This window comes from Theropithecus gelada, chromosome 18 (assembly GCF_003255815.1).
Source record: "Theropithecus gelada isolate Dixy chromosome 18, Tgel_1.0, whole genome shotgun sequence".
In the NCBI taxonomy this organism is placed as follows: Eukaryota; Metazoa; Chordata; class Mammalia; order Primates; family Cercopithecidae; genus Theropithecus; species Theropithecus gelada.
In genome coordinates, this window is record NC_037686.1 from 37,824,633 (window position 1) to 37,896,721 (window position 72,089).

The window sequence follows — 72,089 nt, forward strand, 5'->3', positions numbered from 1 at the left end:
ACTTACATGGCAGTCAAGTCTCTCGGAGGTTCTTTTGACCCCAGGTTTTATAAAAGTGTGAGTCAGAAGAAGCCAAAATGCTAAGTGACGTTGGGCATTAGAAGTCCACACAGGGATATTGTTTTACACATCATATCACGATGTGTGTTTAAGTTTCTGCCTGGGATTTTCCATCTCACTCAGCAATGTTTAATTCATTGTCCATGTCAATGTGGGTTTGATTATGAGATCACAGACACTTGTCTTCAAAGATGACATCTCCTGAACCATGCCTTAGGCATGCTTCTGTGTGCAGGAAGGACATTTCCTCACCCATCCTTGCTCCCCTGGCCCGCTTTCAGACCTCCACTGACACTTTGGGACTGGCTGGCCGATGTGCCAATGTGTCATGCTGCTGGGGGCTAGAGAGCTAAGTGACCTATCCAGGAATAAACTCTTTGACTTCACTCACATCAGCACATCCCAGCCACAATGGGCCACAGAACAAAACTAAATATTAGCCCCCAATTTAAATATGTCCCTTGGTCCAAGTGTTGGAAGAAAATAATCAGCAACCTCAACTGAGTGAGAAAAAGACAGCAGGTAGGGAAAATGGATAAACAATGGGAAACCCATCTCTCTGTCTATGCCCTATTGCTTCCCACATTGCTATTTCTCCAGGACCCAGAATTGACACCTCAGTTGGGAGAAGGCTCCACTGGTCCCAAGAAGCTGAATTAAAACCTGGCTTCTTGCAGTAGCAGTAACAGAAACAAAGTCAATGCAAACAATTCTCCAACTAAGAGTTACAACAGTGTTCAGAGTTGCCATCTTTTATTTAAAAGCAGGAGTTTGTGATTAATCAGGAACCCTTCTTTTAGTTCTATCACCATTTATCCATCTGAATTTTGAATGAGAAATGGAAAATGTTGTATTTTTCCAATGCTATACAGAAAGGATAATGGTGCTGTAATGCCTAGCTGATTTTTTTTTTTAAGTACTAATAAGAGATGTCGCATCCAAAATAAATAAATAAAGTCTTCTCTACTGGGTTTTAATCTTGCTTTTGAAGAAAACTTGGAGTCAGGTTTATTCTTTAACAATAGGATACCATGTTAGAGGTATGGGGATTCCCCTCTATGTCTGTAGCATCCCTACAAACTACATTTCTTAGGCCAATGCTATTATAGTGAGAGTTGCTAAGGCTGTGCTCAGTTAAATCATAATACTTCAGTTTACCAGCTCAAGAAGTTGAGGATGCAGCGTGGTCTAGTTTCAAGTCAACTGATGGGACAGGTCATTGAATAGTTTGCCCAGTTTGCCCTTAAATTTCTTCTGCCTTTGCCCCGCATCCCAGCCTCAGTGATACCAAGAGAAAATAAAGTAGAGGCCAGGGGAATGGGAGGAGGTGTCAGGGCCAAGGGACTTTGAATCACTCTCCAGATCTTGGCCGCCAATTGGTGTAAGGCAGGGGAACAGTAACAGGGAGGATTCCTAATAACCCCCAAAGGTCATTAAATCAGGCTGAGCAGACAAAACTGTGCAGCTGGAAGATACTCAGTCTCCAGTTGAGACAAATGATGAGGAAGGGGCCTGAGCCAGCTGCCACCTCCCCAGTTGCAGAGAGCAGATGCACTTTAACACACCTGCCCCATCCCAGCCAGGCCCCTGGTGAGTAACTCAGATCCTGATCTACGCATGGGCAGTTTAATGTTACACATAATTTTCACCTCAAGGGTATGTAATTGGAAAGCGCCCACACTCAGGAATTCCACAAGACATTCTCAAGCTTCTCTGTCCCCTCACCCTCAACAAAGAGAATGGCAAGGACTGCAAGTCTGGAACAGAACATTCCTTTGCAGTGTGTTTTGAGCCCACTGGTGTTTTGGTTTGGTAAATCTTCAGACAAAAAGGTAGTAGATCGATCTGGGTGCCCAGCGAGTCCCATTCGCAATGGTGATGCCAGGCCATCCCACCTCCTCTTCCTGGCCCAATTATCACATCGAGCTCAACTTCCTGAGCTTGCGGCCAGCTTCCCCATATCTTTCACAGTGAGAGAACAATCCCATGCGTGTGGTTTACCCTCAGCAGAGGGCCTAAGGAAACGCGGCCATGCCAGTCCCCACCCCTCATTTTTCCCAACACTTTACTCTCTTTCTCATGTGAGCCTAAAAAGATTGAAAAGATTCTCCTATCTCTTTTCCTATTGTTCCTCATTGGAAAATGACTTTTTTGTTAATCTTGAAGAAGCAAAAGGCGCGAGCCTGGGAGGCTGGATGATGCCCCAGGTAGTTTAGTGGATGGGATTTGGCACTCTCACCACCATGGCCCTGGTCTGATTCCTGGTCAGGGAAGCCTTTCTTCTTGCCAGGGGTGGTGGCTCATGCCTGTAATCCCAGCACTTTGGGAGGCTGAGGCGGACAGATCACTTGAGGTCAGGAGTTTGAGACCAGCCTGGCCAACATGGTGAAACTCTGTCTCTACTAAAAAACACAAAAAACTAGCCGGGCGAGGTGGCGAGCGCCTGTAGTCCCAGCTACTCGGGAGGCTGAGGCAGGAGAATGGCGTAAACCCAGGAGGCGGAGCTTGCAGTGAGCTGAGATCTGGCCACTGCACTCCAGCCTGGGCGACAGAGCGAGACTCCATCTCAAANAAAAAAAAATATATATATATATATATATAAAATTAGCCAGGCATGGTGGTACATGCCTGTAATCTCAGCTACTCAGGAGGCTGAGGCAGGAGAATCCCTTGAACCTGGGAGGTGGAGGTTGCAGTGAGCTAAGATTACACCACTGCACTCCAGCCTGGGCAGCAGAGCAAGACTCTATCTCTAAAAAAAAAAAAAAAGAAGAAACAAAAGCTAGCTTCTCAGTGTTCAAAAAAAGAAAAAAACAAAAATGAAAATTTTTAAAAGCTAAAGGTATTGCTAGACAATATGGCTCCTTGCACAGACACACTAGCACCCCTTTTTCTCAAGACATTTTAGTGCCATCTGCAAGAACTTTGTTGCAATAAACACATAAATGTCTAGAACACTAATAGTGACCCCCTTAGGCGTGGTGCATTTGTGCAGTGCACAACCTGTACACCCTTACACATTGGCCCATGACACCAGAGACCACATTATGAGCCTTACACTAGTATGATTTTAATTTAAAAGATGGAAAGATGACAGGTGGGCATCTGATGAAAGTTGTAGGTAGGGATGGAGACTACCTGGACCCTCTGCTTTGTGAAGGAGGAACAACATCTTTGGATGCTCCCAGCTATTGAACCCCTTTTACTTCTAAAATGGATGAAATAATTTCAGGACTGCATTTAAAGGGAGCTAAAAACTTAGGGACCTCAGTGCCTCCTTTCATCACCCATCGTGTTCCCCCAGCAACGGCAGGCGGTGGAGGTTTGAGTGAGACTTTTGTACTCTGCGCTGGCTTGGCCCTTGGCTTCACTCTAGGGTATGCCTACCACAAAACATCCCCTCCAAGTGTCATTCTGGAAGTTTTGGCTCTCGTCTGGCGCCTTTTTGTCTGACTGTTTGCCAAACCAAAGAAGTCAGTGGGCTCAGAACACACTGCAAAGGAACATTCTGTTCCAGACTTGCAGTCCTTGCCACTCTCCTTGCGGGGGGTGAGGGGACATAAAAGCATGAGAATGTCTTGTAGAATTCCTCAGTGTGGGCACTGCCCAATTACATACCCTTGAGGTGCCAATTATTTGTAACATTAAATTGCCTATGCGTAGATCAGTATCAAGCAGCAATCTAATGAAACAGTGCTATAATTTCAGATTAAAACAACACAAATTTAGAAACACCTACAAATGCAAGGTATTGTAGAAAAAATATGAAAATTGTGTTTTATCCTGTAATCCCAGCACTTTGGGAGGCCGAGACGGGCGGATCACGAGGTCAGGAGATCGAGACCATCCTGGCTAACCCGGTGAAACCTCGTCTCTACTAAAAAAATACAAAAAAAACTAGCCAGGCGAGGTGGCGGGCACCTGTAGTCCCAGTTACTCGGGAGGCTGAGGCAGGAGAATGGCGTGAACCCGGGAGGTGGAGCTTGCAGTGAGCTGAGATCCGGCCACTGCACTCCAGCCTGGGCGACAGAGTGAGACTCCGTCTCAAAAAAAAAAAAAAAAATTGTGTTTTATCCATAGTTGCATTCTCCTTTCTCCATTTTGTCACCTAGTCCTTATGTCCTCTTACATATATTTGATGAACTGCCTCAAAATCTTTCTGGAAAGAGAGAGGTCCATTATGAACAAAGAGAGCTATTGGATCCTGACTTCATCATCCTGTACTTTCTGGCTCGGATGGGACTGTGCATCGTAAGATATATTTAAAAATAATAATAAAAGACAGTACCAGAACTGTTGCAGAGCTGGGGGGCATGATTTCATGCCCAGTGAGGAATAGAGATGGAAACTGCTTTAAGTGCACAGAAGCCCACTGGGAAATCCAAATAGATTTGGGCAGAGCATGGGGAGGGGGAGGAGAGAGAAAACATCCTAGGGGCAGAAACTCCAAGGAGAAAGTCGTAGAGGAGAGCAGCTTTATGTATGTTCATTTGTGATTGTTCCAGGCAGAGAGATGGAAGGTGCATTCACGTGGTATGGGAACAGAGAGGGGCACCCAAAGAGGAGATGCAAGGGAAAGACCAAGGAAAGACAATGTTAGGGCATAAACACTCAGCAAACGACTCTCTGGAAACAATAAAGGAGCTGCTGTAGAAAGAACAGGGAAAAAGTCATTGTATGAAAAATTAGGCTGCTTAAAAGCACCGAGAACACAGATATGCATGTCTTGCATCAGAAAGTTACCTAGTTCACAGTTCTTGAATGAAGTGAATGGTTTCCTCTGTACTCATAACTGCACCCCTTCTAATATCAAAGCAGAGAGCAGCGTGTCCCCTTATTCAAGCCAGGAGGAAGGTTCCATTTGGAAATCCGCAAGGTAACCAGTGCTGACTGAGAGGGGCAGACATCAGCATGGTGCGTTAAAGATGTCATCCCTCATCACAACATTATAAAGGAAGTAAAGTTACCCCACTTTACACTGAGGAATCTGAGGCTCAGAAACAGTGAGTAACATGCCTGAGGTCATACAGCTTGACAGAGAAAAGCCAGTATTCAAACTCGGGTTTATCTGACTTGGAATTCCATGTGACTTGCGCTGCCTTGTGCATACAATATGGCAAGGCTATATTTTGTGACCCCCGCTTAAGGTGTGGATTTACAGGGACCAGGAAAAAGGCCAGGGAGGGAGGGTGGGCACAGAAGGAGGTGCTTTTTCCAAGAAGACCTGAGACTCACTACACACCCTCAGCCCTCACCAGTGCCACTGAGGCAGAAGGCTGCATGGGTGTCATGTGGAGGCAGCTTCAGGACGAGGTTCATAAATATGCATCATGGCCAAGTTGAGTGAAGGCATTAATGAAAAGCAAACATACAGGCAGAAGCTGGAAATATTGGACAGCACTAGAGTGGTTAAAAGTACAAAATTTGAAAAAAAAAAAAAGGTATAAAATTTGAGTCAGACTTTGAGCAAGTTATTTAAACTCTGAGCCTCAGTTTGCTCATCTACAAAATGGGGACAATAGTATAATATAGGATTTTTGCGAACGCTCAACCATTTGTGGCAGTTATTATTCTCATTACTATCATTATCATGATTATTTCTATCAGGGACAGTGGCCCATTCGCATAAGGAAGTCATGGAGACACTAGTATGATTCCTTTCATTCCCAAAGCAGGCCACTCACAGTGTCTCCTGGTGATTCATTTTTCTCCTTCAGGGAAACCCTAGCAGCTTATTTTCTCCTTATTTTACCAAGGAAAAAAATGTTGGAAGGAGACTTGCCTGAACCTCAAAACTCTTATTATAAACCTAGACCTATACACACTCTGCCTGAGCTGCTCAGGAGGCACTTGGAGGAAGGATGTCCCAAGCAGACAAGAACCCTGCGGTCTGGCGGGTGTCCAGCGGGTGGAGCCAGAGAGCTCCCAGCCACGGGCCACCTTGCCGAAGGCAGATAAGTATTATCTGCACATCCAAACAGGCGGGAGACCCAGACGAAAGAAGACCTATGACATTTGCATGACTGGTTGTGGGATCATACATATATACATACATTTTAAATTCTGTGCTCATAAAAGTACATATGAGTTAGATTTTTGCCATAACAGAACAAGCCACAAAATTGAAATTTAAAAAGAAGGGGTAAGGAGGAGATATTTTAATTCAGTTTTAAATTTCCCTGCTATGGAATGTTTGCTTCCTGACTTTTAAAAAGGCAGCAGAGTATGTCCAAGAATTCTCACCTGGGAAGAGGGATATTCCAGGGAAACACAGACATTTTCGTTTTCTCCTCACTGGGAAAAAGGGCAGCTGACTTTCAGAAAACAACTTGCATGTACCTTGTCTTCCCCACCCTCCCAACAGCCCCTCAGGCCCTTGCTGGAGTCTTACATCTGTGTGGAAGTTGTGTCAAGTCTAAGAAAATTTCACCCCAGGAGCAGTCGCTTAGCTTCCAAGTCCACACAGCAGCAACCTGCCCCATGGTTTTTAGTTTGACACTGTGTTGATCCTTTCCAGTTGTAAATATTTCCAAAAATATGAGTAGGGGCCAGAGGAAACAGGAGAAGAAAAAGATGTATTTTTGCAGGATTCTTGCTGGTCAAAGACCCTGGAATGCTGTGGAAACAGTGGCAAAGCAGTTGGCACCATGTCAAGAACAGAGAGAGAGAGACATCAGTTACTGAAGCCAGGGGACCAGTTCCTTAGTGTTGCTTTGGCATTGATGCCTGAAGTGGGAGGAGAAAGCCGAGCCCACAAACACACAGAGCAGAGCGGGGCTCTGGGTATATAACTGTTAGGTGCCTCCCTTCAGCACCATCTCCTGAGAAGCACTCTCCCTTGTCGTGCAGCCAGGCGAATCTTTATCAGCCACTGCCTTCTGCTGCCGGGAAGCCAGCTAGAGTGGTGTAAGTACCCATCCTCATTTCTATTCATTTCCAACTATTCATCATTTGGGGCTTGTCTTCACAGTTCTAAGTCTTTTTTCTCTTTTTCTTTAGAAGAAAATGTTTTATATCACCAGAATTGATGAGAAGCAGCAAAATCAGAGTTCTGGTAGACTAGAAAGCAATTTACCAAAGCCACGGCTTCTTCCTGGAAGCTCAAAGGCATGCCTTTACTCGTGATTTCTGAAGCAAGGTGCATGCAGCACTTGAGTTGATGTGGAAGCAGGTTTGCAGGGAGGTGTCCACCCAGTGTGCTCAATGATTCTGAGTGAATCAACACCATTAGGAGTTTCAGGCTGTGTTCTTGAAATCATAATTCAGGCTGTGTTCTTGAAATAAGTTTGAGACAAGTGTCTACGTGACTCAAAAGAAAAAAGTGGGCCACTGGGAATGGCCCTTTCCAGTGATGGATTTATGTACTCCTCTGCATGTGCTGTCATGCTGAAGGGAATGTTCTTGTGCACCCATCGGGAGAACGAGTCAGTCACAACTGAAGCCACGAATTTGGCAGCTTCCTTGCAGCTGCACTCTCTAGTGTCTGCAATCAAGACTTCTGGGAGTAGCGTTTTCTGAGGAGGGAAGAGTTTTAACCAGGATACAGGAATGTCTGACAGCATTTTCTTTGTTTCCAATTACAGCTTTAAAGAAAACTGGGCATCTCCTGCTACTTAAAATCAAAAACTACATAAAATAAAGATTATAGTAAGTACCAAATAAGTGTCAATGCTGAAAGTCTCTTTATTATGCTAGAGCATGAGTGTTTAAATGCTTTCTTCTATATCCATATCCAACACTTCATATTATTTTTAAAAGTAATAGCTGAAGCATGGAAAATTGAAGACTTCAGGTCTCTCCAATTGCACAAAGTTCTAGTACATGCTGGCAATAGAATGTATTTCATTTTGTGTAATAAAATAGAGGATATTAGTTGAATTGAAATCTTGATATTGCCTTGTATTAAAAATGCTAAGCACTGCTTCATTTTACTAGTGACCTGGGATATGAAAAGCGCTTTTTGACTTCTGCTGGAAAGCTCTTCAGGTGCAGCTTCCAGGATATTCTTGGGATGTTAACTTCAGCACACACAAGCCTTGCTGTAGATGTGCCAGCTTTGAGGCACAGGGAGACATTTGTCAGAGAGTAACTGCTTCTGACAAGAGCGTAGAGTGAAAGTGGGGATAGCAGAGCTCTTTCTTTGTGGTTGTTCAACCCCCACCTCAAGATTAGTTCAAAGTGACCGTGAAGACAGTCTGTGCCCACCGCATCGCTGAGTCCTAGCCCCCACTGCCTACTCCAGCACACCGAAACTGCTGCTTCACTTGTTTGTCGACTTGAACAGAACCTTGGGTGGCGTTAATGTGCCTGGCTCGACTGAAAAATTGAGAACCAGAGCTGACCTATTCCGTAAGACCCACTCTGCCTGCCACGTGCTGAGTGAATTTGGATGGTGCCCACTCTGAACCTCGGTTTTCTCTTATATAAAATGAAGGCTTGAACTATGTGGTCTCTAAAATCCTACCTAGCTCTCAAATTTCCCTATCTCTTGGTTCTAGGAAAATATTGATGTTGAGCTCAAGGAAGGGGTTCTCCAAGGTGTGTGATATTGGTGGTAGGGGAAAGGCAGGCGCCAGGCGGGGGCAGAAAGGGAAGGCGTCCACACTGAGAGAATGTGACAACCCCTGCTTGTCTCTTTTTTCATTCTTCACTCTTCTTTGTTTTTAGCTTTATATAACATGAGATCCCTACCACTGGGTTTCTTAACCATTTGTTCTTTATCAAATAAAAATATTCATAATGCAACACGCAGGCACATCAGTGTGGTGCAGAACTAGCCAGCTAGTTCACCACAGGTAAATACACACACATGCATATGCACATACACAGGTAAATACACACACATGCATGCACATACACAGTTTTTACCTGAGACATGTCAGAAGTATTTCCCAACACTGGATTTTTCCAAGTCACTCTGGTAAAGGGTAGGTTTTCAGGTTTCAGGCCAAGCCAGTAGAAGAAAGTAAAAATAGAATAAACAACAGGGGGAGAAAAAGAGAAATACCACACACACAACTGTTTCAGAACTTCTGGAAAAGGAGTGATATTCTTGGATGCAATGGAAGTTTTAAAAAGGAAAAAGAAAATTTACAAAAAGCTGCCACACTTGTGGAATTCAACTAAAAACTGTTTATTATTAACAAAGTGATGTTCAAAATTTAAGAGTTCCTGGCCTGGCATGATGACTTATGCCTATAATCCCAGTGCTTTGGGAGGCTGAGGTGGGAGGATCGCTTCAGGCCAGGAATTCAAAACCAGCCTGGACAATACAATGAGACTTTGTCTCTGCAAAAAGGAAAAATAAAAATAAAATAAATTGGATGTGGTAGCACAGGAAAAAAACAAAAACAAAAAAAAACACACCATTTAAGAGTCTCTTAAAGCAGGCTTGTGAATGCATACAAAGCGTGGCTATTATCTTACTACAGCAAACAGAGCCCACATCATGTATCCTTCTCACATTTCATAAACAAGGCCAGGGGAACCTGCTGTGAGGCAACCTGTTGCTTTGGTGTTGGTCCTCAAGATGCAGCCCTCACAATCTGCCCCCAAACATATCAGAATGTGAACCCCCTCCTCCCCCTCTGGAAGAGGCGGCTTCAGATCCAACAGCAGAGACACGCAGCAGAACAAAATCTGGTCATTGGTCCCTGTGTAGGATGACTTCCCATTTTGTTTTTTTAAGCAAAGTAAATGAACATTTAATTTCCATAGTCAGCTGGTTGTGTCTCCGCCCACTGAGAGCACTTTGGTGAAGGCAAAGTCCTCCCCCTCTGTTAGAGGTCTCCCGTGTGGGGTCACATCTTCCCTCACCAGGAACCCACTGGGCACGCTCCAGCCCTGCTCAGCTTGCCTTTTGCGTGGTCATTAGAGCTAGGGCACATGTCATGCTGATTCACATACTTTTGCCCTTTGTCATGTATTGAGAAAAAGTAAGGATGAATGGACGGTCTTTGATTGGCGGCGCTGGTGATGCCTGTCATGGTCCTGTTTGGAAGGACCCTTTTGGAACTAAAGCCGGTGAAGCAGCGCGCAGAGGCATCACCCGGCTAAACTTGGCCCTGGCAGATGGGTCGCAGGAACAGGTATGCTTCCTTCGTGCAGCCTCTGGCTCGGGGGACCTGGGAGCCTGCTCCAAACTCTGGTGTATCTTTTCTGGGCAGATCCTGGGAAGTGGGGGTTGGCTGTGAGCTGAGTCAAAGGCACAGGGATCTTGGTCCAAAAAGTCCGACAGTGCTCACCTTGGTTTAGAGACTGGACCATTGAGCCGAGTTTTGACAGCCAAGGAAGAGCTGGGGGAGAAGTCACCTGGAGTTTTACATTTACCCTGCGTCTATTTTATTAGAGTGCCTTTTATTTATTGTCCCTTCTTCTTAGTTGAAATTAATGGCCTACTTCACTGGGGCTAAGATGTTTGAATATCAGCAGAAGGTCCTGGCTCCATAGCCTTGCCTTGTCTTCCCAGTTAGGATGTGTGGACTCTTAAAGTCCCCTAAGAAATGCAAATATTCTAGCATGGCAAAATTCTAGGGCAAACTACAACTGTAAGTTATGGATTTCTCCTAAGTGGTTCTCATTCCTGACTTCTGGAGCAAGTAGTCAGGGCTCCTAGGGGCTCCAGAAGGGTTAAGCAGTTCAGAATAAATGGTTCCTGGGGACTCCAAAATAGCAGCAACTGTCTGCTCAGGTCATGAGAAGACCCCTCTCTGCAGAACATCCTAGCCCTACAACCCATCCCAATTATGTTCAAATTAGATTCACAAATGGCAATAAGTCTCCTACATGTTGGGCTGTTGATTTGGAGAAAACTAGTTTAATCTTTACTTAACTCTGGGTGGCTCAACAGGAGACTCAGGCCATTCAGGTTCTCAATCACGTCTGGCCAGTTATATTATCAGGTTTCAAATCTGTATCTCCAAAATCTGAGGTCATGGGCTATTTCAAGCCCTCTAGAACAAATATATGCTGAGAATTTTGAGAACATGAATTTGTTTATTCTGAAATAGCCCATGTTCCTGCTTTGGGAGTTGATGGAAAATGCAGCTTCAGTGTTTTCATTTGATGCTGCCACCTTAGGGTTTTATAGATTCAGTTCCAGAAACTCAAGGCAGTTATGTCTTTGGGCTGCTTGTCCTTGCCTGAGCTGAAGCCTGATGCCTCCCATAAGTTGGTATGGCTTTGAAAATGGGTCACTGCAGCAGAGGCATGCAGTGTTTCTTTGGTCATGTCTTATGTGGCTGTGGCTTCAACATTTCACAATTATGCCTTCCAGGGTCTGATGATTTTGGCGTTTCCCTGCTTCCCAATTGACCTGGCTGTGCTGTTGACTGTTCTTGCACACTCAAGGTGGTTTTCCATTGGCTTCCTCCCTCAGCCTGCCTCTGGGATTATGCCACTGGTATTCTTTTGCATCTACTATCAGCACAATGAAATCATTTTTGTCTTCAAGGTACCAAATTCTGGTGATATTGGTGCTTTCTTGCAGATACTTATCATGACAAGTGAATGGTCCCATAGTGAACACAGTCATGGTTATAGTGTTCATATGTTCCAGAGACATGTTTCCTATAATTTTGCCCTGTACATTTTTCTATCTTACAATCCTTAGATTACAACTCTTTGGTTTTCAACAGCTTTGTCCAATTCCATCTTTCCCAGTTTCTCTATCTTGGTGAAATATCCTTCTTGCCTGGTTTTACATATTTAAATAACAAATTCCAAAAGTAAAGAGTATCTGAGACAGTCACATGACATAAGGACAAATTCAAGCAATCTTGGACTTGCAGAGGGTGGGGAGGCCATGTCAACTCACACAATTTTTAAACATTCTTCCCTTTCAATATTTTAAAAACAAAATATTTTTTGTAAAATGAAAATTAAAAAAGGCTACCTGTCTTGGCAAGTAGCTGCTCAGCCCGCATTGGTGAGCAGGCCATTCCATAACCTGATTTCTTACTCCTTAAATGACAGCATGGAGCTAACGCACTTAATTTTAGCTCTTTCTACAAGATTTGACTCATTCTGTTGACATTAACTGTTTTTCAGTCTTCTCAACTAGACTGAGCTCCTTAAGTGCAGGAAATACGTGCTCAGTAAATGTTTGTTGGACCAGACACTGAACCTTATGAAATTAAAGACCAGAACCTTTCCATGGTAGCATTAGAAACACTGATGGCAAAGGTACAGTGGGATTTGGGTTTGGATAATAAGCTCTGTGGTGGTGTTTCAGGAGGAAAACGGTGCTCTCTTAGTTCTATGGAACACAGTGGTCCAGATCTTCTACTGTAACCAGGCCCAAGGCTGGCTGATCCGGAGGGCTCTGCCTTAGGGATACTTATAAGCTCTGTCCTTTCCTCAAGGAGCCAGAGGAAGAGACGGCCATGGAGGACAGCCCCACTATGGTTAGAGTGGACATGGGTGAAAACCAGGTTTCACCATGTAAAGGGAGAAGGTGCTTCCCCAAAGCTCTTGGCTACGTCACCGGCGATATGAAAGAACTTGCCAACTGGCTTAAAGGTATTTATCCTTTCATCTTTTTGGAGAGGCAGGAGAAGTAGCTTTGGGGAAAATGGTTTCCTGGTACTTCTACTTATATCTTTAGTCATATTCTCCAACTTTTTATAGATCTCTTTACTCACCATATTTGTTTTTTACTTTTTATCTTTTAACCTGCAAACCTCTCCACCATTTTTTTTTTCTTATGGAGACAGTAGCCAGGGCCCAGCTCCTATGAGAAGACACCTGGCTTCATCTTGTAGTTTCAGTACTTAAAACTTAAATTTTACTATTGGTGATTCATTCCTTTGGCTTCAGAGTTTGTGCCTATAAGCATGATAAATAAGCGCATTAGATGCTTTCAGGAGCTTAGATTCTAGGAGGGGCAGTGTGGGTTGAGCATACAGTAGACAGATGCTTTCAGGAATCTGGGTGCCACTAAAGCGACAATGGGTTCAGAGAGAAATATTAAAGAAATATCAAAAATGTTTCACTTTCAGGAGGTTTTGCCGATTTTGCTCAGGGTGGGCCTGTGGTTGAGGAGTCTCACTTGGCTGCTTCCTTAGCTCTGCTTTACCTCATCCCTTCCAGACAAACCTGCGGTGCTCCAGTTCATTGACTGGATTCTCCGGGGCATATCCCAAGTGGTGTTCGTCAACAACCCCATCAGTGGAATCCTGATTCTGGTGGGACTTCTTTTTCAGAACCCCTGGTGGGCTCTCACTGGCTGGCTGGGAACAGTGGTCTCCACTCTGACGGCCCTCTTGCTCAGCCAGGACAGGTAGGTGTACCCTTTCAAGCCTTCTCAGCTCCCTTCTAAGACACAGGGGCTGACAAGTTCCTATGGGCAACAGTGATAAAATCACATCCTTCCCAGAAGAAACAACCTTTAGTCCACAGAACTCTTTATATTTGTTTTTAGTCAGAGGTCAGGGAATCAGTTACAGTCTCTTGCTCTTGATATCTGAATAAGTGGCTGGTCTAAATGATGCCAGATTCTTGTGGCATTACATCCTAACCAGGACTAAGCTGTAAGTAATTCCCTGGAGAGGTTCTGAAGGTATCTTCTTTAATGATTGATAAAATTATTTGTCATCAGCATTCTACTTGGGAAAAAAGTGCATATGAATTCAGGAAAAGTTTTAGTGGCTTAATAACACCCTTTATATCTTGCTGCCATGATGAGTTTAGCAAACTCATTCTTCATAGACAGTGCAAAGGTCAGCTCAGCTCCTGGAGAAAAGAATTACCAAGGTCACCTCAGCTCCTGGAGGAAAGACTTACCATAAATTCCAATTAAGTGGATTCTGACTTAAGAAGCCTTAGTGGGTGTTCTGATATATTCATTAGATTAGAAATAGCATGCACTTTATTCATTGATCTGTCATTGAAGAAGTGATGAGCTGACTCTCACCAGGGTAGTAGACAGTTCCCCACTGGCCAGTTCCTTCAGGGAGGGAACCAGTATTCTAGGTGTCTGGGATCAATGCATACTCCCAAGTGTGGTCATTACACAACTAAGCTCTTGTAACACTCACTGCAAATTGCCTAAAGAGGTCCATGGGGAGAGAGTTAGCAAATGCTCCACTTTTCCATCAGTTTCAAAGAGTCTGATTTGCCCCCTGTAGAAGAGGATTTTATAGCCTAGGTTAAACTCTATTCCAATGCATGCCAAGAAAGTCTTCTCAGTTTGGGGATAGAGTCTAGAATTGTGCTATATTGAATATTCCTTTATTATTTTGCTCCAATGAAATATGATCAACTCATATTTTATCAGATATCATTTAGAAGACAAGTCATACGTGTTAGTTTCAGATGTTTTACTTTCCTTGGTCTGAAAAGACTGCATTAAAATGGCAATCTTCTGTTTTAAGTAAATATATGTCTTCCTGTGGCTTTAACTATGGCATTCCACAAGTTGTAGATGTGGCCATTAATTTTCCACTGATCAAACTCAAGCATTAACATCTCCAAGTCAGTTGTTGAGAGGACAAGTCTGCATAGCTCTCCATTGTCATGTGTAGTCCCAGTTTCTGGCTTGCACCATTGCAAATTGCATCACCTCCCATTTGCCCTCAAGGATTATTTAAGGGAGACAAAGAACTTTTGAATAGGGAATCCCACCTCTAATGTTCATCCGATTAATGTACATGACATCCTCTTGCCTGTTGCAATGGTGCCTCCTGGCCCAGTTAGAAACAAGTCAAGAAGCAGCTGTCATGCTATCTTTTACCAGCCCCTGCGGTGTGGTTCATTGGCTGTAGCACCTCCTGTTCAAGCCCAGCATTAGGCCTCACCCACTCACTTCACCATCTTTACTCCCCTGTCCCCCTATAGACATCACCCTTGAGTGACAGGCCCTTGGGAAGTGGATCCTGTGCCTTTCATGGTGCCAGACACTGCCAACTCTTAGTTGTGGGAGTCCTGGCGTGTCAGGTCAATCAATGTAGGTACCCATCAACAGTGGATTATATAAAGAATATGTAGTACATATACACCATGAACTACTACATAGCCATAAAAACGATTGAAATCAGCAACGTGGATGCACCTGGAGGCCAATATCCTAAGTGAATTAAGGTAGTAACAGAAAATCAAATACTGCACGTTTTCACTTATAATTAGGAGCTAAACATTGGGTAAACATGGACACAGAAATAGTAGACAACTGGGACTCCAACAGAGGAGAGGAAGGGAAACAAGGGTTGAAAAGCTACCTATCGGGTAGTTTGCTCACTATTTGAGTGACGGATTCAATAGAAGCCCAAACCTCAGTCAGCATCATGCAATATATCTATGTAACAACCCTGCACATGTACCCCTTCAATCTAAAGAAGGAGAAGATGGGGAAGAAATGAGATTGAATACTAAGCAAAAAGCAACCTCAGAAAGAATTGGGTGCTCAACAAGCACATAATTAAATGGGGTACTTCTCCAAGTAAGAGAAAAGCAATCATTCTTCTTTGCAATAACTTTGAAATGTATGTTTGGAGACAACAAAATAGAAGTATCAGAACACAAAAATGTATACTAAGCTGGAAGATTAATGTTGATAAGATCAAAGACACTAGAAAGTGAATTTACATTTCAGGAATCTCTCTCACCAAGAAATCAAACTTAGGCAACAGTTTCATATGCTAAAAGTGCTATTCAAGTCAGAGGGTCTTGATTTAAAAGAATAACTTTCCAAAGGAAAGGCTAAAATAGAGCAGATTGCCTTGCTAAACTCCCCTTTCCTCTCAGCCGCTGTAGACCTGTCTTTAACTGTGACACCTGTAGAGGGAGTCGTTCTCTATCAGGGGTCCCCAACCCCTGCACTGGAGACAGGTACCAGTCTGTGGCCTGTCTGTGGGAACTGGGCCGCACAGCAGGTGAGCGGCAGGCGAGGAGCATTACCACCTGAGCTCCGCCCCCTGTCAGATCAGCAGCAGCATTAGATTCTCATAGGAGTGTGAACCCCATTATGAACTGCGCATGCGAGGGATCTAGGTTGCTCACTCCTTATGAGAATCTAATGCCTGATAATCTGAGGTGGAACAGTTTCATTCTGAAATCATCCCCCATTCCCCATTCATGGAAAATTGTCTTCCATGAAACCTGTCCCTGGGGCCAATAAGGTTGGGGACTGCTGATCTAAATGCACATTTATATTTTTATCTATGTATATTTCACTTAATGTCTTTATTAGTTTTTGTACGATGCTTACATAGACTTTGAGATACATTTCCAAATATAATTTCATGTTTTAATATGAATATGATCTGGAAGTTACTAGTGTTATTTATGTGCAAGTGCAACCGAAGCCCACCCAGGAAATGTCCATGCTGTGTCTCTTGCCCCTCAGGTCATTAACAGCATCTGGGCTCTATGGCTACAATGCCACCCTGCTGGGAATACTCATGGCTGTCTTTTCGGACAAGGGAGACTATTTCTGGTGGCTGTTACTCCCTGTATGTGCCATGTCCATGACTTGGTAAGTTACCATTGGTTTTCAAAATGCCTTTTTAAAAAAAACATGGCAGGAGGAAGGAATGGGAGTTGTTATATGGGCATAGAGTTTCAGTTTTGCAAGATGAACAATATTCTTTGAATGGATAGTGGTGATGGTTGCACAACAATGTGACTGTCCTTAATGTCACTGAGCTGCACACTTAAAAATGGTTAGCCAGGTGCAGTGGTTCTTGCTTGTCATCCAAACTATTCAGAATGCTGAGGGGGAAGGATCACTTGAACCCAGGAGTTAGGTGCTGCAGTGAGCTATGATTATATCACTGCACTCCAGTTCCTAGAACCTCCTTGCTTGGGCTAAGTAAAAAGAAAGAGGAGGAGGAGGAGGAGCAGGAGGGAGAGCGGGAGGGGGAGGAGGGGAAGGGGGATGGGGCAGGGGAGGGGGGAGGAAGGGAAGGGGGAGGCGGAAGGGGCAGGGAGAGGGGGTAGGGGGAGGGGGGCCTTGGCAGGAGGGGAGGGGGAGGGGGGAAGGGAGGAGGGGCAAGGGAGGAAGGGGAGGGGGAGGAGAGGGGAGGAGGGGCAGGGTGGAGGGGAGGAGGGGCAGGGGGGAGGGGAGGAGGGGCAGGGTGGAGGGGAGGAGGGGCAGGGTGGAGGGGAGGAGGGGCAGGGGGAGGGGAGGAGGGGCAGGGGGAGGGGGAGGGGAGAGGGGGAGAAGGGGGGAGGAGGAGGGGAGGGAGAGGGAAGAGAAGGGGGAGGAGGAATAGCAGGAGGAGGAGGAGGAAGAGAAGGAAGAGGAGCAGGAGGAGGATAAACAGTTAAAACTGTAAATTTAAAATTGGATTCCAGTAGATTCTGTCTATTGGAAACAGAAACAACCATTTTAAAAGATGTATATTTTCTTACAACCAGTTATTTGGCCTTTTGTCTGATCTGGCTACATATCCACCAATATCTGTCAACCAGAGGTTCTCAACCCTGGCTGCACATTAACACTTCTGTGGAGAGCGGAAAACAGTGCTGCAATGGACATAAAAATGCAGGTGTCTTTTTGGTAGACACACACTGATGCACGTGGCCCCCATACACCTGACTCCTCCCTCCCAAGACTCTACTGTCATTGGTCTGCAGTAGCACCTGGGCATTGGGAGTGCTAAAGCTTCCCAGGTGACTCTAAAGTATAGCCAAAGTTGAGACCCACTTCCTCCATCATTGCCTCTCAAACTTGAGCGCTATGAGAATCACCTGCAGGGCTTGTTACAACACAGGCACCTGCTCCCAGGTCCCAGGGTTTCTGATGCAGTCTGCCTGAGGTGGAGCCTGATAATTTGCATTTCTAATGCATTCCCAGATGATGCTGGGAGAACCACTGTGCCTACGTGAATTTTTACCCACCTGCCCCCCAGGTCTCCCTTAGAAAATTTTTGTTTACTGAATTCCCTTCAAACTAGTTTTTATGTTGACAATGTCTTAAATCCTTTTCCTGGAAACAGAGATTTCCTTCTTTCTATATTGCAGTTAAATATAAAATACTAATATGCACATAAATAAGAAGCACAGCCTGTTGTGGGCAATGTCTGCAGAAGGGCCACCCACCCTTGCTGCACCCACAGGTGTGTAGAGGACCTATCTGTAGAGCCAACCTCTTCAGGAGGTCATTTGGGACCTGCTCTGAAGAACAGGTTCATGGGAAGGAGGCCTCGCCTGCAAGTGCTCACCACACTCCCTTCCACAATCCAGGAAAATGGGAGTTCTGGTCTTTAAGTGATGGCTTTTTGATTGGGTCAAGTGAGAACCTACGAGGGACCTGGAGACCATGCAGCCCAGCCCACCAGTTTATAGGTTCAGAGCCTGAGGAGATGCACCTTGCCTAGGTCATGCAATTTATCAACAGCTCAAGGACGCACACTCTGCCCCTCTGACTGTGAGATCGTTTTCCTCCAGCTCACACTACCTGCATCCTTGAACGATTGTTTTTTTCCAAAAATAGGTATATTAAAGAAATGATATATGCCAAATCAGGATCACAGTTGCCTCTAGTGGGGAGGGAGTGACATAGCAAGCAGAGGGACAAAGGGGACTTTAACTATGTAGACGTTATTTTATTTTGTATGTCATAAGTACTTCAAAAATATTTTTTAAATCTCAATATATAGCTCACTCTGAACAACCCGAGAGTAGAATTTTTCAAAAGCCAAGTAAGCTGAGAGTTGATTTTTTTTACTTTATGTAGTATTTACTGCCTCTATAATAGAATTTATCCCAAGTTTTCTTTCTGTGGCAAATTTGCCAACACAATATGTAAGGGGCCTATTGGCAGGTGAAATAAAGGCCCTCCAGAGTATAGCGAGATTCCATGTGTCAGCCTGGTTTGTCACATACACATTCTTCTGCTCTGTTCTTTTTTTAGCCCAATTTTCTCAAGCGCATTGAATTCCGTGCTCAGCAAATGGGACCTCCCTGTCTTCACCCTCCCTTTCAACATGGCGCTGTCAATGTACCTTTCAGCCACAGGACATTACAATCCGTTCTTTCCAGGCAAATTGGTCACACCTGTAACTACAGCTCCAAATATCTCCTGGTCTGACCTCAGTGCCCTGGAGGTAAGACACTGGCTTCTCACATTCCCCCTGGCTCTGCAAGATACGCAATGGCCTCTGGTCAATTGTCCACAGGTGTCAGAGTCCCCTAGATGCTCAGGACTATGGTGGCCTTTCTGCCTTCATCTTGCCATTTAAAGCATTTGTTCTACTCCAGAACATTAGGGTCTAAGGGATTTTTTAAAATTACTATTTAGCCAAGCTAATTTTTCTGCCTTTTCCCCTAAACATCTACAGTGCTAATCCCAGAGTACAGTTCCACTGGGAGTCACTCCATTGTAGCTTGGGGTTGGGTGATGGGAGCCAGCCCTTAGGGCATGTGGCCTCCAGCCTGGTTTTAAATCTTCCACAGTCTACTCCCTCCAATCAAAAAACTGGATGCTTAGAGTTTATGACAGAACCTCTCTATTCTGCTTTTCCTTATGGCATAGCTCATAGAACATCTACAATAATTTAGGGTTCCCAAGCTTTGGTAGGCATCAGAATCACCTGGGGAGTTTTCAATACCCAAACAGGCTTCATCTCAGACCCTCTAAATCATAATCTCTAAGTGTGGGGACTGGAACCTGTTTTAACAAACTCCCCAAATTGTGATGCGGGCCAGAGTTTGAGAACCTCTGTATTAACAGATGAATCCTATGTATCTCTTTAAAGATGACCATAAAGAGATCTCGTACTTTTTAAAACCTGGCTAACCCAAATCAAATTCCAGCTCTTCCTGTTGGTGTGTAATAAATATGTTTAAGGTTTCTGGACTACCAAGAACAAGAGAATACCTGAAATTAGAAGAAAACCAAAAAAAACAAACAAAAAAACCAAAGCACATTACCTTTTTAATGTGCTCTCCCACTGTCAGGTTATGAAACGCCCTTTTCTGTCTTCTTTGTTGAGTGATCAAAACACATGAGGAGCTCAAGTCACCTTCTCTTTAGCTTCTTGCCAGAAAATTAAATGAAGCACCTGAAAATAATTCAGAAGGAAAAATCAAAGATTCATTAGAACTACCCACGAAAAATAACAGTATAAAATAGCATTAATCTATCTAGAACTGCACGAACACAGGAGCCACTAGCCCCACGTGGCTATATAAATTTAGATGTAGTATTGTTAAAAATTGAGTTCCTCAACCTCTCTAGCTACATCTCAAGTGGTTGATAGCCACATGTGGCTAGGACCCACTGTGTTAAACATCACAGATACAGACTATTCCATCATCTCAGAAAGTTCTCCTGCACAGTGCTGATCTGGGGCAGGAGCAGCTTTGTCCTTCTCCTCACTCCGAATGACCAGTCCATCATCAGCACCAACCCCAACCCTATGGCTACCTGAGAGAGTTCTGCAGTCAAATCCGGAAAAATAAAAAAAAAAAGGGTATGCTGTCTTTGCCAAGTTTCCTGGTCTAGAAATACCAAAATGTTTAGACATGAAGACCCAGCATGGGCTAGAAGAATTGAGTCCATGTTAGGGTAGAGTCAAACTCACACTATGGTCTGGTGCCCAACCAGAAGTTCAGCTGTAAAGAATGGTCATTTGTTAGGTTCAGTCAAACCTTGTTCGCTCCTGAGAACTGCAATTCTGTGAACAGAATAACTAAATTCAGGCCTCAGCCAGAAAGCAGAATTGTGACATTTCCATGTATTTTTGTGTTTTGAGACCTGCTTGACAGTTGTTCGTAACCAGAATAAGCTAAAGATATCTTGGTTTAAATGAATACATGTTCCACTTAATGACAGAAAAGAAAATTCACAAACTTGCTAATAATTGCTTCTAAATTGTGGATAAGATAACCTGGTATTGGGTCTCTGGCTTTAGCATAAGCATCCAAATTGTATGGTGATAATAATCTCTCTATTGAACAAAGGGATGCATGGATAGATTAGATCACCCTCAGCACTGGGGGACATTTGAAAGCAAAAGAAGTGTCAGCTGTGGTTCCTGCCATCCCCACTGGGAGCATGGCAGATCCTCACAGCCGGGAGCAGTGAGTGGCACCACACTGAGACCTTATCAGTGACCCAGGCCAAGTGTCAGTGCAAGCAGGAGAGCCTGTGAGCACAGGGGGAACTTTAAGAAGGCATGTGTGGCATGCACCAGGGAAGGGCTGGTGTGTCTCTGGGGATAAAGCTGAAGAATGACTGGGATTTTTCTGTAATCAAGGAGAGGGAATTTTATAAGGTAGTAACACTGTTCTTGAAAGAGATAAGGTATATCCAGTGTAAAATTATATTGTAGGAGTTTGTGGGTGTCCTGTGGGTTTCTGTTCAGTTGTTTCGGTGGCATTTTTTAAAAAATTTCTTTTGCAGTTATTGAAATCTATACCAGTGGGAGTTGGTCAGATATATGGCTGTGATAATCCATGGACAGGGGGCATTTTCCTGGGAGCCATCCTACTCTCCTCCCCACTCATGTGCCTGCATGCTGCAATCGGATCATTGCTGGGCACAGCAGCAGGTGAGCACAAGAGCCCTTACCAAATATTGAGCACCTCCTCCATCCCGTGCATTGCCTCAGGCATCTTCTGTGCTCCAGATCTTTCTTGAGATCATGGCTTCCTAGGGACCAATGGGAATTCCTGGGATGCTTGCTGCTAACCTTCAATCCCACCCTCAGTCTCCTTCCAAACATCCTGCCTTTAGTCCTGAGCTCTGACCCCTCCTGTCTTGTCTAACAGGACTCAGTCTTTCAGCCCCATTTGAGGACATCTACTTTGGACTCTGGGGTTTCAACAGCTCTCTGGCCTGCATTGCAATGGGAGGAATGTTCGTGGCACTCACCTGGCAAACCCACCTCCTGGCTCTTGGCTGCGGTGAGTCTCCCACACCCCTGGGGGAGGGCTGCCCATGACTACAGGATCTCAATCAAGGACAAGCAGTAAAAACGGACTGCGTGAAAAATCAGGGCCAGGGTTCTGGCTTGAGCCCACTTGCTAAATGTGTGAACAGGACAAGTGACGTCCCCTGAGAGCATTAAAGTCACCCCTGCCTACCTCTCTGATAACTGTGAAGGCAGGAGCCTATTGAGTCATATTAACATCCTAAAATATGGATGTTTGGGAGGATAGAAAAAAAATCCCAGTTATTCTTCAGCTTTATCCCCAGAGATACACCAGCCCTTCCCTGATGCATGCCACACATGCCTTCTCAAAGCTCCCCCATGCTCATGGGCTCTCCTGCTTATGCTGACACTTGGCCTTGGCCACCGAGAAGCTCCCAGCGTCGTGCCACTCGCTGCTTCTGGCTGTGAGGATCTGCCATGCCTCCCACTGGGGATGGCAGGGACCACAGCTGACACTACTTTTGCTTTCAACTGACTTGTCCTGCGTTCTTCAAACTAGTTGTTTGACCCAAGAAACTAAAGGGAAATAACTCCAGCTAAATACAAAGCAATGTCCCCTGGTGAATCAGGGTTGCTGACATTTACCCCTTTGAGCGTCACAGTAACCCAGCCATTCTAAGACTTGAGAATGCATCAGAATCACCTGAAAGACTTGTTAAAACACAAATCGCTGCCCCCCTACCCCCGTCTGATTCGTTGTTAGAGGTGGGGGAAAGAATTTTTTTTTTATTTTTCTGAAAAACAGTCTCATTCTGAGCCAAGATAGTGCCACTGCACTTCAGCCTGGGCAACAGAGCAAAACTTCATCTCAAAAAAAAAAAAACGGGTCTCATTATGTTGCTCAGGCTGGAGTGCAGTGGTGTGAACACAGCTCACTGCAGCCTCAACCTCCCAAGTAAAGTCGCTAGGACCACAGGCATGCCACCACGCCTGGTTAATTTTTTGTTTTTTACAGAGACCGGGTCTCCCTATGTTGCCCAGGCTGATCTCAAATTCCTAGGCTCAAGCAATCCTCCCACCTCCACCTTCCAAAGTGATGGGATTACAGGAGTGAGCCACCACTCCGGCAGAATTTCCACTTCTAACAAGTTCTCAGGAGGCACTAATGCTGTTGCTCTCGAGACCACATTTCAAGAACTGCTGTATTAATCCTTTCTGACTCCCAGTGTTCTAGCCAGACTCAGCCTGTCAGAGGAAGAAGGCCTCCTGAGACCTCCACTCCATCCTTCTTACTTTACTGTTGGGGTCCTGAGGCCAGAGAGACTAAGGAATGTGCTGCAGGGAATCGGGACAGTGATGGGTAAATCCACACCCAGAACCCACACTTACCATCCACTTCCAGAGTCATCCCACCGCACTCCTCTGCTTCCCTTTTGTAGCATTCAGGCCCTCATGGCAACCTCTTAGGTGAAAACAGATTGCATGTGATTTGAATCTGAAAAGCTAATAGATGTCCCAGGTGGATAGTGAGTGGCAGCTCATTCACCCATAGCCTCTGGCATCCCTAATACAATCAAAGTGTAAGCATTTAAGATAATGTTCTAGAGTGGAGAGAATGAGATTCACTTGGGAACAAAAAGGAGGCGGGACAGTGTAATGTGGAGAAATTATTTCTAATCTAGTGGAAATATATGTCTAGAGTCAGTTTATCACCAGATTAATCAAGCCAAGATATTTAAACAGTTATGAAAACGGTGGGCCACGTATAAGGCAGGGTTTAGAATAGATTTGTGCACTGGCAGAAAATGGGATGGTACCAAGGGTTTCTAAAGACCCATTCCATTTTGATGTGATGCTATAGCAAGAGTATATACATAACTCAGGTTGCTGGGTGTAGCCATGTAGATGTCATTTTTGTCAAGTTATTTACTATTACTCAGCTATTTAACCTAACAGTTCTGTTGAAATGTTGTGCTCTTTCTCCAAATTTGTTCACGAGCTTAGGATAAAGGAGAGGGTTACAGACAGGTGCTGTAGCCACCTGAGTTCAGCTGTGTTAGAATGTTTATCTTACAACCTTTCAGCTTTATTCTGAGATTGGTTAGGAGTTTCCACCTGAGTTCAGCTAGGTTCAAATGTTTATCCTACAACCTTTCAGCTTTATTCTGAGATTGGTTAGGGGTTTCCACCTGAGTTCAGCTGGGTTCGAATGTTTACCCTACAACCTTTCAGCTTTAGTCTGAGATTGGTTAGGGGTTTCAAACCTTTATTTGGGATGCATACCTTTACTTTTCTGGAGGCAGTAGCCATAAATATGTATTAAACACACATGATACAGTTAAGACAGTACCAGGAAGAGCAAGGAGTTTAGGAGCTTTAGGATCCATGCAGTTCCTGCACACAGAGTGTTACAGTAGAGGGCAGAAGCCAGGCAAGAGAGGGAGCCCAAGAGGACCGTGCAATCTTTGTGGAAGAAGAAGGAGAAGTCCACAGTACAGGATTCTCCAGGGGCCCATTTCCATTCAGAATTATCACAAAGTGCCTTCTGGAGAAGGGGGCTTTTCCATAAATGCTAGAAAATAAGAGGAGGAATTCTGTTTGGTGGAAAGGGTGGTGCAGGCCAGCATGGGGACAGCCTGAGCATGTCCTTCAAGATCAAGGAGAAGGCATTTTGAGAGCACAGGAGATGGCAATGAGGTTTTTGTTTTTCCGTTTTTTTGTTTTTTTTTTTTGTCTTGTTTTATTTTTTATGTTTTTTTTTTTAGACAGAGTCTCACTCTGTCACCAGGCTGGAATGCAGTGGCACAATCTTGGCCCACTGCAACCTCCAACACCCTAGTTCAAGCGATTCTCCTGTCTCAGCCTCCCAAGTAGCTGGGCTTACAGGCACGCACCACTATGCCCAGCTAATTTTTGTATTTTTGGTAGAGATGGGGTTTCACCATGTTGGCCAGGATGGTCTTGATCTTCTGACCTCATGATTTGTCCACCTCAGCCTCCCAAAGTGCTGGGATTACAGGCATGAGCCACCGCACCTGGCGGGTGCTGAGTTTTTTTTGTTTTATGTTGTTGTTGTTGTTTGAGATGGATTCTTGATCTCCAGGCTAGCATGCAATGGCATGATCTCAGCTCACTGCAACCTCTGCCTCCCGGGTCCTGGTTCAAGCAATTCTCCTGCCTCAGCCTCCCAAGTAGCTGGGATTATAGGCACGCACCACCGTGCCTAGTTACATTTTTTTATATTTTTAGTAGAGATGGGGTTTCACCAGGCTGGTCTTGAACTCCTGACCTCATGATCTGCCTGCCTTGGCCTCCCAAAGTGCTGGGATTACAGGGGTGAGCCACCGCGCCCGGCTGGTGATGAGGTTTTGACAGACCATGGAGAAGGATGAAGCCAAAGCTCTCGACATGTGTTTCCCCAAAGTGGGAATATCTTTGATATTTTCTCAATTATAGAAGCAGCACAGGTTTATTGTATAAAACAAAACAAAAATGTAATCTGTATAGAAATGTCTGAACCAGGAAGTGGAAATACTCCATTTTACTCCCCAGAGAGGGCTTTTTTGCCCACTTCTTATAAGGCCCCTTGTGATTACACTGGGTCCATTCAGAAGTCTAGGCAACTCTCTCCATCTCAAGGTCTTTAACTTAATCACAGCTGCTACTAATTCCCTTTTGCCATGTGAGGTCACATATTCTCAAGTTCTGAGGTTTAAGATGTGGACATCTTTGGAGACCATTATTCTTCCTACCACACTCACCTTCCTTTGGATAGATACTCTTTTTTTTCCACTGGTGTAGCATAATGGTTGAGGCAGTCTACTGAGCTGGTTATGGAGCTCAGACTCTGGTGCCAGACAGTTCCAGCAGCTCTGCTACTTACTAGCATATTTGCTTATGAATGTAAGCAAATTATGAGTAATTTGCTTTTCTATGCCTCAGTTTCCCCATCTTAGAAAATGGAAGTTACCATATTCAATTCATACAATTGTTCTGATTATTAAATTAGTTAATGCATGTCCGAAACTCATAGAACAAATAGTGTCTAGCACTCGGTAAGTGCTATTTAAAAGTCTGGAAAAAAGTTTTTCTGGTGGCTTTGCATAACTTATTAAGAATCAAACTTGTTTATTTTCTCCTGTCAATTTCTTAAGTTTATTAACACCTGTATCTTCTCCCCAAATATGACTGATACACGAATCTGCCTTTACTTCCTCTGAGAAGGCCCACCCCTAACAACTAGTAAAACCATTGATACTGTATAGAATTTTTATTTTGGATTCGTTGTTAAGTATAAGTTTTTGTTTTGGGTACTTGCTTATTTAGGCAACTGTAAACTTTATTAACTGCTTATTCACTCTGACTTAGTTCATATTAACCTTCTGTACTTTTTTTTTTTTTTAAGAAAAAAGCCTCACTCTATTCCCAGACTGGAGTGCAGTGGCATAATCTCAGCTCACTGCAGCCTCCACCTCCTGGGTTCAAGCAATTCCTATGCCTCAGACTCCCAAGTAGTTGGGATTACAGACATGCGCCACCATGCCCAGCTGATTTTTTGTATTTTTTGTAGTGACAGGTTTTTGCAATATTGGCCAGGCTGGTTTCGAACTCCTGACCTCAAGTGAACCACCTACCTCGGCCTCCCAAAGTGCTGGAATTACTGCTGGATTACTTCTTCAGAGATGGTTTGCAAAGAGAGTTTTGTTTTCTTTAAAGAGGGTCTGCAAAGAGACCTTGTATGCTGGAGAACATCTTCATTTCACCTTCATTTAAATTTTAGTTTAGCTGGCTACAAACTCAAGATTTAACATTTTTTTCTCAATATTTTGAAAATTGTCTTCAAAGACTACTCCATTGTCTTCTTATACCCAAAATTGCTATTAAGGTGTCTGAAAAGAAACTAATTCTTGTTAAAGTTGATTTTATTTTTCCTCTCTGGACTCTGAATTTTCTCTTTGCGTATGAGATATATATATGGTTTTATTTCACTATTATCTGCCTAGACGTAGCTTTTTTTTTTTTTTTTTTTTTTTTTTTCCCTACTAGGTACTCAAATCCTCTCAATGTGAGCCCTCATCTCTTCCTTTAATTCTAGGAACATCATCATTTTTCACTTTGTCAAATCTTTTCCATGTTTCCCCTCTCCTTCTGTGATTTCTAGTATTTCAGCGTAATACTTTATGCTATTTTTTCATAACTCTTGACTTTTTCTTAATATTTTCCATCTCTTTATCTTTTCATGAGGCCCTTCAGTTCAGTTGATTGGCCTGATCATTCTTTGGCTCTGTCCATTGTGCTGATCACATCATTCATTGAGTTCTTCATTTCTGGTTTATTAATTAAATTTTATTGGCTGGGAGCGGTGGCTCACACCTGTAATCCCAGTACTTTGGGAGGCCAGGGGGGGCAGGTCACAAGGTCAAGAGATTGAGACCATCCTGGCTAACATGGTGAAACCCCATCTCTACTAAAAATACAAAAATTAGCTGGGTGTGGTGGCACACACCTGTAGTCCCAGCTACTCAGGAGGCTGAGGCAGGAGAATCTCTTGAAACCGGGAGGTGGAGGTTTCAGTAAGCCGAGATCGCGCCACTGTACTCCAGCCTGGGTGACAGAGCGAGACTCTGTCTCAAAAAATATATATATATATATATATCTCAACTGTAAGTTGTTCAGTTTGTCGTCCTTCTTTTATGGTATTGCTCTCCTGGGATGTCCCCTTTCCTTGTCCTGGGAGCTCATGTTTCCCTCAGGATATCAGCTGTTTGGGTGAGTCTCTGGGCAGAGATGGAAGCCCAGGCTGGAGCTGCATTTTTCCTGGTGTATTTAATGAAAAAGGGGGCCCATGCTGCAGGGTATAGAACCTCCACTGCTCAAGGCCATGGAGATGGTGACTGTGTAGACACTTTATATGATAAGTGCCCTCTTGCTGGGGAAAGTTCAGATTGCTTCTAGTTTGAAACCATTACAAACAGTTCTGCAATGAATATTTTTGGCACAAATGTCCTTGTGTACTTTGTACAAGCATTTCTGTAAGAAGATTCACCTTCTTTTCAAGAAGCTAAATTGATGGGTTAAAGGGAATGCCAATTTTTATTTCAATGGATGCCAACTTTATCTCCAAAAAAGCCATACCAGTTTCCACTGCTGCCAGCAGTGTGTGAGAGTGCCCACTGGGCTCCCACAGGGTACAATCAGACTTTTAAATCTCTGTGCATGGATTTTTGAGACAGATCTCCAGCCCCCCTTGGAAAGCAAATCTCACATGTAAAATGCCACACCAAGTTTCAGCTTGTCCACATCACCCTGATACTGCCAAACAAAAGACCAACCCTGCCAGCCAAGGTAAATAAGTGACAGACATTTATTATAGAGCTGTTATTTATTAGTCCCCGATGGCTTTTATAAGGAAGTGGACTCAGGAAACTCTGACAGAACCTGGCACTGCTGTCTTTCTGGCCTCTAAGCCAGAGCAACTGCATGGCCAGAGAATATCTCAATGTTGTTGTTTTATCAGTGGAGACTGTAAACACATTGTGTATCTCTTCCAAATGGTTGGGTTATCACAGTGGGACTCACCCATTGGAAGGGACACTATCCAGGAGGAGCTAAAATCCAGTTTCCCCTTCAGTACTCAAGGGCCTTTTCTTCCCTCAGCTACCAAGAACGTTGTCAGGGTCATTGCCTACAAACTGATGATGTTGTGCAGAATTGCCCCTCTACTGTAAGGCTTTCCCAGTCCTACTTGGCGAGTCTTAATTGACATACCTACCATTAAATAATCTATCACTTTTACTATGAAGAGAAAAGCAACTTTGAATTGGAGATCACTTCAAAGCAACATAACAGTATGAGACGTAAACATGCCAAAAGTGAGCCTTAGAAGTGTAATGGATATTTTAAAAAGAGAGAAGGCAGTAAGGCCTCATGTGCTCAGGAGTGGTGTTGTAGCAAAGGGGCCACTCAAGAGATCAGGGACAGAGGACCCCAGTGCTTAGCAGAGGGCCAGTGAATAGTTGTTGAATTAATTGATTAAACTTTAACAATGAATGAAATTGGTGTAACCGAGGAGAGAAACCCTTCTAAGCCAAGCCGTGAGCACCCTTCTGCTCAGAGCAGTCCCATGGTGAAAGAGATACATTTACAGCTGTGTTTACGGAAATAGAAGCTCTCATTTGAGATTCATCGCCTCCCAGTAAGGCAGATCTTCAAGATGCCTTTTTACAGATGATGAAACTAGATTCCAAGACATTCAGTGATTTGTTATACAACAAATAAAATGGCAGAGCTGGGATTTGAAACCAGTACTGTTTCCAAAGATCAGCCCTTCCCACTAGTGTGAGACAATTCATACATGAAAGAATTTGATATGCTATTGAATAAGAAACACCAGGATAAAAAGACAAAATATCGGTAAAAGGACAGAAGTCTATGGTAAAGTAAATGAGGATCACAGAGCTCCCCCACCGCTGGCGACCATGTCCTGCCACATCCCCACACACCAAGATAGCTGATGTGATTTCTCACCAGACATGGAGACAAGATGGTGAGTGTATCTAACGGTGAGCTCTGGTGGCCCAAGTGGCTAGGTGGCCATTATATGAAGGTCATTCTTCAGGCTATCCCCATGAAACCTGAGGGCTTCCCTGAGCCTCCGTGAGCCTTCTCTTCAACCAAAACTGAGGAATAGATAATTATCTGGTTGAGATCTTTGCATTAGTTGTTTTACATTGAAAGTCACCCATATACTCAAATTACTGACTCTACAATTTTTTTGGCCACTCAAAGTAAATAAAACATAAGACATTTATTCATTGATTTTAATGGTATTGGAGAAGATGTTATCAAGGGGAGGAATCCCAAGTTTGTGTTCAGTTCCTGCTGTTCTCTGAGTTCCTTCCTTCTTTCTTTCCTTCTTATTTTATAAACATGGTTTTGTTTTGGTTTTTAGTACACACGCTGCCAAAGCAAGCACTATGATTTTTTGTAGCTTTGAATCCTATTCATTAATATGAGAATCCTAGATGCTATCTCAAGAAACATTAATAGGTTTCATTTAATTCAGCTATGCTTGGATAATTTCATTTAATCCAGCTATGCTTGGATAAAACATCAGAGAAATTTATTTTCCATAGAAGGCCTTTCCCTTAAGTATTAGCAATAACAACAAAATAGTAACCATAAAACAACTACCTTTATTGAACACTTACTGTGTGCTAAACACATGCATTATTTCCTTTCATCCTCACACCAACACCATGAAAGAGATATTCCTTTTACTTCCATTGTACAGGTGAGGAAATGGAGGCTTAAAACAGGGCCCATGGAGCTCCTAAGTGGTGGAGCCAGGATTTGAATCCAGGACTGCTGACTTTAGACTCATGCTAGTAATCAGCGCACTGTGCATTCCAGGTGATTTATATTGGAAGGCAGCCTTTCCTGTGATTAAAAGTGCATCTACCAAGCATTGTTCTTTCTCTCTCTCTCTTTTTTTTTTCTGTAGCCCTGTTCACGGCCTATCTTGGAGTCGGCATGGCAAACGTTATGGCTAGGGTGAGTGTGCTTTAGTCTCACTTTTCATTCGCGTAATTGACCAGCTTACGACTCTATGGGAAATGCTCCTGAAGTCCACTGGGCTGGCATCCAGTGGCAGGATCCACGACCGTGAGAAGCACTGCCCTACCTTCTGCTGGAACTCCCTGGCCTTTCTTTCAGCATCACAGCAAACTTTAGTCCAAACCACAATCACCCAGTATGTTACAAATATCAGATTGCTTGGTTTAAAAAAATGAAACTTAGGTTGTATAACATATTGTCAAGTTCAGAGTCTAACTCTGAGTGATAAGAAGTTGACTTTAGGATACCTTTTACTTAAACAGAAAGCCAGATATTCCATTGCAGGTGATACCTTTTACTTTAGGATACCTTTTACTTAAACAGAAAGCCAGATATTCCATTGCAGGGCCAGTTTCTGATAGCTCAGTCCATGTTGATGTCGTCATGGCTGCTAAGGAGTCAAGGCAATATCTAGCCCTCTTGGCAACAGCATAGAGATTTTTTAAGGAGACACAGTATCTTTCTGGTAGAAAGCCAAAGTCCCATTACAGGCACGCATGATGGAGAGTACATCAGAGCACACGGGACCCTCCACATGTCAACAAAGAAGGTTCACAGGCATCAGTCCATGGACCCAAATGGGCAAGCTGCATACCAGAGTCAGCTAGGAAGACGGGAAAATATGGAGCCTTAGGCCTTGTGTCCTTTGGTATTTCTGATAGAGTAGATCTTGTACGATGCTTGAACATCCATGTTTTTTTTTAACTCCCCCAGATGATTCTGATGTGCAGTCAGGTTAGGGTACCCCTATACTCCATCACACCCCAGGGAGGTCCATGCATCAGGCCAGAGCTAACCAATGGCATACGCTCAGAATTGTGTGAGTTTCCATGGGCAGCACAAAGAGGACCTACCCTCAAGGAACTTAGAGTCTATTTGGGAGACAGAATGGAAAGAAATAAAGCAAGTCAAGTCTAAGATCTAGACCAGGCATAAGTCAAGGTCAGAGAGGTCACTGTGGGTTGGACTAATCAGAGAAGGCCTTGTGGACGTGAAGAGTGGTCAGGGGCCATTTGCAGTTTGCAAGTGTCATCTCTGTTTGTCAAATGTCCTCTTGGCACATCTGGTGCAGGAAGTCTGAATATATGAGAGGGAGAGAAAGACATACATACAAGATAGAGACATAAGTGGCTGCCCTAAAGAATAGATGTCAACATTCCAACAGCTCAATGCCCTGAGATTATAAACTCAGTCTCCACGAGCATGCACAGAAGCCAGAGCAATGCCCCCAGTGGTTCATCCCCTTGGGCTGAGTGCAAGTAGAGGGGGATGCTTTGTGTAGCTCAGCTGTCAGATGGGATCTGAAAGGAGTGTGTGACTTTCTCTTCTTCCCCAGATTGGATTGCCAGCTTGTACCTGGCCCTTTTGTTTGGCCACGCTATTGTTCCTCATGATGACCACAAAAAATTCCAGCATCTACAAGATGCCCCTCGGTAAAGTTACTTATCCTGAAGAAAACCGCATCTTCTACCTGCAAGCCAGGAAAAGAATGGTGGAAAGTCCTTTGTGAGAACAAGCCCCCTCTGTAGCCATGGTCACGAGTCCTTTCTGCCTGACTGCTCCAGCTAACTTCCAGGGTCTCAGCAAACTGCTGTTTTTCATGAGTATCAACTTTCATACGAACGCATCTATGATCTGTTCTTATGCTCATTTTGTATTTTCCTTTCGACTCCCAGGAATATCCTCAAGCATATGAGAGCCACATCCAAGTGATGTGCTCTGGTATGGAATTTGAAACCCGAATGGGGCCTTGGCACTAAGACTGGAATGTATATAAAGTCAAAGTGCTCCAACAGAAGGAGGAAGTGAATACAAACTATTAGTATTTATTGATATTGTTGGTGTTTAGCTGGCTCCATGACGTTAGCAGTATTAAAAATTAAACCCCATAAACCAACTAAGCCTTATGGAACTCACAGTCACAAAATCGAAGTTAATCCAGAATTCTGTGATAAGCAGTTTGACTTTTTTTAAATCAATGCAAGTTACACACTATAGCCAGAGTCAATATCACAGAGGGGCAAGCTGACAGCTGAGCTCGGTCCCCACTTCCTACAAACAATGGCTTGCACCCTATGCCTTGTGTGCGTGACATTCTCTCATGGGACATAGTTGGGGTTTTCCAGACTGACAGGACTGCAAGAGGAAGAAAGGAATTTTGTCAATCAAAATTATTCTGTATTGCAACTTTTCTCAGAGATTGCAAAGGATTTTTTAGGTAGAGATTACTTTTCCTTATGAAAAATGATCTGTTTTAAATGGGATAAAATAGGAGAAGTTCCTGGCTTAACCTGTTCTTACATATTAAAGAAAAGTTACATACTGGATTTATGAAATACTCAGCTTAGGTATTTTTACTTTAATGCCTAAATTGATTTTGTAAATGACACAAATGCATAGAATTGTTACCAACCTCCAAAGGGCTCTTTAAAATCATTTGAGGATGTCTTATAAAGACTGAAGGCAAAGGTCAGATTGCTTATGGGTGTTATTTTTATAACTTGTTGAATTTCTTAATTTAAAAAAGCTTATTATTTTCTGCACACTCACACTCTCTCAGAAACCAGTGGCATTTGAACCACCAAAAAGAAATAAAGGGCTGAGTGTGGTGGCTCACGCCTGTAATCCCAGCACTTTGGGGAGCCCAGGCGGGCAGATTGCTTGAACCCAGGAGTTCAAGACCAGCCTGGGCAGCATAGCGAAACCCCACATCTACAAAAAATACAAAAATTAGCCAGGCATGGTAGTGGGCACCTGTAGTTCCAGCTACTTGGGAGGCTGAGGTGGGAAAATGGCTTGAGCCCAGGAGGCCGAGGCTGCAGTGAGCTGAGATCGCACCACTGCACTCCACCCTAGGCAACAGAGTGAGACCGTGTCTCTCAAAAAAAAAAAAAAAAAAAAATACAGGTAAGGATTCCCATTTTCCTCTCTTTAATTTAAAAGTTACCAGTTCCGTAAACTCTGTCACCAAACATGCTGAAGACAGCAACAGAAGTCACATTCAGGGACTGGGCACAGTGGCTCACACCTGTAATCCCAGCACTTTGGGAGATGGAGGCAAAAGGATTTCTTGAGCCCAGGAGTTGAAGACCAGCTTGGGCAACATATCAAGACTCCATCTCTTAAAAAATAAAAATAATAACATTAGCCAGGTGTGGCAGCACACATCTACACCAGTTACTCAGGAGGCTGAGGTGGAAAAATCGCTTGTACACAGAAGTTCGAGGCTGCAGTGAGCTACGATCATGTCACTGCACTCCAGCCTGTGTGACAGAGCAAGACCCTATCTCTAAAATAAATAATAATAATAAATTAATTAATTAATTTAAAAAAGAAGTCCTGTTCATTTACCTTCCACTTCAGTATGTATGGTGCAATAGTTTGGAGGTTGGAAAGTGAAACATCGGAATCCTGAAGATTTTTTCCACTTCCAGTTTGCAGTGCTCAGTGCACAATACACAGCTTGCCGAATGAATAAACAGAAATAGGGAAGTAAACCTACAAATATTTTAGGGAGAAGCTCACTTCTTCCTTTTCTCAGGAAACCAAGCAAGCAAACATTGTTCCAATTTTAAAATCCTGTGACCAAAGCCTTTGAAACTATGAATTTGCAACTGGCATGGGTTTATGGATATTGCTGTGGAGAAGCTCAATTTTCAGTGTTTGAACTGAACCCTTTCTTGTTAGGGAATGTGTGAAAGAAGAATTGTGGGGGGAAAAAAAAAAAAAAGAAAACAAGCATAACCAAAGATCATCAGCAGTGAAGAATCTAGGCTGTGGCTGAGTGAACCAGAGGCCTCTAAAATGCACCCAAGTCGATCTTCAGAACGGAGATCTACCGTGTAGGATCTTCTTGTGCTCACACAAATCTGTAAATAGGAACATTGTACGTTGTCGAATTTAAATGATATTAATTTTCTCAAGCTATTTTTGTTACTATTATCCTAAAAATAAGTATTTGCAGAGAGCACTTATACTTTTTCCTAATGTCTGTATAACAAATTTCTATGCAAGTACATGAATAAATTATGCTCACAGCTCAGTTTTGTATAATGTGCCATTGATAGCCATCATGTATATGAACAATCACAAGCATAAGTCAGTATTGCTTATGTTGCATGTGCTAGGATCCTTATTCCTTCCTTACACTTGGTAATAGCACCAGATGCATAGTTGAGTAAACCCTTTTCAGTTTCAGATTGACAGGCCCATCCCCTTGGGTATCCTCTCAACTATCCATTGTTCTTTCAACTCGGGGATGAGAATGAATAACTGAGGACAGTTGTTAAGAACATGCTCCTAACACTTTGAGATCGATATCCCGAGAGCCACTTCCATGCATTCCCAGACAGGTCCTGGGCGCCCCCATCAGGGCTGACCCTGGGCCACGGCATGCCTCAGGGGTCAGCTCTCTAGAACAAGCCACTTGTCAGAATTTTATCCCCTGAGGCCAAAGCCACAGCCATGCTTGTCTCCGCCACAGAAGCACTTCTCTTCTACCTCCTTTCACCATGGTTGGCAGATTTGAAAGAAAATACGGTAAGAAGGGAAATTTACTTCAACAAGTTTGAATGATGAGTTTCAAAGCAGCCCTAAAAGGAAACTAAAAAAAGCACAATGGGGTCTCCCTATTGAAGTGCCCTCTGTCATAACATTCTCCCACCTATGGTTTCAAGGTAAATTCAAATAAATTTTCCAGAGTGATCTGGGCATTCTATGTCTTCTTTTATCTGGGGGAGAAACGACAGGCTGTGAGGTTCTTATGCTAAAGACACTCTATCCTTTAGGAGCTACAGGGGCCAACTTGCCTGTTATCCATGATACATGATTAGCATGGATATTATGTCAAGATCAAAGCCAAGTTTTACAAGAAACCAGGAATTTCTAAGGAAGCTTCTTATAAACAACTTTGCAAGAATATTTTTGTGGTTAGTAAACATAACATTTCATGCACAAGACTGTTTTCAGCCCTTCTCCTTATCTAACTAGTTCCTTTCAAAAGGCTTCACTCTTTAGTTTCATCTTCTTGAATCTGCATTGACAAGCCCCAGACTATTTGGAGGGCTGATAGCTTCCAGGCTGTAGAGTTCCACTTGCTAAAACAGTCAACAATGCAGATCCTGAAGGAATTTAAGGCTTAATAAATGAATATGGTAAATAATAGACTTTTAGAGAATGATATATAAATATAGTCTGCTTTCACAGCTCTTCATTAAACTATAAAGTAGATGCTGTAGATCAGACCAGACATGTGCAAAGTCACCTAAAAGAGAAAATTGCTCCCAGGGCTGACCTAACCTTATTTAATATTAACCTGGTAGGTATGAACTTATCTAAAGCAAGCTTAGGTCCACCTAATGGGGTAGAAAGTCAACCACTGAGGCTCAGGAGAAGAAGAAAACCTAGGAAGGGGGTCTTCAGTATTGGAACTTGGGATGGGACAGCCACAGGTGTCAAGGGTGAGCTCTGTGGTGGAAATGGCACTGGGGTATTATGGTTTAGTAAACTGAACTATATAGACCAAGCAATTAATGCTCCTTGTCCAATCCTGTACTCACAAGCTATTTGGCTTCCTATGTAGACTTGTCTTACAGGGTAAAAAACACATGTATCCACACTGATGAGCTTCTCTGATCCTTGATAGTTACATTTCTCATTTTAGTTGATAATTCTAATTTTTATACATAAATCTTCTAAAATTTTATTTACCAAACTTTATATGTCACCAATCACACACCCTCCCCATGGTGCTCCAAAAACATTAAGTTTCTGAGGCCCCAAAGGTCAATAGGGTGAGGGGTGGGTAGTTAGAGAAGGCCATCCTGAGGAAGGGAGGTTTAGGCAGAAATCTAAGGAATAGGCAGGAGGTGGAGGAATGTGGAACGTGAAGGGAGCGGTACCCTTGGCAAAGGCAACCTTGTGGATAAAGGCCTTAAGACAAGGAGATTGGTGCTTTCAAGGAGTGAAAAGATTGCTGTGGCTGGATTATGGTGAATGAAAGGGCACTGGAGTGAACTCAGCAAACCAACTGGGAGGCCATTGCAGTAGTGCAGGAGAGAAGTAATGGTGGCTTGGACTCCAGTGGTGATGGAGAGACGTTCATGGATATGAGAGACAGGAGGCAGAATCACCAGAACTCTGTGATGAGTTGATTTGCAGGGTGAAGGAGGGGGAGGTATCAAGGACGGCTTCCTGATTTCTAGACTGGGTCACAAGGTGAATGGTGGTGCCACACCATCGATGGAGCACTGAGGGGTCACTTCTCCTCTCATACTGCACACTCTTCCTCGCCAATCCCATCCTTCTCATGCTTCAATCCAGACCTTATCTTCAACTCCCTATAGGGACTGTTCCAAAAGCACTTCCTCAAACTCAACATATCCAGGACAAAACTCATCTTCTTCAACTATTCTTCTCTCCCTCCCATGTTGACTCATGGAGAAAGGTAGCACCCTCCACCCAACTGGGAAAGCCAGAAACAGGATGCCATCCTTGACCTCATTCTCTCACCTCCAGGAAATAGATAGCCAAGTGCTGAGGGTTCCACCTCCTTGATAGCCCCCATTCATTCATTTATTGAATGGCTGTTTACTACATAACAGGAACTGTGACTACAATAGTGAATCAGACAGCCATGGTCTCTTCCCTAACAAAAACTTTATGAGGTGAAATGACAAGTAAAGGAGTAATATAATATAGTGCAGTGATGATGATGAGTAAGAGACAGCCAGGTGACAAGGTTGAGGGAAGGGTATGCCAGTGACCTCTTTCTTCTAAAAAACAAAGACAAGAATATATCATTAATTATCAGGCATCCATACCAGTTAGGATGCCTTTGCCTGCAAGTAACAAAATACCTGACAAAAAGTGGTTAAAACAGCAGGAATTTCATTCCTAAAAGTAGGAAGTTCCAGATTTGGTGCTCAATGATGTCATAAAGAGTGCAATGTCTTTCCATCTTCCTCATCATTCTCAGCATCCTCAGAAGGCTCCACTTTCATCCTAGAGCTTGTAGCCTCATAGTTACAACATGGCTGCCCGGGTTACAAACATCACAACCACATCAAGAAGAAGAGGGGCAAATAGAGTTGCAAGAGGGCCATCCTCTCATGTTTCTCTTCTTTATCATGGATGGAAATCTTTCTTAGAAGCTCCTCCAAAATAATTATACTTGTATCTTTTTGGGAGAACTGGGTTGTATGGCCATTCATGGCTGCCTAAAAGTCTGAGAAAGTATGAATCTGGTATGCAGCTTCTCTTGTAACAGGTGAACTCTGCCATATTGGAGCAAAAGCAAGAGGAATGGCAATTGGACAGGCAGCCAACATGGCTGCTACGGTGGTATATAGTACCACCATATAGCGTGTAGTTCCTATGTGCCCCCACGAGAGAAACACACTGACAGGTTAAACTGTCTATTGTGGGATTCACAAAGGGGTTTGGAACAGAAATCTAGACCAAGACCTTTTGCACAAGAGATTCTTTGAATACTTGCTGGAATATTCCCAGAGTATTTTGGGATACCCCAAACTCATACAAGGTTGTATAATCTCTAACTAACAAGATTCTAAGCAAAGGATGAGACGTGATCATGCTCAGGCAAGGAAAACAGGGTCAATTCGTGTTCTAATTAGTTCTCTTGATCTAACAGTTAAGGCTTCTAAATCATTCCATGTCGGAAGCCCCACTGGAAATAGTTGAGGGTCAATTCAGTTACAGCTCAATGAAGTACTGAAAACAAGTGTCTAACATTTTCTGGTTCATGGTTTCAAATAGATTTCAAATAAACAATGAGGAAGCCAGTTTCCTGTTTGGGTTGGGTCCATTGGATCCTAGCCCATCAAAGCTTTGAATTATATTGCAATGACATGCAAGGACTAGAGGGGGAAGAACTGAAGCACAGAGGAAAGTTGGCACAGTGCTAGGAAACCTGGCTAAAATTAAGTCCCTCAGTCCAAAGGAAACAATGGCAGCTAGGACATGAGTCAATGATCCAAGTGCAAGTGCATTTGGGGGCTACAAGAGAACACACAAGCAGGCCATGGAACTGGCCAACCCAACAAGAAGGTCTTTCCACATTCTGAGACACCCCCCACTGTTGGCCTCTCAACGAGAGGGTAGATCTGTACTATTAAATATAGTAACCACTATCCACGGTGTAGCACTTGCAGTGAAGCTGGTCCAAACTGAGATGTGTTCTACATGTAAATTGCACACTGGGTTCCAAACACTTAAAACAAAAGAGGAAAAAAGTCTCAATAATTGTCTATATGAAATTTTGACATGAAATAAAATATATTGTTAAAATTAATTTTACCTTTTTAAATACATTTTTAAGATGGCCACTTTTGAAAATCTAAAATTATACAAATAACTTGCATTTGTGGCTCACATTGTACTTCTATTCAACAGCACTGGGCTAGACAGTGCCCCAGCCCTGGGTTCTTAGTGGTTTACAAAGTCTCCATAGCAACTTAGATGGCACTGAGCTGTTGGACCTCAAACTTCTGGAGAATTCATTCATTCCTCCTCCAGAAATAATGCATGCAAAAGAAGCCCTTCTTCTGTCATGTTGTGGAGACAGAGCTTACTGATTCTGGGGTCTCTATCTCAAATTCATCAGTTCAAAGATTCTTAAGGTCAATTTCAGGTAAAATTGTATACTTTTCCAGGAGGGCTAAGTGCTGTGCGCTCTGAGGATTATCTTAAAATAATCATTTCTTAAGTCATTTCTTAAAATAATCATATCATGGCTACAGAGTGAGGAGACTGGTTTTCCTGCATGTGATATTAAGTTATTCTGAAGGCAGTACCTAAAGAACAGCCTCAGAAACACTTGGCCCTCAGACAGTACCACTGGGACAAACAGGCTGCCTCTCCATGTGTCCATGTGCAGGATAACTCTAACCTGAATGTACAAGTGCTCATCAGTCATAAGCTATGAAAACAGCGAAGTACCTGGATATAAGGCAATAGGGAATAGTGGGGACGGGAGCCAATTGAAGACTGCATGCCTTCACGTAAAAGCATTCGCACACTATGCTAACCAAACAAAGCACATTTGGGAGATGGATTTCTTTCGTGGGCTCCATTTTGCAAGTTCTGTTTCCAGGCAGCTCTTATGAATGCTCTACAATGCTTCACAACCAGGGGCATTTATCAGGCCTAAGGGCCTTTGAAAAAAATTCAGTTATTCCCATCTCTTCTTAGACCTCTTGAATCTGAATTTCTAAAGGTACTACAGATGATTCGAAATGTGAAAGGAAAATAAATCTCAAGACCCCAAAATCATTAAGCCAAAGGGAAAAGTTAAGCTGGGAACTGGGTCACGCAAAACTGCCTCCCGTTTGGTTCCTAAATCAGATGCCTATAAGATGAAAAGCTACACACCACCCTCATATTTTGCCCACAGGGAAATCCCTAATGAACTCCAAGATCTTTACTCTGAAGTGTTTCTGTTAAAATTCACCATGGCAGCCAGGCGCAGTGGCTCACGCCTGTAATCCCAGCACTTTGGGAGGCCAAGGCGGGCGGATCACAAGATCAGGAGATCAAGACCATCCTGGCTAACACAGTGAAACCCCTTCTCTACTGAAAATGCAAAAAATTAGCCGGGTGTGGTGGCACGCACCTGTAGTCCCAGCTATTTGGGAGGCTAAGACAGGAGAATTGAACCTGGGAGGCGGAGGTTGCAGTGAGCCAAGATTGCGCCACTGCACTCCAACCTGGAAACCTGGACGACAGAGCGAGACTCCATCTCAAAAAAAAAAAAAAAAAAAAAAAATTAACCATGGCAATGTAAATGGTAAATTATCTTTACAGATGCAACAACCCCTCTTTCCACCTGATACAGATGCATATCTGATTGTTCCCCCCTCCCCACCACCCCTGCCCCAGTTGTCTATTATCTTACGTAAAAGTGCAGATTCCCTGTATTTCCCCTCTCCCATTTGGCCATCTTATCTTATGTAAAAATGCAGATATACTGAGCTAGACAAAGGCATGAATATTTTCTCCATACCCTCCTCTTGCTCAAAAATTGTGTGCTTCTCAATATCCTGCCCTTTCCCCTTTAAATTTGGAGCCCTCAAAATCATCTTTGGAGAAAAGTATAGACCTGTCACCCAGGTGTGCATCCTTAACTTTGGCAAATAAACCTCCTAAAATGATGGAGACTTGTCTCATCATTTTTCTCGATTGACATAATGGGCCCTCCTACATAAAAGCCACTGTACATTCAGAAAATTCAGAATCCCCTGGAGGCTGGAGTAAATGAGGATGGCTTCCTGGAGGAGGTGTGACTCTGGCCTCATTCTGACACATTCCCTCCCTGGCTCACCTAGACTTGGCTTTAGGAGCTCATCTGGGCTCCCCCTGGACCCCCAACCACGCCCTTTCCAGAACCACTGCTAGAGTCCAAGGAAATGATGCTGTTACCAAGGGGCCATGTTGTGGTGGGGCCTAAGATCCATAGTTCAGGCAGTGTATACAGAAGGCAGCCAGAGAAGAAGGGAGTGGCCACGGCACAGAATCTATTTTCTTTAAATGCTCAAAGCTTATGTATGTCAAGTCAGCCCATAACAGCCATCTCTTCCCATTTTGCTCACGCCCCACACTGACACAGCCAAGGCAATGTCATGGCATTTCTCTTAATCACCCTCATGGTCTGCTGTGTGCTTACTCCTTTTCAACTGTAAGGATAACCTAGAAATATATAACCATATTTTACATAAATACAGAACTGCCTAAAGCAGCAGCTAATATTGTGATTCCTCTGGCCCTGCCCCCACCACTTCCTGCCTCCAACTCCCCACCCACCATGTGAGGAAAGCTTATGCTTCTCTTCCCTTCTCCTGGGGACCTCCTTTCACTGCCACGCCAGTCCCACTTGCCCTACGTCTGACCATCACCTACATTCCTCATGGACAGCGCCCATCACCTACAGCTCTGCCTCTCAGTGCCAGTCACAGGGCCCTGCAAGCTCTGAGCCACAAGGCCAATGATAGCCTAAGGACCCCCTTCTTCCGCACCTCAAATCGACCACCACTGTCTGCTCATCCTAGGAACCTCCAAATTCAGGCCCTTTCGACCCTCAGGACTCCAGATTATTCTTCCCTATACCCACATCTAGGAATGACCCACTGCTGATTCACACCAGTGCAGACATTCAAATTATTAAACTATTGAGTTCTTTTGCACACTTTGTGGTAAGTAGTCACTGCCCTGAGCCCTGTCACCTGAGTCTCTCTATAACCTTCAGGAATTTCTCCACAATCCAGCAACTAAAGGGTTAACACAAAGCACAGCTAAGAGCTCCAGCAATAGTTCTGACTGGTCAGTTCCCTTGCCTTACCAGGTGATTAAGGTTTTAAATGTCACCCTGGCACCGCATGGCAGACAGATTTTGTATGCCTAATGCTGGTTGTAATTTAATGCAAATCATCATTTCTTTTGAGGCTGCAAGAAGGGGATCTAAGGACTCCGGACTCAGCGTAAGGTGCATGAGGGCATGCGAACACCTGGCATCAGGATCGTACAGTCACACCCACATCAAGCCAACATCTGCATAATGCAACTGAAAGGCAGCAAAACTGGTCCCCTGAGATGCCTTCACCAGCAGCCCACCATGGAGCCTAACATTTCTCCTCTCATTCCCTGAATTTTCAGGGAGAGAAGCAACACAGCAAGGTCTCAGATAGCAACACCCCAATTGAATTAGTTTTACCTGGTCTCTTCCCGCCTAATAGCAAGAGAAAGTCCTGGCCGGTGCGGTGGCTCATGCCTGTAATCTCAGCACTTGAATGCTGGGATGGATCACTTGAGGTCAGGAGTTTGAGACCAGCCTGGCCAGCACAGCAAAACCCCGTCTCTCCTAAAAATACATAATTAGCCGGGCACGGTGGTAGGCACCTGTAATCCCAGCTACTCAGGAGGCTCAAGCAGGAGAATCGCTTGAACCTGGGAGGTGGAGGCTGCAGTGAGCCAAGATCGCACCACTGCACTTTAGCCTGGGCAACAGAGCGAGACTCTGTCTCAAAAAAAAAAAAAAAAGAGAGAGAGAGAGAGAGAGAGAAAGTCCTATAGGAAAAAGACTCTAGAAAGATTAGTTTTCATGGGAAATCCAAGGAAGGTGGCCATCCAGGACTAGGGCCGTATCAAGCGAAGGAAAGGAATGAGGCGTAATAGGGGTGTACAAGAGGAAACCCAGGACAATCCATCATTAAAGTCGTATTCCCCTGAACATACTGCAGTGAAGAGACAAGCCAGTCAGCAAAGATTTGACTCTTTAGTCAAATGAGGTGTGAGCCTAGGCTTCCCTCCTCCATGCCATTTACAATGTGGTTACTTCCTCTCATAATCTTCAAATCCTGGCTTGCCTGCTGTAATGGCCATTTGTTGTTTTTGTCTTCCCTGCATGCTTCCCACCTTCTTCTAGTAACAGCACCTCCCTTCCTTAAGGGATCTGCTCCTTCCCCATCCATGGGGGTCCTTTGAGGCTGCTGGCCTCAGTACCATACTCCCAAATGCAGTGGAGTCAGTGACTCAGGTGTAATCAATCATGGTACCTCAATCCCCTGGCCATGGGGATGGACCCAAGGGTCAGCCACCTAACCCAAACTGAGCCAATAAGATTCTTCCTTGCAGGAATTTGAAATCTAAGTACACAGACATCCAGGATGAAGGGAAATTGAGGCTGGGTCTGACAATAGTGCTCTAAGAGAAAGGCCACGAGATACCCAGAACCATCCTGGTTTCTTTCCCTCCCAAGCCCAGGTTACTATTACCTTGATGCAATAACAACATCAACTAACACCCAGCCCCATATCTTTCCAATAAACTCAATTGATACTTAAGTTAGAATCTTTTTGTATCATTTCAAGCACAACCAAAATTGATACAGAATGTTACAACTGACATCTCTAGAAAATGGAATAGGCAGAGTCAAGAAGGGGTGGGGATCTGACAGTTCTTGCTACATGGTTAAATGATTACCTGATATATATTGTGATCCAAACCATGTGTAACCATGGCTAAAGCATTAGAAAAGGCTTGGTAGGAAAATGTCAGGATATTAGAGAGCTCTGACTGATCATTTTAGCTTAGACTAAAGCAGGATGCATGGACATGTTGGGGTTGACTCTTTCTGCTTTAGCTAATGCTCCAAGAACTCGGGGGGTGAAAGATTGGGCTTCCTGACTGTGCAGGTTATTAAGTTATTATCTCCCAGTTCTAAGCCCACCCTTCACTTTGATCTCTGATGGCAGGGCTGAGACTCTGCAACCCACTGTTTTCTTTCTTTTCTCTCTCTCTCTCTCTCTCTCTCTCTCTCTCTCTCTCTCGGAGTCTCACTCTGTTACCCAGGCTGGAATGCAGTGGCACAATCTTGGCTCACTGTAACCTCCGCCTCCCAGGCTCAAGTGATTCTCCTGCCTCAGCCTCCTGAGTAGCTGGGATGATTACAGGTGTGTACCACCATGCCCGGCTAATTTTTCACATTTTTAGTAGAGACAGGGTTTCACCATGTTGGCCAGGCTGGTCTCAAACTCCTGACCTCAGGTGATCCACCCACCTCGGCCTCCCAAAGTGCTGGGATTACAGGCATGAGCCACCGTGCCTGGCTTTTTTTTTTTTCTTTTAAGACAGAGTCTCACTCTGTCACCCAGGCTGGAATGCATGGACGCAATCTCAGCTCACTGTAGCCTCCAGCTCCCGGGTTCAAGTGATCCTTCTGCCTCAGCCTCCCTAGTAGCTGGGATTACAGGCGTCCACCACATTTTTGTATTTTTAGTAGATATGGGTTTTCGCCATGTTGGTCAGGCTGGTCTTGAACTCCTGACCTCAGGTGATCCACCCGCTTTGGTCTCCCAGAGTGCTGAGATTACAGGCATTAGCCACAATGCCCAGCCCAACCCACTGTTTTCCTTTGCCTGTTGGATTCTGCCAATAGGGTGAAATACAGGCAGAATGGAGGGAAGAGGGATTTGCCCCTTTCAGCAGTAGTTTCCAGCTCCTTGTCACTTTCCCACAACCTGACCCATCAGGCCCCCTTAAAGGGTTCAGCACCGCTGAGTCATTCCTTCCTCGGTGAGTTCTGTCCCTGGCCCTAATTAAAATTAATGTCCTGACTAGGAAGTGGCCACGTGGGAGGATTAAAAGAAATGGGGAAGTCTGATCCCAAGCACCTTCTATTATCAATGTTTTCTTTCTCAAAAAAAATGCTAGCAATTCCTGGCCATGATTAAGTGTCACTCACTTGGGAATAGCCTGGGGACAGAGACCGTACTGACCTTATACCTATGCAAGAAGGGCCCTATACTGACCCCTCAATGCTTTAAAATGTCCCAATCTGACCTCCCTTGTCCCTGTGGACAAGGAGCGCATGGGGCCAAGAGGTTATGTCCACCTGGAGCCTGAGACTCTCTTCTAGACCATGCTCCAAGCACCTGGGACCACAGAATGCCCTTCCCAAATGGCCTAGAGCTTGCTGTCTGGGTCCATGAGGCCTCCTTCCCTGAGTTCTCCTTCTAAAAGGGCATTGGGTCTCCCGGTTACACACCCCTTAGCCTGAGGTGCTACTAAGAGATGCTGGTGGAGGCTGGGGGATGAACAGAGCTTGGACCTGCCCACTGAGTTGTCCATATGCTTGCATGGGGACCCACTGAGCAGAACAGAGTCCAGTGGAAAGAGAAGATGAGGTAGGCAAGGGACTTCTTTTTGTGTTCTTGCCCCAGCCTCACAAAGAGGCTCAGAGAGGGCCTCACAGGAAGTAAGTTCCCGGCCCTGGATCTAAAGCAAAGGCCAACAAGACCATTAAACTGAGATCTAAGGAAATGAGCTAAGAGACAGAACTGCAAGGCTGGGCACAGACTCAACCAGTGAAATGGGTGAGAGTTTTATGAGGCTGTATTGCCAGAGAAACCTTAAGCTGAACATATAGGCGCTTATGATTGTCAACCCCAAGCACCAGAGCCCATGCCAGAAGGGAGAGGGCCTCAAGGCAGGGCAACTCCAGCAGCAAAATCTTCCCAGGTGCTCCTCGGGAGTGTCCAGGGTGAGCCCTGGATGGGAGACCCCAGCAACAGGGAAGCCATACTGGTTGACCACAGACTCACCCACAACCAGGTCGTGAGTCAAGAAACATGTCTGCCTGCTTACTTACTATTCCTGACAAGGAGGACACACTGTGCTCTGTGCCAGGGACTATCACCTCCTGTTCCCTTTCCCCTTTTTAAAAATGGAAGTTTTTATTATCTTGCTTCTCCTCCATCATGGTTTCTATGTTGGGGGCACTGGGGTGACTCGCTTATCTCTTTGTCAGATCCAGTGGAGGGAGAAGTAGTCGCGGTTTTCTCCCGGAAGAAGGAGGTATGAACAATGCGGTGCTATTTTAAGCAGACATATCTTTGAGATCGTGCGTGTGTGAAGAAGGTTGCGTGTGAGTTGGGCAGCAAAGTAGTGTTCCCTGTGCCCATCCCCCACCCCTGGCCCTTCTAGTCTCAACCCTTAACCGCAGAGGAAGGGCATGAGCCAGGCTGGAACAATCACTGCACTTTACCTCGACTACAGTGACTGACTCAGGATGGTCTTATCAGAGCAGCTGCCAATCTCAGTGCTTCTGGGTGGAGCTGGTGGGAATTAATGCCTTTCTGTTTTTTGTTTATTTGTTTGTTTGTTTTGTTTTGTTTTTTGAGATGCAGTCTCACTCACTCTGTCACCCAGATTGGAGTGCAGTGGTGTGATCTCAGCTCACTGCAACCTCCACCTCCCAGGTTCAAGCAATTCTCTCGCCACCACACCAGCCTAATTTTTGTATTTTCAGTAGAGATGGGGTTTCACCATGTTGGCCAGGCAGGTCTCAAACTCCTGACCTCGGGTGACCTGCCCACCTCATGCCTTTCCTTCTCGACCCAGCTGTTGCCATGTGAGTCCAAGGCTGTGTCAGGGGTCGTATTCCCCTTTATGTGGAGAAAGGCCACGTGGAGTAGGAGAGAATTAGACAATGGGTTAAGTGCAGTAGGGAGAGGGAGTGTGTATGTGTTCTAGAAGCCTCAATTCTCTGGTTCCAGTCCCAGAGGTCACCAGAGATTCCTGCATGTCTGCTTTAGAATCTAAGAGCTTCCTTACCTTTTCTACTTAAAATAGTATAGAAAGTATAACTGACACTTTCAACTAGGAGTCTCAACTAATTAACCAATCCTTAACATTTGAGTTAAACTTTCTTAAACCCATGGTTCTTTATAATACGTTCTCATTCAGTTTATATATCCTCCCAACAGAATAAAAGTGTGTGTGTGTGTGTGTGTGTGTGTGTGTGTGTGTGTGTGTGTGTGGTTTAAAACAACAGAAATTTATTCTCTCACAGTTATGGAGGCCAGAAATCCAAAACTAAGGTATTGGCAGACTTGGGTTTTTCCCTGAGAGAGAAGATTCCATGCCTGTCAACTGGCTCCTGGTGGTAGTCAGCAATCCTTGATGTTCTCTGGCATTCCTTGGTTTATAGTGGCATCACTCCAACCTTTGTCTTTATCTTCAGATGGTTTTCTTCTCTTTGTGTGTCTGTGGTTCTATGGTTCCATATCTTCCTCTCTTTTCCCTTACAAAGATGCCAGTCATTGGATTTAGGGCCCACCCTAATCCAATCCGACCTCATCTTAACTAGTTACATCTGCAAAGGCTCTGTTTCCAAATACAGTGACATTCTGAGGTTCTGGATAGACATTAGCCTGAGCGGGCATACTATTCAACCTACTACACATATATAATATGTCCTACCATTGCCCACTTGAAAGGGCTTGGTTGTTTTACATGCCAGAAGCAGTGAGCATACCTAGCACTAAAAGCTGGGCTTCTAAATGCCATTCTTAAACCTGCACATTCTCCACATGTATCCAAGAACTTAAAGGAACAAAAAAAAAAAAAAAAAACAAATAGTGATCAAAGAATAACTGGGGAAAACTGAAAAAGACACAGAAGTCAGTTTGAAAGAACTTCCACTGGCCAAAATTTGGGACAGTTTGGGCATGAAAATAAATAATAACTAACAGATTATGCCCTCTCAAATAATATAGAAAACCATGAATCAATACTTATATACCTAAATGCGTATATACAAGCAAACATACATACATGTACTAATTGAAAATAGAGATATTTGTCATTCCTTTTTCAGCAAATATAATTTCATCTTATGGATATATGGTAGTTCATTTAAGTGTTCAATTACTGATTCAAGTTAATTCCAATGCTTTACTATTTTAATAGTAATGCAATCCATTTTTTGTTTTATTTTATAATATTTTAGACTCAAGGGGTACATGTGCATGTTTGTTAGATGAGTATATTTTGTATTTGTGGGGACTGGGCTTCTATTGTACCCTTTATCCAAATAATGAACATTGTACCCAATGGGTAATTTTTCAATCCTCGCCCTCCTCCCAACATCCCCCCTTCAGGAGTCCCTACTGTCTATTATTTCTATCTTTATGTCTATGTTTATCCATTGTTTATCCCCCACTTATGAGTGAGAACACGTGGTATTTGACTTCCTGAGTTAGTTCACTAAGGATACTGGCCTCCTATTCCATCCATATTGCTGCCAAGGACCTGATTTCATTTTTTATGGCTGCCAACTAAATTCTATTGAGCTTTATTTTGTATTTCAAAATATAGACAATTTAGTCAATTAGAATTAAGTATGACTGCAACTAGCATAGACTCAAAGTAATAGTGGGTTATTTCTTTCTCCTATTTGGAAAATCTGGAGGCAGGCTGTCTGTGGCTGGTGCCCCACCAAGTAGTTGAGGACCCAGGCTTTTTCCTTCTTTCCCAAGAGTACCTCCCAGTCTAAGATGGTTCTGGATCAGTGGCTCTTCATCAGGGATAATTTGTCCCCTAAAGGACAGTTGACAATGTCTGGAGACTTTTTACTGTCATATTGGAGATGAGGTGCAACTGGCATCAAAAAAGTAGAGGCCGGGGTGCTGCTAAATGTCCTACAACCCATAGCAACAAGGAATTATCTAAGCCCAAAATGGGAACAGTGTGGAGGTTGAGAAATCCAGTTCTCACTCCATCCATCCCACCTGTGATCCAAGAAGCAGGTCAGCATACAGAAGAAAGGGGCAAAAGGCATATGCCAGCTGACTTAAGAAAAGTTTCTAGAAGCTGTCATGCAATTCCACTTATATTCCATTAACCAAAACTTAACCACATGTCCACACATGCTGGAAAATGTAGTCCTTATTCTCAGCAGCAATGTGCTTAGTTAGAAATTGAGGACCAAACTGTCAGTCTTTGACACAGTAATTATACTGGACATGATTTTTCAAATTAAATTTATCTTCCTCCCCTTGCCCCCTTTCCCATGACTGACTCCCAGCAAAAATATATCATTCCCTCCCTGCCAAGAAGTGGTTGCTTTTCCCCACCCCTGCTTTGAGAATTATTGTCTTAGGGAGAAAGAATGTCATCTTGAACCATTAACTCAAAACTAGTTGAGATTCTTTCTTGTTTCACTGACTTCACTTGACAAATATTTATTGAGAGCTTTAAAGTGCCATGCACAGTGTTGAAGGCAGCTTGGCACCTCCCACAGAGCCAGCTCAGACACAGGCATGGAATCAAGCAGACCACTTGGACATCATGGCCAAGGCAAACCTAGAGATATCTGTGATGAGATATCTCTCTTTTCCCCCAGGGAAAGAGAGAAATCTTGCAGAAACACACCTGTGGAAGAAAGAGCAGTGTAGTCAGCAATCCCTGAAGCCTATTCTGAACCCACTACCAGTTCATGTGACCTCGAGCAAGCCATATCCTACCTGCCCCTCTAATTTCTCCTTTGCAAGTCTAAGGTTGGGATCCAGAGGTTTCCCAGGCCAGCACTGACCTACCTACATGAGTCAACTTGCAAGTGTGCTTAAAATGCAGATTCCTGGGCCCACTCCAAATTCTGATTAAGAAACACTATGGTGGGGACTGAGAATTTATGGGTTTTTTTCTTAAGTGCATATGTTCTCATGCCCAACAGCTGTGAAAATTACTAGATTAGTAGAAATCCTTCTTCGCTCTAACAGTCCAACATCTTGGAAATTAGAAACAAATCCACATTCATGTAGCATGAGAAAGTCCCTGTAGCATTTCAGGAGACACTACACACTCAGATGTAAAATCAGAGCTTGCAAAGTCATAGAAAATAAGAATGCATCATTTCTACCAAAAGCATTGTAATCAACTGCTTCAAGACTGGGAAGTCATTTTCTATTGCTGGCATAGAAGAGGAACAACAACATTATAAAAGGTACTTTAAAAAAAGGTGGATTTTCTAAGCTCTGAGACTACACTGAAGGAAAATAAGTCACAATTCTATGTCACTATGAGCCCATAATTTTTGTCAGAAAGAGAATAAAAGGAATCAGGACTCCCTACACCTACTTGCTAGAATAATCAGGCATAGGGATTGGCTAAAGGATGCAGAGAAGCCCTCTCTACATCTTCCCCCAACACCAAGAAAGCTATGCCAGCCCTGGGGCCCAACACAGCTTTGTTCATTAAAGAATCATGCTTACAAAGGTTTGGAAGCAGTGTACCTAATACTCTGAGTGATATTCAAATTTAAATTGACATAGAATAAAGAGAAAATAAAAGCCTTGCACAGGTCTCTGCATCTTGAGGTCCTACGTTTGCATAGCTCACTACCATCAAAATAATCAAAGTACAATGAGGTCTCAAATGAGACTTAGAACAGACCTGGAACATACAGATTATCAAAGGCTTATCCAAGAAGACATCTGCAAAGCTGAATTCTGAAGACTTAATACATGTTAGTCACAAAAGAGTTGGAGAAATTGGAGGATACTGGCCAGGTGAACTAACACATACCAAGATCTGGAAGTAAAGCATCCAATGATGTATAGAAATTACAGGTAGTTAATTCATTTGAAACCTATCCCAGAGTGGTGAAAGGTGAGGCTGGAAAGGTAAGCAAGGCCAGAGCATGAGTAGCCTTCATTGCACACAAGTACAGGAATGTGGGCCTTGTCCTAAAGGCAATGGAGAGGCACTGGAAGGTTCAAGGCTGGGGAGCAACTCTAGCTGCATGTAGAGAATGGGCTGTAGCTGAGCAGTATTCCAACTAGGGAGTCTAGTAAGAAAGTTAGTGCAACACTCCAGGTAGGAAATGATGAAAGTCTGACACAAGAGAATGGTAGTGGGGTGGATAAAAGGAAAATTTCCTAAAGCACTTTGAGTTGTAGCATTAAGACTTAGTGATTGATTTCACTTGAAGGATAAGACAAAGGGAGTAGTTAGCAATGACTATCTTGGGCACCTGAGGTGGTGACAGTCAGTGAAAAGTCAAACACAGAAAGGAAGCAAGTTGCAAAGGTTGGGGCAGAATAATCCAAGTAAAGGCTCCCAGGAGGCAGTTGACCATAACAGCCTGAGACTTAGGAGGGTGATTTAGGCAGCAGATGATAACCACAAGCCAATAAAATGACCCCAGTAAAGAATTAAGAGTGAGAAGGAGATGAACATGGAACCCCAGGGGAAAAAAAAAAATCAGCCTTTAAGCTGCAACAGAAGAAAATGGGCATAAGAAAAGCTAAGAAAGAGTCACCAGAGAGGTAGAAGGAAAGCTATGAGAGTGGGTACTACAAAATTCAAAGGAAGAACAGATTTTAAGAAAGGAGTGTTAATCATGGCTACTGTTTCCAAAAGGTTGTCCATGAGATTCCACAATGAAGAGGTCCCCGATGACCTTGGGAGGCATAGCTTGGAGTGCTGGGAGCAAAGACAGAGAGCCTTAGATTTAAGAAGCATGGGAGGTAGGAAGTGAGGACAATGAGTTGGAAAACCTTTGGTGAAGTTAATCTGTAAAGAGTTTAAAAGAGGGAGGCAACCAGTGCTGGATGGGAAATGGGAAAGTGATTCTTTCAAAGATGGGAGATACTCGGGACAATTTAAATGACTTAAATTTACTGAGTATTCATATGTGACCTCATTTGAACTTCCTAACATCCATGAGGAAGTTTTCCCATTCCACGGATGTGGAAACTGGAACTGAGGCTAAATGACTCAGAAACATAGGGGAAATTGATGGTGGGCTTTGGAAGAGGAGACACAGCCATTACTTCCTTCCCTGAATTCCCACTGCCACTTCATCATGCTGGAGGCAGAAGGCAGGGAGGCATGGCGAGAAAGAAGGAAAAGAGGATTGGAAAGGAAGTCTCGCAGTCCTAAGTCCCCATTAGGTGCAGGAACTGTTAGAAACTTTATGTACTTTATCACTGTATTAGTCTGTTCTCACACTACTATTAACGACATATCCTAGACTGGGTAATTTATAAGGGAAAGAAGTTTAATGGACTCATAGTTCCACATGGCTGGGGAGGCCTCACAATCATGGTGGAAGATGAAAGGCATGTTTTTGTTTGTTTGTTTGTTTTTTGTTTGTTTTGTTTGTTTTTTGAGATGGAGTTTTGCTCTTGTTGCCCAGGCTGGAGTGCAATGGCATGATCTCACCTCACTGCAACCTCCGCCTCCCGGGTTCAAGCAATTCTCTTGCCTCAGCCTCCTGAGTAGCTGGGATTACAGGTGCCCACCACCATGCCCAGCTAATTTTTGTATTTTTAGTAGAGACAGGGTTTCACTGTGTTGGCCAGGCTGGTCTCAAACTCCTGACCTCAGGTGATCCACCCACCTTGGCCTCCCAAAGTGCTGGGATTACAGGCGTGAGCCACTGCGCCCAGCCTGAAAGGCATGTCTTACGTAGAAGCAGATAAGAGAGAATGAGTCAAGTGAAAGAGGAAACCCCTTACCAAACCATCAGACCTCGTGAGACTTATTCATCCACTCAAGAACAGTATGGGGGAACTGCCCCCACGATTTAGTTATCTCCCTCTTGGTCCCTCCCACAGCATATGGGAATTATGAGAGCTACAATTCAAGATGAGATTTGGGTGGGGACACAGCCAAACCATACAAATCACCTTTAATCAAATCCCATTAACCCCTCAAGAAGGACACTACTATAAAGTTTGGCTTATAGTGAGTAACGGCTCTGAGGCTGAGAAAGGTTATACCTTCACCAGAGCATGCGGCCAGTAAGTGACTGCATCTGATGTCAACTTGGATCTGCAGAAATTAAGGTATCCTCTCACCACTTCTAGCAAGCCCTTCGTTTCAGAGTCTCAGGCGCTGTCTTCCAGCAACTCCACTAGTCTCCACACCACCCCCACCCCCACCCCCACAGTAGACTATTTATGAACATTGCTTTCATTCCAGTCTGTGCTCACCCAAACCCTACATGGCCTCATGTCTCACACCGGGGTCAGCCCCACAGCGGCATGAGACCATGTGCCTGGAGAAAGGGAAGCTGAAGAATACTACACTGGGTTCTTCCCTTTTACTCAACAGTAAGTAATTTAAAAGATCATTTTTATATTAAAAATAAATCTGAAGACATTGCTGAGCAAAACACAAAAATTACATGAATTTCTGAGATGAAATACGAGACTTCCATGGGATGCCCTGCTTGTGGTGCCACTTTGGACTCCAGCAAGTTCCTGTTTAGAATATTTCCATGGAAATTCATGAAAAACAACTTAAAACAGGACAAAGAGCTTATGATGGAATTTCAGACCTTCCAGTCCATCCCACTTGCTTTCCAGGTTTAACTAACCCCATTTCCCCACAAGAACCTTACTTGATACTCCTACTACATCCCTTCAGCTTTCCCCTTTATCTCTTCTTCTCCTGCATCCTGAAATGCCCTTCTTCGACCCACTCATCTGAAACATGTTCACCTTCCATGAAGTTCTGTAGAATCACAGTCATCTCCCTTCCACTAATATCCCATGTTAAGCCAGCACTTGTCACAGCTATTGCTCATTGTCATATTATCCATCTGTGGTGTAGGGCTTGTCTCTCTAAGCTGCTTAATAATACGGATCGTGTCTGCTATATCTTTGTGCCTCCACGCATAAGCAAAATAGCTTTCCCAGAGAAACAAAAACAACAGAAGCACCAACTTATATTTAATAGGTACTCATATATATGATCTCATTGGAACTTCATAATAATACCACGAGAAAGTTTCCCTACTAAACTGACACTCAGAGAGGCTAAGTCACTCTTGCAAGGCCACACGGGTTGGAAGGAATGGCTACATTCTGACAGCAGAGCCTGTGCCATGCTAAGTAGGTGCTCAAAGAATGTTTATTAGTTGACTTTTTCCACTTCTTCCCCTTAAATGGTAGCAGAGTACCATTGAGTGATCTTCATAGACTCCATAGAGAATAGCAGAATCATCTAGCAGAGCCCCCACAACCGCCGCTCATTTCTGACCCACAAAACCATTAGACATAATACAATGGGCTTACTGATTTAGGTCATTAAGTTTTTGCTTAGCTTTTCAAGTAGCAAGATAAATCTGAAAAACCCTCATGAGTTCTGAAGCAAATTTCTCATAGTTGGCATTTAACACGATTATCTTTGAGCACACATTAGGCAAAGTCTGTCCTAGTGCATTCCCAGTTCATTGTTGATGCCCTTTCCCACAAATCCAGTTCTCTCCAAGGTCCTCTGAAGATCTTCTCTCAGATCTTCCCTCAAGATGCCCTACACCTTAGAATCCTTCTGTTCTTCTCTCTTCTTTCTTCTTCTTTTTTGTTGCCCAGGCTGGAGTGCAATGGCATGATCTCAACTCACTGCAACCTCCACCTCCTGGGTTCAAGCAATCCTCCTATCTCAGCCTCCTGAGTAGCTGGGATTACAGGTGTGTGCCACCACACCAGATTAATTTTTGTATCTTTGGTAGAGACAGGGTTTCATCATGTTTGCCAGGTGGGCCTTCTTCCTTCTTTACCCTTCTATTATCCTTCCTCTCCTCCCATTATAGTGTGTTTCATTTTAAAGGAAGAATTATTTTTTAAGTAGAGCCTCGCTCTGTTGCCCAAACTGGAGTGCAGTGGCATGATACTGGCTCACTGCAACCTCTACCTCCTGGGTTCAATTAATTTTCCTGCCCCAGCCTCCTGAGTAGCTGAGATTACAGGCATGTGCCACTAAGCCCTGCTAATTTTTTGTACTTTTAGTAGAGACAGGGTTTCACCTAGTTGACCAGGCTGGTCTCAAACTCCTGACTTGAAATGATTCGCCTGCCTCAGCTTCCCAAAATGCTGGGATTACAGGTGTGAGCCACCATGCCCCACATTAAAGGAAGAATTTAGTAGCCCTAAAGAATCTCCAAGGTGAAGACTAGAAGGAGAGAAATCAATACAGTAATTGTGTAGAGACTTAGGAGGAGAGGGCCTGAACACCAAGCAGTCTCCCTGGTGTTTCTTCTCCATCTTCTATTCATAGCCTTCTACACAAACCAGAAAAAGATTACCAATTTTACGTCAGATGTGAGAAGATGCCCACTCCTACCGCCTCCCCCAGTAGTAAGTCTTCATTAAAACTTGCTACCTTCTGAATCTAAAATGATTTAATGCTTCCTTTCCTTCGAAGTGATGATATTACAGATTTTATTATCTTTTCAAGGAGAAAAGGTCTGTTAGAATAAATAAAGCCTTAGTATATGAAGTAATGTTCAGAGTGTCTTATCAACTTTAGTCTTCCCCCGGGAAATTCTCTCTCTTCCCCTCCGCTCACCATATCCTGTCCTTCTCTTCCAGCCCTGCTCTGATTATTAACTAAGAACCATAGAAACTAAGGTTTCCTTTAGCTCTTCCTAAATGGGGTTTGAATAACCCACTAACCATGTTTAAACAGGTCTTCTTAATCATAAACATCACCGTAGAAGACAAACATCACTCTTCTATTACGTGGCTGCCTGTAAAACCTAGACAGCTTCCTGTTTCTGTGTTTGGACCTCATGTGCCTGCCAAGGGTATGCACCATTTCCCAGTGGCTTTGAGGGAGGCATAAAAGTCAGAGCCCACAGGATTGTGTTACTCGGTCTTTGTCTTAGGTCTCAGGTGGGGCCAGATAGGGAGAGGAGTGTCACATCTTGTTGCATTACTAAGGCTGCTGGTCACCCAAAATACCAAGGAACTCAGCTTCCAGCAGCTCAGTGCACTGCCCTTCTCCTTCCCCCGTTTCTTCCTGCTCAGCCAAGAGTGTCCAGCAAACCCTTCCCACCTGCCCACAACCCAACAGTTCCGCCCTCCTGAGGGTTCTCAAGCTCAGAGTCTTCCAACCTTCCAAACAAATACAGCATTCTGCCCAGGAGGTATTTCTTAAGGTTGTTGAATTATCTGGTTCCTGTATCTCTTGGAAATGAAGGTTCACATGTCAACATACACTTCCCACCTATGTGAGTCTTCCCACCCTCAACCTTGATCATGTCATTCCTCACCTCACTTCCCTCCTACTGCACTTCCAATCTGGAAAGGCCCCTCTTCTCCTGTCCACCCAACTAATGGCTACCTTGCCCACCAAAGTACACTTCAAGCCCCACCTCCTCTCTGAAGCCTCCACTGCCCGCTCAGGTGACTTTCTTCTACCATTCACAGATGGTAACATGTGTGTATCATTCCTACCTAAAATGCTGGAGAATGGTGTGTTAACTCTTCCTATGGTATTTGTTTTCTCAACACTATCTTTAAGTTCCTGGAGTGCAGAAAGTGTGTGCTGTCCATGTTTGATTGCCCCACATACCTAATAAAGGACAATGTGGATGGAAGACCCATGATCAATACACTCAATCAATTAAAGAGACAGGGCATGACATTGTTCAGGCAGCTGTTAAGAATAATAACTAATAAAATTAGTTGCTATTTTAAGCCTGTGTTAAACTGCAGAGAACAAGACAGACCCAGGGATGACCTACAAGCTTCAAGACTCGGATAATTCAACAACCTTAAGAAATACCTCCTGGGCAGAATGCTGTATTTGTTTGGAAGTTTGGAAGACTCTGAGCTTGAGAACCCTCAGGAGGGCGGAACTGTTGGGTTGTGGGCAGCCGGGAAGGGTTTGCCGGACACTCTTAACTGGGCAGGAAGAAACAGGGGAAGGAGAAGAGCGGCGCACTGAGCTGCCGGAAGCTGGGTTCCTTGCAAAGGGACGTTAGGCCACCGTCCCTAACATCACCCCAAGCCCCAGCCTTCTCAGGAAAGTCGCTTATGAAGCTATGACTCAACTGCTACAGTGCTTGGGCCCACGCTTCGCAGCGTGGGATCAGCGGCGGGGCGGGGCGGTACAAGGAAGCTGTGCGAAGCGGAAGGGGCGGCCTCGGACCAGCAAACTTACCCGCCTGGCGGGTCTTATGGCTGAGTCACCGTGGCGGCGCAGCAGCTCGGGCCCCGGTCTCCCGGGCTGGGGTGGTCACCTCTGCAAAGCAGGCTTTCTGGGCCGTGATCGGGTCTTGCCCGCAGGCATATCGGGAAACGCCTGCTGCGCTCCCTGCCTGAAAATCCACTCTTGAAAATGCACTCCCTTAGGTTAAAACGCTGCCTTTCTTAAGGACCTTCTTTAAAAGTAAATCCTAATATAAGTTGGTGCAACCAATTTCCTTCCCTTACAGACGCTGAAAGCAGAGCACTGAAGGGGTGGGATTCTTGAAGGTGAGGGAGGTAAGGCTACTGATGATTCTGGAAGGGACAGCTCCACTGTGAGGGGCTTAGGGGAAGGAGGGTGTCAGCTCTAGTTGCTTGGTGAGTTTACCCTATTTCAACTGACGACTTTTGTTAATGAATTTCACCTCTAGGGCTCAGTGGTTTATCTGAAAGAAAAGGCTGGACTAGAGCAGTGGTTCTCAAAGTGGTCCCCAGACCAGCAACATCAGCATCACCTGGGACCTCGTTGGAGATGAAAACTATAGGCCAGTCCTAGATCTACTGAATCAGAAACTCAGCAGAGAGCCCAGGAATGTCTTTCAACAGCCCTCCAAGTGTTTCTGATTCATGCTCTAGTTTAGTGACAAACGACTAAATGATCTGGCGAGTCCCTTGCAGAGAAGAGAGCTGATACTTTTTAATGTGGCTCATGAGGCCATACAAGGCCCTCACTGACCTGGTCCTCGTGTAACTGTCCAGTCTCTTACGGCAACAGTCTTTCTCATCTACATAAGACTGATAAAACTTTCTCTAAAGAGATTTCCTCTTTGAAACCCAGCCTTACATATGCTACTCTTCCTGACATAGCCTTTTTCTTCCATTACTATCTCCTATTTGTCCTTCAAGACTTGTTTTGTGATTACCTCTTCCAGGAAGGCCACCTCACACCTCCCAAGGTCAGGTGTCTCCCTTCTGTGTTCCTGTAGCACCTTATGAATCTGTTATATCCGTTTACCACCTTTATCAAGTCACGCACCAGACTGAGTGAGGTGTGGGCAGAAACTTGTACTTCTGCACATTCAATGTCTGACACAATGTTAGCCACTACAGTATGTCCTCAGTAATCATCAATGCATGAGTAAATGAATGGATGACTTGAATCCTTTTGTCAACCGAGGGCTCAGATAATGGCTTGCTGGTTCTTTTTGATCTCTAATCATTGATAATTTAATGCTTTTCATGTTACCCCAATGATTGATCAATGCTTATTACTGTTAGTAATTCTTTTTTTTTTTTTTTTTTTTTTCCGGGGGCGGAGTTTCACTCTTGTCACCCAGACTGGAGTATGGTGGCCTGATCTCGGCTCACTGCAACCTCCACCTCCCGGGTTCAAGCAATTCTCCTGCCTCAGCCTCCCGAGTAGCTGGGATTACAGGCATCCACCACCATGCTCAGCTAAATTTTTATATTTTTAGTAGAGATGGGGTTTCACCGTGTTGGCCAGGCTGGTTTCAAACTCCTGACCTCAAATGATCCACCCACCTCAATCTCCCAAAGTGCTGGGATTAGTCACTATGCCCAGCGCATGTTAGTAATTCTTTATAGTACATTACATAATACAAATTATTTCATATCTATTAGCCCATTTCAGCTTCTCATCAACCTTATGAGTTAGAGTAGGTATTGTTTTAATCATTTTAACAGCTGCAAAACAACTCACAGATATTAAATGGCTTTCCATGGTTATCTATTTCTGTAAAAAATATTTACACAGAGTACAAATAAAACACAAAGTGTCTTCTTGGCAACGCATAGTGATAGACACATAGGAGATAAAGAAGTTCTTAAAGACGTTATCCTTATCCTCAAGGAACCTCTATTTTAGGAAAAATAAATCATATTCTCCAAATAGCCACAATATAATAAGTGTATAATAAATCCAGTCTTGAGTATTCCATCAAGGATCTAGGAGTTTGGTGGACAGAGGAACTGTGGGTGGCAGAGTAGTTAGGGGAAACATGACTGGGGCAGAGGTGGAAATTGCATGATGACTGGACAGAAAAGGATGTGAATAGATATGAGAAGAAAGCCTCCCAGGAGCAGAGAACAGACTAATAAATGAACAGAGACTGGAACAATCTACACAGGGGCAGTGAATAGGTCTAATAGCTGTAGCAGATAGCAGAGATGCTGTGAAGGGGACCTGTGAAAGTCAAAAATAGAACTGGTGGTGGCACTACATATGCCACTGAAAGTGGGCTTGCTGAGAGGATTTTTCCCACTTTTATTTTGCTATTAGTGGCCACTCTTGAAATTACAACATACATCGTTGATTTATTAAACATTAATGTTAACTCTTAACTTTTCCATCCTCCCAGACAATGCAAGGACCTTAGAACACTTTAACTCCATTACCCACCTCCTGACTTGCTATTGTTATCATGGATCTTGAGTATTTTAAACCCCTCTAGTCATTATTTTCATTTTGCATAATCAGTATTCATTTATATTTACCTGTGTTGTTTCCATTTTTCATTCCTCTTCAATTTTTCCTTCATCTCCAAGCTTTCATCTGGAATCATTTTCTCTTTACCCAAAGAATATCTGTCAGAATTTCCTTTAGTGCAGGTCTCTTGGTGGCAGCATCTTTCAGTTTTTATTTCACTGACTTTTAAAATCATCATTACTGGAGAATATTTTTACTATGTGTAGAATTCTAGATTGGCCAAATTGAAAATATCGTTCTACTATATTCTTATATGAGTTATCATTTTTGAGAAGTCTGCTGTCATTCTTTTCACTCTCGGAGATGAGGGTCTCACTGTGTTGCCCAGGTTAGAGTGCCATGGCTAGTCACAGGTGCAATCATAGCTCACTGCAGCCTCAAACTCCTGGCCTCAAGCAATCCTCCCACCCGCCTCAGCCTCTTGAGTAGCTAGAACTACAGGCAGGCACCACTGTACCTGGTTTACCACCATTCTAACTGTTGCTTCTGTCTATTGTCACTTTGCTTTTAAAATTTTTCTCTTAGATTTTGGTCTTCTGAAATTGGACTATGATATGTCTAGGTATGAGTACATTTTATTTATGTTGCTTGGGATTCATAGGACTTTTATCTGTTTGGGAGAATTCTCAAACATTATCTTTTCAAATGTTCTCTCTCTTCTCTCCTTTGGGGACCCCATTTGAATATGCACACATTTAGTATATATTCTGATCAAACTGCATATGTCTCTGACTCTTCTGAATTTTTCATACTTTTTCCTGAGCTAAGTCTGGATAGTTGCTTTTGACCTTTCTCCTAGTTATTTCATTAACTGTATTTATTTGCTGCTAAATACATCATTGAGATGTTGATTTTGATTATTATATTTTTAATTAGAGTGTTTCTGGAGGTTCTCTATCAAATGTGGACAATTACTTTTTATAACTTCCAATTTCCAATTCTTGTCAACGAATTTCAAGTTTGGCCTTTCCTTTTTTTTTGTTTTTTGTTTGTTTGTTTGTTTGTTTTGGTTTGGTTTTTTGAGACGGAGTCTCGCTATGTTGCCCAGGCTGCAGTGCAATGGCACAATCTCGCATCACTGCAACCTTTGCCTCCCGGGTTCAAGCGGTTCTCCTGCCTCAGCTTCCTGAGTAACCGGGATTACAGGCACCTGCCACCACACCTGGCTAATTTTTGTATTTTTAGTAGAGACAGGGGTTTCACCATACTGACCAGGTTGGTCTCGAACTCCCGACCTCAGGTGATCCGCCCACCTCAGCCTCCCAAAGTGCTGGGATTACAGGTGTGAGCCACCACACTCAGCCAGGCCTTTGTTTTCTTGAGTATATTATAATGTTGCTTTAGATTCTGTGCATGGTAATCCCACTGTCAAGAATGACCATGAATATCCTTCTGTTACTTCTTGTTTGTGCTGATCTTTGAATGTTGTCTTCATTTCTTATTTGCTTGATCATTTATTACTATGTGTTGAACATTATGTTTGAAAAAGTATCTTTAGAAATAATGTGAGACTTAGGATGATATCTTCTGGACATGATTTTCAGTTTCTATGCCAGGCATTTAGGGGCACTAGTAATCCAACCAAGATTGCTTCAATTCAAAGTCAAAGCTTCAAATTTTTTGAGCCACTCAGATGACTAAGGCTAGAATCTATGTGAAGTTTAATTCCAGTTTACCTTAGTCTGACAGTGCAGCTCTTTGGGGCCCCAACTCTGAGTACCAAGTAGTTTACCAGGGTCTCCACCATGGAAAAGAAAGGAAGCAGTAGATTCGAACTTATGGGCACCTAGCCACCAACAGTTTTCAAAAACATGGCTCATCTCTCAGCCTTCTTTTTAGATGAGCCAATGCCCTCTGGGCAAAAGTAGCCCTAAATGCCAAGCTTGTCCCTCTAGAGCTTCATCTTCTCCTAGATCTTGGCTTGCTTCCTCACTATCCTATTAGTTTTTGATATTTTAGGGAAAATTTTTTAAATGTTTTCTCTGAATTTGTTAGTTGTTTTCAGAGGGAAGGTTGGCCCATATTAGCTAGTCTGCCTCTATTAGAAGCAGAAGTCTGATATGGACTTTGGATAGAAATGAGAATCAGCAATTTTTAAGAATAGAGGGACATGGCCGGGCACAGTGGCTTACACCTGTCATCCCAGCACTTTGGGAGGCCGAGGCAGGCAGATCACGAGTTCAGGAGATCAAGACCATCCTGGCTAACATGGTGAAACCGTGTCTCTACTAAAAATACAACAACAACAACAAAATTAGCGGGGCGTCGTGGCAGGTGCCTATAGTCCCAGCTACTCGGGAGGCTGAGGCAGGAGAATGGCGTGAACCCGGAAGGCAGAGCTTGCAGTGAGCTCAGATCACACCACTGCACTCCAGCCTGGGTGACAGAGGGAGACTCTGCCTCAAAAGAGAAAAAAAAAAGAATAGAGGGACATAAGCAGATAAATTAATCAGAAAGTGGTGTGTATGATAATTTGAGGGGGCTGTTGCAGGGGTCAGTAGAGAGATAAGAACAGAATAAGATTCTTTTTATTGGTTCCCTGGCTTCAGCCAGCATAAATGATCAAATAATTTATTGCGCTAATGCTCAAATTGGTACTTCTAATCCCAGTTAAACCCACGGAATTTCAAAAACAGGCAGTATTGTTTAACTTACTTAGTTGTTTCCTTGTTGGGAGGCCTTTGATTCCAACTGCAAACTCTGCCAAGAGAAAAGAGAAACCTAAACCACAGATGGATTAACCCCTACTCTAGGAGCACTGAACCATTGTCCCTGCTCTCAGAGAACTGCCTGGAGCCATGCCGGGGCAGTGGCTGAATTCAGAGAATCAAGGCTGCACTGCTGAGACAAACACCAGTCAAGGTGCATTGCCCTCTGCTGTGGTCAGGGCTATAGGTGCTGGAGCTTGTGAATAGGGATGACGGCAGACCCTGCTGATTGGGCAGCATAGTACCCATCCTCTACCTCCTTTACCTTTACTTCTTTCCATTAGAGAGGCTGCAGTAGCTAAATATTCACTCTCCCAATATCCCTGTATCATAGAGTGGTCATGTGATACAGTTCTGGCCAATGAGATGTAATCAGAAGTTTGGCAGGAAAGTTCTGGGAAAGTTTTAGCTTTGCTAATAAGAGACAGATGGGGCTGGCACTAATCCTGGTATTGATCCTAGACTTGAATGCAGATGTGACACTTAGAGTTAAAGCAGCCTTTTCATGACCACGAGGAGACATGCAGGAGGGCAAGGCCCAGAAAATCTCCAAGACACTAGCCCTAACATTGCTCTTCTCTTATGTGAGAAAAAGAAACCACTCTTGTTTCAAGCTACTGTGGGTAGGCTTTCTATAATTTGCAAATAAAAACACTCCTAACTGACGCAGGGAGATTCCTAATGTCAGGACCCAGCACCTGAAAATCATCTTTGGCTTTAGGATTAAAAACTTGATCAAACAGCAAATATTAACCAAACTTCTTGTAAAGCCAGCACTGAGCTAGGTGGCACTATGAAAATCACCGAGGTAGCAGGCACTGAAGGCATTCACAGCCTAATTAAGAGGTAAAATTTAATACAAATGAAATCTCATGATCATGATCAAATGTTAGAAAAGCCTTTAAGATGATCTAGTGGTTTTGGACAGGTGTTGCCCATGATACCATCCCAACACCATACAGAGACTCAATGTGTACAACATAAAATCTGCTTCATTTTAAGAAACCTGTGCAATTGGCCCCTCCATATCTTTGATGATTTGTGGCTGAAAATTTCTGAGTAGCACTGCCATTGATTTGACAGCTGAGAAAACTGGGGTCTCCATGGCAGAATGGAAGTAACTTATTCTAGGAGATGTAACAGGTTTGCCATGGTGCTGAATGAAATCTACATCTCTAGGACCATTTTCAAGGTTGTTTCCTTCCAAACAGTGATCAAAAGAAGGGAGTGGATTATTACATGGTAAACTGGAAAGCAGAAGCAATAATTGGTACAGGAGACCAAAGAAAGGAGAAATTAGCATGACCAGAATTAACCAAAGCAAGCTTCACGGAAGAGGTGGGACTTAAATGAGGTCATGAAGGTTGGATAAACTCAAATTGGATCAGTGGTTCCATTGGCCCCCAGGGGACATTTGGCAATGTCTAGAAACATTTTTGGATGTCACAACCTGGGATGGGGGGTAGCATTTAGTGGGCAGAAGCCAGTGATGCTGCTTAAAGTCCTACAATGTGCAGAAAAGTTCCCCACAACAAAGCATTATCCAGCCCAAAATGTCCCAATGGTGTCCAAGTTGAGAAACCCTGGAATACATGGAAAGAAGGCCAGGCAGAGGGAATGGTATGCAAATGCAGAGGTATACATAAGCAATGAGTTCCTTGAGAACAGAGACTGTGTATCCCAACACACATCAGTGGCTGCCTGGTGGGTAGTTATTTGCTGGATGAATGAATAAACACTGTTCGTCTTTGAATTCTACCCTAGTACTTTGGCAGCAAAGAACTTTGCTCAGAATAAGAAAAGCAGTCAGCCTCATCAATACTTCTTTTCCTGATTTCCCCTGCCTCATCTGTTCCTCATCCCAAGTCTTTAAGAAAGGAAGGGAGTACCTCTTATTCATCCTTCTAAATTCATTTACATTCTTACACCCAGGTTTCTCTCAATACTTACCAAACCCCTTTGCTACCTGGGTCTCAGGAATAAGAGAAGGTACCAGCCCTCACCCTTACGGAGCAGGCAGATGACAGGTGCCAGGGAACTGTATGTTCTTTTGTACTCATAACAGCTTTAGGGGACTTCCAGCCTCATAGCCCAACCTCCCAGCTCCCACACTTGTAAGTGGAGGAAGGGAGGGAGAGTGGGGTTTGTGGTCCTCCTGGTGCCAGTAGGTTTCCAAGACGAAACTTAAGGTCCCAGAGAGTCCCACCCTCTTCTGGGGGGCTCTTTCAGGTAAATAATAGGTGCCCTGTGGGCCCACATCCACTGAAGGTTGTTAATGCATATCCTGGTAGGAGATGGTTCCTTGAAATCTCATTGCTTCCAAGACCTTAATACCATCCATTTTATTGTGTACAAAGAATGCTCAGGACAGCAAATGTGAACATGGGCAAGCCCATACCTCAAGGCATCTGGCTCAGTAAACAGTGTGTTCAGGAGACAGCAAAGGATTAAACAACCACCAGGGCATCCATAGGCAGGACTCTCTGTCTGTGGCCTGCTGCACCCCAATTCCTTATGATCCCCACTCCTACTCCTCACTCAGCCCTGTTCCTTTACCTCTTATCCAAACACTTCTGTAAGATGTCCTATTAGTCACTGACCCCTCAGTCTAGTACAGCTCCAAGGGACTATATTGTCCTATCTCTGGTTCTAGAGAAAAAGTTCATCCTTCCTAAAATGAGTTTTAGGCTCTGGGTCACAGGAGAGTTTGGGACTTTGTTTAGTGCTTATGACAATGCTTACTTGAGGGAATTCTTCCCTGGATTCCTGGGATTCCTGAGTATTACTGCCTTCTTCATGGAAGTGGAACCCTGACTCTTTCAGATCATCTTACTCCCATTCCTCAGATCCGAGCAGTATCAGATCTGAGAGGCTAAATAACTTGTTCTGGGTCAGGGAAGTAAGTGCCCAAAACAGTAGTTCAATCCAGACCTGCTCCACCCCAGAGACTGAGACTGTAATACTCCTAAACTAGAGGAATGGGAAGCAGCACCAAAGGGCACAAAAGTGTGCCCATGTATGAAAATCTATTAACCTGAAAAGGCTGTTATTTCAGTGAGGGTACAAGTAAAAACAGATATGCACTCATGCTAGAAATGTACACACAAACACATCCACAGCCAGATCAAAAGCATGGGATTCCTCCCTTAACAGACCTCCTAAAGTAAATGAAGATGCATCAAGCTGGCAGATAGAGATGGAAAAGGGGCCTCCCCAAGAAGTCAAGTTCTGCTAAAGTTGTAGTGCCTAATAAGGTATTATCTTGCCTCTCTATCATTTAAGTTGGAAAACAGAGGCAATAACAAGAGGAAGTGGTATGGTTTCTCGGTGTTTATATCTGAGTAAAAAGAAAGAACCAACCAGAGCCATGAAAGTGACATCCTTGGGAGGCAGTGATTTCTCACCTACTGTTGAAAGTAGATTTTATTTATTTATTTATTTGAGATAGAGTCCCACTCTGTCGCCCAGGCTGGAGTGCAGTGGCACGTTCTCAGCTCATTGCAACCTCTGCCTCCCGGGTTCAAGCGATTTCCTTGCCTCAGCCTCCCAAGTAGCTGGGATTACAGGGATGTGCCATGATGCCTAGTTAATTTTTGTAATTTTAGTAGAGACAGGGGTTTTACCATATTGGCCAGGCTGGTCTCGAACTCCTGACCTCAAGTGAGTCAGCCTCCCAAAGTGCTGGGATTACAGGCGTGAGCCACTATATCCAGCCTGGAAGTGGATTTTAAAATACCATAGACCAGATATGTATTAAAAAAAAAAGAGAAAACTACATATAAAAATATTAACAATATTTTCCTTTGAGTGTAGAGATTATATTATTATTTTACATTTTTCTCTTTGTTCATTTATTTTTATCTTTATTTAGAGACAGAATCTGGCTCTGTCACCATCCTGGAGTGCAGTGACATGATCATAGCTCACTGCAGCCTCAAATTCCTGGGCTCAAGCAATCCTCCTGCCTTGGCCTCCCAAGTAGCTAGGACTACAAGGCACACACCACCAGGACCAGCCATCTTTTGGTCATTTCTGGATTTTCATGGGTTTTTTTTTTGTTGTTGTTAATAATAAACAGAGATTGCTTTTATGATTACATATATATGTATGCTTCAAAATTAATAATACATGAACAAATCCATAAAATGAAAGAGCTTTGAAAGTTTAGATAGAAAATTCTAAGAATAGCATAGACATATCCAAAGTCCAGAGTGAACAGGACTTATGAAAACTGCTAAAGACCCCAGAGAGGCCAGTAAAGTTGTGCTCAGAGCAGAAAATCAAGGAAGAAGAAGGCCTGTGGCCTGAAAAGCAGGCTCCAATGTTGAGGACTGACAAAGAGAAATCAGAACTCAGCAACATCTCTCTCTGAACACCTTGTCTCCACCACAGGAAACTGTCCTCAAGTTGGAAAGGTCCCAATAGACACCACCATGAATTCCAGCCTAATATGGATTTTAATGAGGACTCTTGGATGCAAGTAACATAAACCCAACTGCTATCAGCTGACAGAGAGGAGGGAGGGGGTTCTGGAAAGAAGAGTGATTGGTGTCACTCTCTGAATCAGAAGAACTGCAGGATGTGGGCTCCTGGCCAGAAAGAGCCTCGGTGAGTCTCGGCGCAGTTAGGACACTGCCTAGGACACATCTAGGAAGATGTCTCTCTCCATCTTCCTATGTCACTATTGCACTGTTTTCTCTTTTCTTTCCCATTTGCTTTCTCTCAATCTTTCTTATGTCTGCTTGTCTCCCTAGGCTTCCATCTTCAGGGCAGGAAGATGACCACCTGCAGCCCAGCAAACCCAGGAGAGAAAGAATTTCTCTCTTCCAGTGTCTCTAGACCAATCCCAGGAAAGGGGTCTGACCATACTTCAATTTCCACAGTTAGAACCAATCACTATTGCCTAGAATTTGGGTTCCACAATTAGCCAGGCCCCTCCCTTTGGCCATGTACTGGGACTAATATCCATACTCAGGAGAAAGAACCAGAGAGCCCCTAGGTACTCTCTGTTTGTCTCCAGGCTCAAATATTTTGCACCCTATCATTTAAAAATAAATGTCTTAAGCATCATCAGATTTATCAACAGTAATATTTGGTAAATTATGGAAAATAGGACATATGTGAAAAGGAAACATACATTTATTTAAAGGGGACAAGGAGTGTTTTGAAAGACCCTCAGAAAAATCCCCAACATAGGCCTGAGTACCCAGACGCTTCCATGCAAATCTTTTTTCCTTCTCAATGGAAGCAAATTTGGATTAATGGTAGTAACTGTTTATTGTACTTAAATAAGGTACACCAAGGTCTTTGTATACCTTCCATGGAATTGGTTGCATATGTGCCCCCAGGAACAGTTAGTAGAGGGGCAGTGCTGGCCTTAGGTAAGGCCCTGGACAAGCCTCTACTGTCTACCCTATGATGGAGTGAACTCCTTTGATATCTGAGAACATTCTAATGGCTGGCAACCCTCACGGAAGGGCAGAGGTCACGGCAGCAATATTTGGTATTATAATGGAAAGAGGGGGTGATACAGGGCATATGAGTTTTTGTACCAGTTGTAGCTCTTGCCAATAATAAAAATCAACTCTGGCTAACTTAGGCAAAAAAAGAACATATTGGTAGATCAGCCAGGTGCAGTGGCTCATGCCTGTAATCCCAGCACTTTGCAAGACCGAGGCAGGCAGATCACTTGAGGCCAGGAGTTTGAGACCAGCCTGGCTAACATGGTGAAACCCCATCTGTACTAAAAATACAAAAATTAGCCAGGCATGATGGTGGGTGCCTTGTAATCCTGGCTACTCAGGAGGCTGAGGCAGGAGAATCACTTGAACCCAGGAGGCAGAGGTCGCAGTGAGGTGATATCATGCCATTGCACTCCAGCCTGGGCAACAGAGTGAGACCCTGTATCAAAAAAAAAAAAAAAATATTAGTAGATCATAGAAATGACTGGAATGCTGGAGAACTAGGCTTGGAAGGCAAACCAGGGAGGCTGGGCAGAAAGTCATACAATCGGCACAGCCACGAGGGGCAGCCTAGTTGGGAGGGCGCTGCTGGCACTGTTGGTTCCACTGGACTGTTGCCGCCACTGTCTCTGGACTCTTGTCTCTACCTTTACTGATCAGTAACCTATAACTTGTCCCTGCAAATTGCATTTTCCTTCTAGGCTCAGAGTCCTGGTGGGATCCTCCAACAGCCCAGACTTAGTCATGAACCCACACTAAGCTGCCAAAGGCACAGAGAGAAGCTGGCCCTTTGCAGATGCCATATTGGGAAGGGACACCTCCCACTAAGTCGCACAAACTGGGGAATTCTCCCAAATAGAGACGAGACTAAGAGGCAGCTGAAAACAAAACAAAACACCACAGGCGAACTATGTGTGTCTTCAAAATCTGCAGGGCTGGATGGCTTCGGCAGAGTTCCTAAGGGCAGAGCTGAGATTGGGGGGAGGAGATTTCAATTCAGATGAAGGAAAAACTCCCTCAGGCTGAGAACTGCCTGGAGGTAGTTCCTGAAGGGCAGCCCATCCGCACCTCAACTTGCTGACACAGTTCAGAACAGAGTTTCTTGCACTCAGCAAGGCCTTCAAACCCCATCTCTTCTTGCATCTCCTTGTTAGAGCATAAGTTTCCCGGAGAGAGAGGACCAACGTTTATTTATTTTTGTGTCCCACAGTGTGTAGCAGAGGATGCTACACTGAGAGAAACTGAACAAAAGTTGGCCACATAAAAATAAGCAGCACATAAAAATATGCTACATGATGGCAGGTCAGATTTTCCAATCATGTAGCTGGCAAGATGCTCAGCAAAAGACCTTCCATACAGCACAACTAAAAATGTTGCCAGGCACGGTGGCTCACGCCTGTAATCCCAGCACTTTGGGAGGCCAAGGCTGGCAGATCATGAGGTCAGGAGTTTGAGAACAGCCTGACCAACATGGTGAAACCCCTTCTCTACTAAAAATACAAAAATTCGCCAGGCGTGGTGGTGCACACCTGTAATCCCTGCTACTCAGGAGGATGAGGCAGGAAAATCGCTTGAAACCGGGAGGCGGAGGTTGCAGTGAGCAGAAATTGCACCATTGCACTCCAGCCTGGGTGGTAGAACGAGACCCTGTCTCAAATAAATAAATAAATAAATAAATAAATAAATGTTGGATTTTTAAAAGATACGTATGAGCCAGTGGGAAAGGAAGAGAATTCCACACAGGCTAGAAAGATTTTAAAAATGCAATCCAGTAGGTTAAGAACACACTGGAAGTCGAGAGCATGAGACATACCTATAGTCCCAGATATTGGAGAGGCCAAGGTGAGAGGATGGATTGAGCTCAGGAGATCAAAGCTGGCATGAACTATGATCACACCTGTGAATAGCTACCGCACGCCAGCCTGGGTACAAACATAGACTTGCAAGACATGGCCTGTATGAGAAGAAAAAGGCCTCACGAAAGCAGCGAAAGAAGCACAAGAACAGAATGAAGAAAGTCAGGGACACTGCAAAGACCAATATTGGTGCTGGCAAAAAGCCAAAGGAGTAAAGATGCTACAGTGACATCATCTGCAGACATCGTGTGGATTTTTGATGAGCAGATTAATAAACTAAAAGCTTTCATGTGGAAAATTAAAAAAATTTAAAAAATTTAAAGCAGTAATTCAATTCAGCAGAAAGAGAATAAGCTAATATATGATGGTAGTGGTGCTGCTGCTGCTGCAACTATCTGGAAGAAAATAAAAATGAACACATATGTCTTATACTATATATTTTTAACCCCACTTGAATTAAAATGTTGACTATTAAAAGTAAATATGGTATAGGCTGGCTAGCTTCTGATTTTTTCTCTTTCTGAGCACTGAGAAAGACATTTCCCAGCCTCTCTTCCAGTTTGGTTGAGACCATGGGGCTGGGTTCCATGCAATGGAATATAGGAGGAAGTAACAGAGAACACAAAAAAATCCCTTGAGTAGTTGTCCTCTCTCTTGCTCCCTCTTCCTCTTCTGCAGTGACTGTGGGAGTCACATGTTGAAGATCCATCACAAATGGAAGGGATCTGGGTCCCCAACTCACTACTCAGGGTTGACTGTCCCACACCTGATAAGACTGATTGAAAACTAAGCCTCTCTTGTGCTGGCCACTGAGGCTTTGGAGTTGTTTGTTACCTTAAGTAGTGCTCATTCCTGTATTACAGAAATGCAATAAAAATCTCACAAAGAGAATCTGGTAGACAATATGTTACTGGCTGAGTGTTTGTGTACCACCTCCAAATTCGTATGTTAAAGCACAAACCCCAAGTGTAATGGCAGCAGGAGGTGGGGCCTTTGGGAAGTGATTAGGGTCAGCGGCCATGAGAGTGAGGCCTTCATGATTAGATTAATGTCTTTATAAGAAGAGGAAAAGACACCAGAGCACTCATGAACTCTCTCATTCCCTCACTCACTTTCTCCCTCTTTCTCTCTTACTTTGTCTCTGCTATGTGAGGACACAGCAAGAAGGTGGCCATCTGAAAACCAAGAAGAGAGTCCTCACCAGAAACTGAAATTGCCTGCACCTTGATCTTGGACATCCCAGCCTCCAGAATGGTGAGAAATAAATTTCTGATGTTTAATCCACCCAGTCTACAGTGTTTTGTAATGACAAACCAAGCAGACTAAGACATGATATATATGAAATAGCAGAGAAGGCCTTCATAACCAAGACTGAGAACTTAGAAGCTATTTAAAAAAAAAAAAAAAGAAAAAAAAGATGGGAAAGAAAAAAAAAAGATGGGCATATTTTGACCATTAAAAATTACAAAGAAAACAAGAACTTTTGTACAGTAAAAGGTTCCATAAACAAACTACAGGTGTCCCTTAGTGTATGCAGGGGATTGGTTTCAGGACCCCCTCTTATACCAAAAGTCAGTCCTGCAGAACTGGCATATATAAAAAGTTGGCCCTTTGAATATGGAATTTTTGCATCCCATAAGTACTGTATTTTCAATCCACTTTTGATTGAAAAAAATCTGCATATAAGTGGACTCATGCAGTTAAAACCCATATTATTCAAGGGTCAACTGTACAGTAATGCAGTTGTCCAAAGGAAAATATTTATAATGCAGATGATATAAAGTTAGTTCTTAAAACATGCAAACAGCTCCTACAAGTGTGATGAGAAAAAGACAATCATCACAAAGAAAAGTGGACAAATCAAATTATTTAAAAACCCATAGAGGAGCAAACCCAAAAATCCAGCAAACATGCTCAGATTCACTCACAGACATGGAAATAAATGTGACATAGTTACAAAACATCATCGTATGCCCTTCTGATGAGAAAAGAAAATTAACACTTAAAACTCCTATTGCTGATGTGGATGTAGAGAAATAGGTGGTATTTTCCTCTATTATAGTGGAAATGTGACATATTAGAATCATTTTAGATAGCCAACTGGGGCTTTCACTAAAATTAAAACTATATGGCCACGCGTAGTGGCTCATGCCTGTAATCCCAGCACTTTGGGAGGCCGAGATGAGTGGATCACCTGAGGTCAAGAGTTTGAGCCCAGCCTGGCCAACATGGTGAAAACCCATCTCTACTAAAAATACAAAAATTAGCAGGGCATGGTGGCAGGCACCTATAATCCCAGCTACTGGAGAGGCTGAGGCAGGAGAATCGCTTAAACTCAGGAGGCAGAAGTTGCAGTGAGCCAAGATTGCACCACTGCACTCTAGCATGGGTGACAGAGCAAGACTCCATCTCAAAACAACAAACAAACAAAAAAACCAAAAACTGTATATGCCCTTTGGCCTAACAATTACACTTCTGGGAATCCATCTTATAAAAATAAAATTGCCAGTATTTGAGGATATATGTGTGAGGGTGTTTCTTACAGGACTGTTCATAGTGGGGGAAAATGAAAACAAATGAAATTACCATTAATAGAGACATAGCTAAATAAATGTGGGTATACCCACACCATGAAATATTATGCCATTATTTAAAAGAATGAATAAGACATAACAAATGGCTTAAAGAAGTCTTCAGCAAACATCATTGAGTAAGAAAACCAAACCACAGTCAAATGTTCATAACTCGATCCATTTTAATAAGTTAATCACTTCAAAATGCTGTATA

General features: G+C 43.7%; 1 protein-coding gene across 4 annotated transcripts; it reads left to right on the forward strand.

The window, feature by feature from the left end:
• Nucleotides 1–6,558: 6,558 nt before the first annotated feature.
• On the forward strand, nt 6,559–34,536 carry SLC14A1 (solute carrier family 14 member 1 (Kidd blood group)). 4 transcript variants are annotated; one of them, XM_025365082.1, is made up of 11 exons: nt 6,559–6,966; nt 7,644–7,707; nt 9,991–10,148; nt 12,423–12,579; nt 13,150–13,339; nt 16,403–16,531; nt 18,914–19,106; nt 21,407–21,554; nt 21,775–21,909; nt 30,382–30,431; nt 31,831–32,395. In XM_025365082.1, the coding sequence occupies exons 3-11, from the start codon at nt 10,002–10,004 to the stop codon at nt 32,002–32,004; spliced, it is 1,323 nt and encodes a 440-aa protein (XP_025220867.1). In that variant the 5' UTR covers nt 6,559–6,966; nt 7,644–7,707; nt 9,991–10,001; the 3' UTR covers nt 32,005–32,395. The 4 variants fall into 4 exon arrangements, with proteins under 4 accessions (XP_025220867.1, XP_025220868.1, XP_025220869.1 ...); XM_025365083.1 differs by lacking the exon at nt 9,991–10,148 and having other exon boundaries at nt 31,831–32,967; XM_025365085.1 differs by lacking the exons at nt 9,991–10,148; nt 12,423–12,579 and having other exon boundaries at nt 6,877–6,966; nt 31,831–34,536.
• The last annotated feature ends 37,553 nt before the right edge of the window (nt 34,537–72,089 follow it).

Coding starts and splice junctions, on each gene's coding strand:
- SLC14A1 (XM_025365082.1), top strand. CDS start 10,002: ATGAATGGACGGTCTTTGATTGGCGGCGCTGGTGATGCCTGTCATGGT. Junction 16,532..18,913: donor TGTGCCATGTCCATGACTTG/GTAAGTTACCAT, acceptor TTCTTTTTTTAG/CCCAATTTTCTCAAGCGCAT. Junction 19,107..21,406: donor CTGACCTCAGTGCCCTGGAG/GTAAGACACTGG, acceptor TTTCTTTTGCAG/TTATTGAAATCTATACCAGT.